Source organism: Homarus americanus, unplaced genomic scaffold (genome assembly GCF_018991925.1).
Source record: "Homarus americanus isolate GMGI-L3 unplaced genomic scaffold, GMGI_Hamer_2.0 scaffold23110, whole genome shotgun sequence".
In the NCBI taxonomy this organism is placed as follows: domain Eukaryota; kingdom Metazoa; phylum Arthropoda; class Malacostraca; order Decapoda; family Nephropidae; genus Homarus; species Homarus americanus.
The window spans coordinates 563,046-635,134 of NW_024752122.1; the positions used below are offsets into that span (position 1 = coordinate 563,046).

A 72,089-nucleotide genomic window follows, 5' to 3' on the forward strand; every position below is an offset into this window, starting at 1 on the left:
TTTTCTCAGAGGCTGGTAGATCTATGGAACAGCCTACCAGCTCAAGTTGTGGAATCGAGAACAGGACTGGGCTAGAAGTTAACCATTAACAAGACGAAAGAACAATGGACTGGCCTCCTTCTCGATATAGCTATTTCTATGTTTGGGTGGCCATTGGGTAAATAAGTTAGATAAATCAAAAGAGATAATTCAACAAAAATAGTTTCCCAGAGACTTTAATTTTCTTTGGTTGCAAGAGTTCCAACAGAAAATGTAATGTATAATGGACACACGAACTAAAAACTTTACCTATAATACAAGATCCCCTTGGACCCATTTGCTACCTTGAACTGATATAAAATATTTAACAAGTAAATATAATTGTTAGACAATAAAGGCAGCATAGCTATTCAAGTTATTGCAATTAATTACTACATGTAGCACATTTAATTAAAAAAAAACGTGTTTTGTAGTCTGTAAAACCATTTTACAACATTGAGCAAAATAATTATAAAGAATATAATAAAAGTTTCTCTTAAATTATTTCTTACATAAATAGAATGCCGAAGATATATAATGTTTGTACAAATCAAATCCACTGGCATGGATAATTGGATATGTTTTGACTGAATAGGGGAATGACTTAAGACTTGTAGAAATGTGCATTTGAACATAATCATAACAAAAAACTTATTGTACTTTTTTTCTTGTGACGGTTTCTAATCACCATTAGGTTGACCTTAGTAGAAGTACGTGAATTGTACATTAGGGGTGATGATTATACAGTACAGTATAGGAAATCCTCCAACTTGATCATAGGGGGAGGCATCCCCCACTATCTATGCCCTTGTGTACAATAATAATTAATGTACAAGAAATAAATCAAAAGGCAAATGCGCTAAATATTACTTTTCTATCATCGTTTACCCTTATAAGATAAAGAAAATCGTCCTCCCTTTTCAGTAACGCTGGTCGCTGGCCAATAATATGGGAGACGCAGACTCACCACCTCTTATATAATTTCCTTGACCATTACCGCGATAATGTGATTTCTAGTAATAAGAAATTCATAGAATAATATGGATCATTAATATTAAAAATATTTCAAAAATAATACGTCTACAAAAAATTCAATCAGAGTAAGTTAATAAACAATAGTGTAACACAAAACTAGTTAACGATTTCTTATAAATAATCCCTACTTTCTGGAGATAATTATGTAAATACTATTTTATTTTTATATATTTCAATTTTTGTTTCTATTTGCTTCTATACATATTATAGTGTATATTTATTCGTATAAACAGGTATACATATACTTATTTTCTTGCTTCAAAAATAGTAATGGGAGGTAAATTTAGCGTTACTTTAAATGAGTTTACCCTCAACCCAGGTGGACGGCTAAAGCACCACCTCAACCACCCAGTAATACATACACTAATACTACTACATTGCTGCCAGCCTGTCACTCGGAATCTAGTGTGACGATCATCCAGACACACACACACAGCAACATCATGTTAACTTTGAACATCGAAATTAACTCCTTAACTCTTTCATTTCAGGGACGCCACTTTTAATATTGTATTTTACTAAACCCGGACGACTTTATTCAGCTCAGAGGCGATACTAAACACTAGGGTTTAGTAGACTATCTCCACTGTGGGTACAAAGTCAAGTGCTACGTGGTATTAGACCTTGAAGTGGAGGTCAAATATGTTTTCAGTTATATTATTTTGCTGTTTGTGAGAAATTACTGTCATTCTTAACACAAAAATAAAGAAGTCACGTTCGACTTGCACCAAACAATTTGACTATCAAAAAACTTGTCAATATTTATAGTTGTTAAAACTTGTCAATATTTATAGTTGTTGTAATGTTATTATTGCGCTTCTTACAACTAATATTTTAAAGAGCGAACTATTTCATTTATTAAGGGTATTCGTTCAAAAGTGGGAAATGAGATGTTTAGCGTAGCAACGGAGAATATAAGAGACTGTATATACATACATACATAATTCCAAAGTGACAAGGGTGAAAAAGGTACAGTGGAAGGACAAGAAGTGGATGGAAGGGAGTAGTGTGAGTAGAAATACGTGCCGTGGCATAACACAGCTTACCTCATTATTATAGGGTTGTAGTAACAGACCACGAGCAGCACGAACGACGCCTCCCCCCCAGTAGAGAAGAAGTAGGTTAGTAGCAGTAGTGTTGTTTGGTGACGGGTGAAGGTACAGTTATTACTCTTACTATAACTACTATCGTTTATTATTGTTACTATTATTAATAAACACTGTATTGGTATTGTTTATATTTATCATTAGTAATGATTTTAATATAGCTGTTGTATTGTTACTGTTAATATCGTTATGAATATTTATCATCATCATCATCATTATTAAACAGAACACAAGCATCAATTCCCTCACCCATGATTTTTTGGAACTTAAAATCATTAATGTTTAACACATGCGTGCCGTAGGTGTCAACAAAGGCTGTAAGAGACTGCTCCTTAAAAATCGTATTTCTGACGAATTCAACGAGTCTACTAATCCCAGTCTGTGCAGACAACTATAGTAAGACCCAGTTATCAGCACAGTGGCATCATTTTTTTTTCACTTCTGGACTTTGTCATTTGTTTGGATAAAAACATCTGGTCCTACCACCAGGTCTCTCTGGACAAAGTTTTCAAGTTTGCGCATGCGCAATGTGACGTGTGACGTAGTAGTGACATCTTCACCACGCTACCTGACTGCAGTGCTGCCAATGTTCCCTATGCCCGCCGTTAAACTTAAGAACATAAGAATGGAGGAAACTGCAGCGAGCCTATTGGCCTGTACTGGGCAGTCCCGTTTACACCCAACCCCTATTGCTCATATGAGCATCCAACCTATGTTTGAAGCAATTCAGCGTATTCGAGTTAATGATGATATTTGGTAACTTGTTCCATTCATCTACTACTCTGTTTCCAAACCAGTGTTTACCTATATCACGCCTAAATCTAAATTTGTCTAATTTAAAACCATTGTTACGAGTTCGCTCCTGGTTGAATAGTTTGAGTACCTTTGTAATGTCCCCTTTGTTTAGCCCTGCCTTCCACTTATACACCTCTATCAGGTCGCCCCTCGCTCTACGTCTCTCAAGGGAGTGCAAATTAAGATGCTTTAACCTGTCTCTATACTCAAGGTTCCTAATGCCCGGGATTAGTCTTGTCATTCTCCTCTGAATTCTTTCCAAGGATTCTATATCCATTCTGTAATACGGTGACCAGAACTGAACTGCGTAATCCAGGTGTGGTCTCACAAGCGCAAGATACAGTTTTAGGATGACCTCGCTAGTCTTGTAACTAACACTCCTTTGTATGAACCCAAGTACTTTATTAGCCTTGTTACGAGCAAAAACACATTGTTTACTTGGCTTGAGGTTCCTACTTATCATTACTCCTAAATCTCTCTCGCAGTCGGATTTCTCTATGGCATCGTTGTTCATCTGGTATCTGGTTTCCCTGTTTACATCTCCTATACTGAGTACTTTACATTTGTCGACGTTGAATTTCATCTGCCATTTTTCAGACCATCGAAAAATTTGTTTAGATCTTCCTGTAGTTTTGCGGAGTCCTCGTCAGATTTGATAACACGTCCTATTTTAGTGTCATCAGCAAATTTACTTATGTTGCTGTCTATGCCGATATCTATGTCGTTTATGTATATAATAAATAATAATGGTCCAAGTACTGAGCCTTGGGGAACTCCACTTGTGACGTTGCTCCAATGGGACTTAGTGCCGTTAATGCTCACTCTCTGTTTCCTGTCCTGTAACCACGCCCTAATCCATTTAAGGATGTCACCTTTGATGCCATGAGCTTCTACCTTTCTAATTAGTCTTTCGTGGGGGACTCTGTCGAAGGCCTTGCTGCAGCTGATCAATGACCCTAGACATATCTTCCTCATTCTTACATTGGATCAGAATGTCATCAGCATAAATGATTACTTGGGACTCACCCTGGAATTTGTAACTAGCTATTCTGTCCATAAGAATATTAAAAAGCATAGGGCTAAGAACGCCACCTTGAGGGGTACCCAACCCTAGACTTTTTTCTTCCGATTCATGACCTTGAAACCAGACACTCACTTTTCTGTTAGTTAAGTAATCTGTAATCCACATCAATAATTTCCCTTTTATACAAGACTTTCTAAGATCACTTCCTTATTTCCCTCATCAAAGGCACTTTTAAGGTCTACAAACAGTCTACAGTTGACATTAGCATTACTAAGACATTTAATCACACAATCTGTAGTGCTTTTACCCTTTAAAAATCCAAACAAATTACTAGACAAGAGACCATCAATTTTATACAATAATCTATTTAATACCATTCACTCCATCACTTAGATAGACAAGATGTTAAGGATATGAGTCTATAACCATTATCACCCTTAGGCACAGGAACAATGAGTGCCATTTTCCATTTCACTGGCAGTCTTCCATTTTCATATGACAAATTAAAGAGATCTAGAATTGGGTTGTCCTCCATACTTATAAGATAATTTATAACATCATAAGGTAGACCATCCCTGCCAGGAGCACTAGACTTCCTTTTCTTTACAGCATTCAGAATTTCATCTTTAATAAAAGGAACACAGGTTTCCTCACTTACTGTACTTTGGATATTCACCAACCTTCGCCTCATAGATCTTGAATTCCTCAAGCAAATCTGAACATTACTTGGAAGACACTCAGCTAGAGTGTGTGCCGCCCGGGGCGCCCCTTGAGTTTGCCGCCCCCTCTCCCCCCGTGCCCCCACAAAAATACATATTGCACAGTGACTCACTCATATATATATATATATATATATATATATATATATATATTAAATAGTTTGTGTACCATTATAATATTACTGTACTTTCACATACTCAAATATAGTATGCTTTAAATTCACACCAAACATACTTAAACTTTATAAGTAACAGTTAAACAAAAAGCAAAAACGACATATAGGATAGGGAAAAAGTAAAAAATTGTAAAAAATTAGGACCATCTTTATTTCTGAAATGAAAACTACAACTTTCTACAGAGTAACTTTTTTTTTGTTGGCAAATTCTTCAATGACATTGTCAAAACTATTTCATCTGTCAATTGTCGCTCTATAGACAGTATGGCAAGATTTCTCAACCGCAAGGTGCTCATAGTAGATCTTAAGTAATTCTTGATCAGTTTTAGTTTCGAAAAACTCCTCTCACAGGTAGCAACACTAACAGCAATTGTGAGGAAAATCCTCAGCATTATTACTATATTTGGAACCGAGTTCCCAAGGTTATACTTTTGAATAAACTGCAAAAGTTCAAGGGGGCCTTCTTTCCACGTCTGTATTCTGTCTTTAATAGTTATAGCAGCAACAGCAACAAAATGCTGAAGTCTTTTTCTCTCAACGAGGAACTCCTCTTTATCAATGTCGCAGCAAAAGTCACATCAATATTTTTTAACCAATACTTTAATATTTCTTACCTTATAGTATTATGTCTTCCAACGAAGTAAATAACTGGATCGAAAACACAAGAGAACTTAAAAGTCGTCTAGCCTCCCCTCGTCTTGTCACGATGGAGACTTGTGCAGAACTGAAGTGAATTGCTTGTAACTGGTGGATTGGTCGGCTGTACATGAACTGATATGACCCGAGACTGCATGGTTTTGCAGCTACTGGAGACGTTAATCCTTCCCTTTGTATCGGCGGCAAGTTAATCCTCGTCGTGTCTGACCTAACACCTGACCCACACCACATGAGCTCACTGGCGTACTTGTTTGAAGTTGTTTCCTTAATCCTCAACAGGTTACAGGTTGTGTGTGTGGCGGGGGGCGCATAGCAAGGGTGTAGCTCATGACGTGGCCGTGATGATGTGGGTCAGGTGTTAGGTCAGACACGACAAGGATTAACTTGCCGCCGATACAAAGGGATGGATTAACGTCTCCAGTAGCTGCAGATATGGGTGATGAGCAGACCCAAAAGTGCCGCCCCCCAAAAGTGCCGCCCGGGGCGGACTGCCCCCCTAGCTACGCTAGTGGTGTAAGACCTTCGCAAAGCACAACTTTTAAAGAACCAGACGTTTTAACTGTATTATGCAGGAAAGACATTTTCCTTCGTATTGTGAAGCACTGACGGCGGAGTTGGAGATGCAAGAGATGTGTCAGAGTTCTTGATGATGTGCGTCTCGGTAAGGTCCCGACCTTTGGTCTCCGAGAGAAGGAGGGAGATGATGGCAGCCACCGTAGACGCCCCAGCAAACAACGCTGACGGAGCCCATGGCGAAACGTCCCCCTGGAGAGAGACAGAGAGAGGGTGTTTAATCATCATGTGAAACAAGTTGAGGGCTGGTCTTCACTTTATCCCAGAACTCAAATATTTGAAAATACCGAAAATAATGCACTACAGGATAAATCAGTCGTCAAAGTGCTTTCTTCATACTTGTGGGTTAGCGACCACAGTCCTCTTATACCAATCCTCCCAGATTTTGCATCTCCCGGGACCTAACTTATAATTTCATTCATATATCCTGTTCACTGCCTTCCCTTAGTACTTCTGATCTCAGTTTTGCCCATTAAGATTTCTACCATTAACGCCTTACCCCTAGCTATATAGTCAAAATATCGTATAGATAATATACAATGTTGGAGAAAGAACACCACCTTGTCTGACTCCCACTGTAAATCTGAACCAACAAGTAAGCTCATTATTTACTAACACTTCAGCCTCCTGTCATCAGTAAAAAAAAAATTAAATGTCAATATATCCTCCTTATTATCTGTTTTTCCAAGATATCACTAAGTTTTTATTTTTGTCAAAAGCTTTAACACAGCCAATATAACAATTATACAAATTTCTTTGGACATCTAAAGCTTTTTCACTCAAAATTCTTAAAGCAAACATAGCCTTTGTGCTCCCTTTCCTTTTCTAAACTCTGTTATGAGTGTATAGAAGGAAGTAGTAAGAGTGAAGGCAAGGGAGATGTTGTGGCACGTAAGACTTGGGAGAGGGATGTGCAGGAGTCATGAATGTGGGTGGGGAATGACTGGGCTGGATGCAAGTAACGAGATGGCTGAGGAGTGGCAAGAAGACCGTGTAAAGGCTGTGTAGTGTGTAAGCTCTTCTAGTCTAGAGATGCCGGAGGAGAAACAAAGGGTTTAATGATGATTATTTTTCATCGTTTGGCTACTAATCAGCTCGCAAGACATTCGGGGTAGTTGTTATGAATTTATTGTCCAGTGTTAGTACAGGAGTAAACTGGAGTAAACTTGCTATAATTGGTAGTGTTACTCTGGATATCGCCCTTCTCACATTGAACCCAGAATACAGCAGGTGAGATTCGTGTGTTATCGCTTTAACACTGATAAATGTTTACACACACACACACAGAGATTAAACACAAGCTTACCATAATGTCATTGATGTAAGGCGACGCGATACTACCGATTCGCCCTATGAAGCTACACTCACCGAGGGCGACGGAGCGACACTCAGTAGGGAAGAGCTCAGCCGTGTAAATATACAAGAGATGGAAGGCTGCAGCGATACCTATCTTCCCTAGGAGAGACAGGAAGATCTTGGCACCTACTGGCGTTTCTGAGGGAATATAACAGTGAAGTGGATTAGTTACCTATAGTTGTGTTAAATGGTAGTTAGTGCGTTAATGACTGTTGCGTAACAATATCATGAACCTATCAGTAAAGACATGAAGAATAAGGTGCACCAAATCTCACACTGATTTACTTTAAATCGATCTACGCATAACCTCTGCATGTGTAAGTCAATTTACCTTTCTCTCAGTTCATACACTAAGCTGAGACATATTATCTCTCATAAACTAACACTTGAAATGTATTGCATTAATATTAATAATATCAAGGTAAGTTAGTAATCAACTGGTGTCTACTTCATATTCCTGTGTTTCATATTACTGATAGTAGGATGGTGTCCCCGAGTGAGGCAACGACTACACAAGGACGACCGTAATCAGACATATTCCTGGCTTGTAAACACAGAGTAGAATACACATCGAGGGCAGGGGTCTGGATACACTTGAACACCATCACAGTGAATGGTGAGGACTGTGTGGGGGTCTGGATACACTTGAACACCATCACAGTGAATGGTGGGGGCTGTGTGGGGTGTAATGATTGTTTATCAGACCATAGCTTACAGCCCAGAGAAGAACAGCACATATAACAGTAAGTAGAAGAGCAGGCGTACACCCACGCAAGTTGACACCCCCTACAGTGAGAGTAGGACCTGACCCAGGAGAGCTGACGGCCACAAAGTACCCGAGTGAATCTGGCTTTATGACCGTGTTACTCAAGAAACTACACCTGGCCAGACACACACTGGTGGTAATAGTTTGGAAGCATTACCGACCGGTGACATGACCACGCACCTGGGCAAACACATTTGTCCAGACCTGACCCAAATAGAGGTCACGGTTCTCACTGCCACGCGATTAGCTTAACCCGGCGATATGACCGTGTTACTCAAGAAGCTAACCTCCAGCCAGAACACCTGTCACCTGACCAGACACACACAGATTAGTGACAGCATCCTCCGGCTTGCCATCTTTCCACCAGATATTAGCTCGGAATATTATTATAACAGGCCGACAGATCTTTCCCAGAGACAGAACTCAGGAGAAGACAGAAGTAACGCTCGTCATTAGTCGAGGTCAGGAGGGAAATTTCCCTTCCCAGCACCGAGCCCCAGGTATCAGAGTCAACCCACAGGAGACACAGTCCAGCACTCTTTTCAGCAGCACCTGCAGACATCCTCCAGCCGCTGGGCCTCTTACGGTGGGAAATGTATCCATTTCATGTTTGTGTCCGACATTCATTGTCTAGTAACGTCAATATATTGATCTATTAATGTGCCCATGCCATTGAGTTATTTAATAAATAGCTGTACTTAGAAGTGATGTTTCGAAGATTTCCCCTACGTTACAATACACAGTTAAATAACTAACTGGCCACACTACCAAACCTTCCTCACTTTACATTCCTACAACTACTGGTTTAGTTTGATCTGACAAAACTTACTATAGGGGTCTGACTACACTTGAATACCATCACAGTAAATGGTGGGGGCTGTGTGGGGGTCTGGATACACTTGAACATCATCACAGACAAACAACCAGATAAACAGGACAGAAAACAGACTTACCATTAACGAATGAGAACATGACGACTGCGTTGATACAGATACACACCGCACACAAGAGATAGAGGGAAGCCAGAGTGCTCCGACGACTAAGGTACACGAGGCTCCCCCACACTATCAGGTAGGACGGGACTTCCATAAGCCCGCCCAGGAGCAGGTACAGGTAAGGGTCCGCGCTGAGGATACCCGGACAACTGTACGTTTATCTTCTATAGCTTTCTAAGGTTAGATAATTTAGTGTTGTGGAGTTAATTTGCCTATACTACGGGCATTAAACATAAATAGATACTGATCAATGTGGTTTTTGTTGACAAGATGGTGGAAAGATGACATTGTGGCATTACTGGACATTAAGAAGAGTTTGGCAAGATAACACATTTATAGTATTTGTTAATGGTTTGCTTTATGAAATTAAGTAAAGCAACTTATAATTATTTTTTTTGTATAAACGTTTTAGTATCACTCGAGAAAACACCATCAATATAAACGAAGACTTCTAGACATAAGCCAGGTCCTCCTCACCTCAAGTTGGTAGCGCTGAGAGCCAACCCATAGTACACCATGGACGCGACGAACCAACATACAACCAGGATGAGCATCCTCCTCCTCAGCTCCTTCTCCGTCAGGGTGAAGAACAACTTCTTCACCGTCGTCAGCACCTTCATGGTGACGGTCATTGTCGCCTCACCTTCATCCTTGTGACACATCTGGAAGTTGGTGATAAAATGAGACAGTTTTGTTTGTTCGTTTTGTTTACGAGGTAGTGGAACGACTCTGTTTATGTGTGTTTCTGTACCGTCGCCAATAATGTAACGAAGATTATCTCCGCCACATGTGCACTAAATCTAATATTTTTATCTATGGAGTCACGTTTCCCCAGAAAATGACTCCAAAGATGACACTGACACCACATCTGTCGCTTATGGGGCATCACTTTTTTTAATGTAGTCACCACATGTAAATGAATATATCTATTCGTTACAATCTGAAACTGCAGTGACATGAGGAGGTTATTGTAAGGAGTTATAGATGCACGGACGCGTTAGCTATTCTGTCTGCGCAGACGCTACCACCTCGATCAGGCGTTCGCGGCGTTTGCAGAGGGCAGAGGCGCCTGAATAGCTAACAATCAATCAGCGAGTTTCTCCCACTGAAAATATGCGAATCATGGCCGCTTATGGAGAATATTTTGATTAATATTGAAGAGTTGGGGGTACGTAAGGCAATAAAAAACTGTGATATAATAATAAAAATAATTCTATATACGGTAGTATATTGGATAGGACCTAAAACAAAGCATATGGCGTGAAAGATTTGAAAAGGATTGCGCCTAGATAAAGCCAGTCTTGGTTTGGCCCATTTTTAAGTGGGCGCTGTCAGATTTCATTAGCCGTTGGTGACTATGGTGTAACATTGATAATTACTCAAATATGAATATCATTAATATCATTACCCATAAGATACTTTTAATAAGGATGAGAAAGTTAACTACAGTTTGGTAAGTGCAAAAAAAAAAGACTTAAACGAACCTGAAATTCGCCATAATGCGTGTGTAAATATGCGAACACCTAGCCGCCAGAGAAGTGCACAGCTGTTCACTGGATGCTACGTGTGGTTTCATAATCCTGGAGAAATGACCTTTTTTGTCTTAATCTTATTTATTATTGACTGATTGACTTTTTTCCTTTTTTGTCTTTCTTTCCATAATTTTCTATATATTTTCTTCACTATTTCTTTCCGTATTGTGTCCAAATAACAGTTCTCCTAATTTTATTGTTTTCTGAAGACTGTGTTGTACAACAGTTATTCCCAAGACGCGGTACAATGTCGTATTTTTTAATGACAGTCCGGGAATGCTAACGCGTTAGCTATTCCGTGCATCTTAAATCGCTTTACAATAAAAGCCTATACTGAATGGTTACCTCTTCTAAGTCTATATCCTAGTCACCTGGTCCCTGATGCGGCTGATGGCATCCATGAGAGCGTGTCTAGGAGGTAAAGTTTTCTTGTTGACCTTAGCAGCCTGGGTGAGGACCTCTACAGCTTCGAGATCGCGGTTTTGAAGAATTAGCCAACGGGGTGACTCTGGCAGCAGCCTGAGGGAAAACAACACAGTGAGATTATGTAACGAGAGAGAGAGAGAGAGAGACAATTAAACGGTACGTCTGTTATCCCCCTCACCAATAAAGCGTGGTCATGAAAAGCGACAAATTGCTGAAGATATCAACAGATTAGAACGGTCTTTGCTACCAATCTTTACTGAAGGCCAGTTACCAGTGAGGTAAGACAACAGGCAGTTGACAGAGTTTACGTGCCAGCTGTCTGTACCACAACAACAACACCGGTGCGTGAACATCAACAAAGTCTTACATAAAGTTATCATGGATGACGGTATAGTTCCGCCACTGTACCCACCTGATATTACCTCAGACTACATACCCGAGTTACATTTGACACAAACCTGACATACTTAACCAGAAGATGAGAACTTTTGTATCATAACATTCATAAGACGTAAAATCTCTCACCAGAATTCAAGGAGCATGACTACATTGGGTAGGTTGAGGGCCGCCTGGAGCCACTGCCAATCCCTCACCAGGTAGGCGACACCAGGGAGTACAAAGTATCCTGCAGCCCACATCATCAGAAACAACCCACCGAACGTTGACCGTGTTGAAGATGAGCTGACCTCCATCACTGTAAATGATCATAATGGTAAACAAATTCAATACTAATAAATTTTTCCACCTGAGAAGAAGTTGTAAAGAAGATAACAAGTGAAAAAAGGAAATGTTAAGCAGCTGTGGTGTTAACTCTTAATCAATTATTCGGTCGTGTACGGTAACTGTACGAATTAGATCAATAACATCTGAACTTAGCCACACATTTCTGCTGCCGTCTTTAGGATCTGAAAAATAATTATTGTTGAACGCTCGCTGACTAGAACGGCTGGAGTAGGGAGGAGGTTCTTTTTATTGTCAGCAAAACTCAGTTCCTATTAGAAATATCGCTATTTTGAACTCGCACAGTCGAACTGAAACACCAATATATGTCACTGGTTTTAGAATGTATAAAATCACACTATCACACTGTACACTGAACGAAAGACTGCAATTTCTAAAATACTATATTCTAAGTTATGATATACTCTGGCACTTTTGGACAGACAATAATCTATGGTGAAATCAGAAGACAAGGTATTATTTCTGGATGCCTCTTTATAGTGAGTATTATGAGAGGAATTGTAAGGTTGACAATAGCTCCTGGGGTGAAAATCGGCGTAAATTAAAACAGTATCAATTGTACTACTCATGAGAAGTATATATATATATATATATATATATATATATATATATATATATATATATATATATATATATATATATATATATATATATATATATATATATAACAATATCAGACAAATACATTGGTAGTAGTCCGTATGTCCACTACACATTACAGTGGGTGAGGGACTCTGGCTCTAGTGTGTTAGACGATCACTATACTGTAAGTTAAACTCAGCAGTCTGGCTAAAGCTTTTCTTTATAAAAAATATATATAAAATCATCTGTTTATTGTTTCAAATAAGGGGTGATGTCGAATTGTGCTTTTTTATTTTATATCAGCGTCAACTTTCACTGACTTTGATTTTGAGGTCCCATTACTTGATCGTAAGATAAACACAAAATCAGTAAGTTTTTTCTTTAGCTTCACCTTTGGAGTGCCTGATGGAAAATAGTACAACAGATATAAATATGCTCATGGGATGGTGATGAGCATGAATAACTGAACCTATCAGTATCAAGAGTTTATACACGTATGTGAATATTATACTAGTTGATGGAAAACTTCGTGCAATAAAGAATAGGAAGAAAGACAATGAAGACCAAAATAATAATCACCAGAGCAAAACATAAGGTGTTTATCATCTGTCTACTGTGCTCACAAATGAGGAAGTTGCCGAGGTAGACGGCAAACCCAGTGATGGAAAGGGCGAGCCTGAAGGCGATGAAGACGTAGGGGGTGGGTGAGAGAAGACCCAGGAACCCCAGGGCGACGTTGACCACCAGACATCCCAGCACCACCGGACGACGACCACACCTGCGGGTTAAATTTGGTGGTATACTAGAGAGTGTGACATAGGGTGAGGTGGAGGGTTGTTGAGGTGTAAAAAAAGTGGGGTTATGGTAGGGGTTAGGTGTGAGGGTAGAGAGGTGTTGGCCTGTAAGGAAAGTGAGGTTTTGATAGAGTTCTGGGTGAAAGGGTGTAAAGAAAATGGGCTTATGGTAGGGTGTAGGCGGGTGTGGGTAAAGGGGTAGTGAGTGGGTTATAGCCCTTTTTGTCACTTATCCACAGAAAGTTGGCCTTGACCGGACCTCAGTATGAGATTGCAAGTCTACTCTCGTGGCGGGTGGGGGGATGAGTGCGTCAACCCAGAAGAACAGTCAAGAAATTAACCTCACATAATTTACCACCAAGCTTGACCCTCATCACTGTAAGGTTACCCCCTAGGAGACCAACACTGATCACCTACAGGTTAGAGCAGCTTAAAGTTACCAAGGAGCCAAAGAACACTCGTAGAACACTCACTTTATGGCCTGGTCTAACACACAAATCTCTGGTAACTCGACGTTTGAAAAAAAAATTGTTTGGTCAATGGTAAAACAATTCATTTTGAAGATCCATCAATTTTCCGTGGAGTGAGGTGTGGAGTCAGGTTCCCTGGAATATTCGGCTACTATGATCGATAACCCACCCCCCCCCCCAAAAAAAAGAAAAAAATCAGGACGGTATTCATTGGCAACTCATATGGCTGAAAAAAAACATTGTGCAAGAGAAGTGATCTCAGACATGGCCAGACAAAAGAGGTTAAGGTTTATAGGCCGGCCAACAGTAAGCCAGACCTAGACCAAGTTCCGTTACTTAACATTTGAAAACGAACCAAATCAAATCATATCCTTGACGTTACACAGTAAGGGTCAGTAGATACTCACAGGTACAGGAATCACCAATAATACACACACACACACACACACACACTAGGGGTCAGAAGAGACACTCACTGGTCCATGAGACAGCCAGACACGAAGGAGCTGAGGAGTAAGCCCAGTTGGGTGGCTGCCTGGATGGTGGAGTAGAGGGCGCGTCGTTCACACACCAAGTCCCACTGAACACAACAACCCGTTGTTGTTACTGCACCTCATAAACATTATCAAAACAATTGGAAAACAAAGAAAAATATATAAATTTAAACTGAAGTTACCTAAATATAGGAGAAAAAACTACTAAACAATTGTGATAGAATTTAAAAAATATATTAAAATTATTTCCATTTTTTTCACGTGATGGAGAGACTTATAGTGAGGGTATAAAAGGTAATAGTCTGGTTTTATTTTCAAAAGAGAATTGCAATTACCATAAACGAATGGATTAATGAATGTGCTGCCTAATAGTTTAGGCAGTATGTTTGAGGAAAATATGTAGTGAATGCAATGTTGGCTTTGATAAGTCTTATCATCATACTTAAATAGTTATAGCAGTTATATGCTGGAATCACTGGTCGTCTTAGTCAGCCGTGAGTAATATCGACACTAAGTAGAGTATGAGCTGACCTTAGTAACAACAGTTGACCTGTACTGGGTATGGTTAAAGTCTCTCTCGTGGCAGGCGACGATATCAGACGACCCTCGGGAGACGACCTCGAAGCTGGTGTTGATGGAAGCCTCGTAGCCGAGCGTGGCCGCTACTGTGTAGTTGTAGTCGTACATCTGGCAGCCTGAGTACCTCCCTGTCTCGTTACTGTGCGTAAATTGTTTATTATAACCTGATTATAGGTGTTTACTGGACTTGTTAATTTGCATTCATTAAAGAGCAGCAGAGTAGGTAAAGGTACAGGTGCTTATCTCAGTACAGCTACAAGTACTGTACTGCAGTATGTGTTACCTGTACAAGGGCAACAGGTGTGAGATACAGCAGAATGTGTCATTAGTACAGAAACAACATGTGTGAAATACATTATATGTTACTGGTACAAGACAACAGATACAAGATATAGTAATATGTGTCACTAGTCCAAAGGCAATAGGTGTGAGATACACCATTAAGATATACCTGTAGGGAATGGCGAAACTAAGCACCTGTTGTTGGGTCCAGTTAGCCTCCACCAGGGGCTGTATGTGACACCAGTGGTCAGGAGTCGCTCCCAGGAATTGATACGACAGAACTGTGAACGCCAGGCAGAAGCCACCTGTGTCAAGGCGGTTTTGTATATGAGTTGTGTTAGACTGCAAATATAATTGTCAAAAACTTTAACATAGCTTCAAACTACGAACTGATTACTGTAAACTGTTCATGCACAATGTTACGAGATCCCGAGTTTCTCCTCTATTTATGACTGAGTATATTGGACGCCATTTGTATCTCCACATACATCAGTAATAACAATAAACATTCCTTTGAGGTCAATAAATAAATGACTTAAGGCCGATTCTTTTATTTCTCATACCTAAAATGGCTCTTTTCCCTGTCACTATTATCAGCAACACCAATATATTGAATTCTCACACTGAGTATAGAATATGTATCGTAATATATTGTCTTAGCTTTGAAGTGTGAGTCATATTGTAGGTAAATCTTGAGAATCGATCGTTAGCGTTAGAGAGCACCAATACAATGGAGAAAAGAGTAAAAAAAATGCAAGATTAAAAAGTGAAAAAACCCAAAAACATTACAGTTAAGAAAGAAATAACAGATGGGGAAGAAGCAGGTGAACACTAGTCAATCTCACGGAGGAGGTAGTGATGGCAATTCCGTTTACAGGAGTTATAGCGGACGTATTGTACTCTCGGTAAAAACAGCATCTTTATCTTTACAATTCTTGTTTTTTATAAAGGTCTATGAGGCATACTGTTATTCATCAACCATATTGCAACGAAACTGACTTTATATTCTGAATGAAATAACTAAATTAGGCCTACCCTAATAGGTAGCATATGTGTCACAATCACGCCTACCAACCCTAGCGAGACAAGAGGATTGTTCACTTCCAAGTTTATCGGACGGCCCCTGAAAGATACCCCCTTTACCGAGTGTACAGTCTGTCAAGTGGGAACTGCGACAAAATTTTTTGGTGTATGAAGACACGTGGAAGCCCATCCCTGCACCGAAACATTTTATCGCAGCTTCCACTTGGCTGACTGTACGTTTGCCCGATCTTGTTGGTCTTTAGTTGCTGTAAGGCTAGATGGAGACTTAACAGTACTAACTTAAACTACTCAGGAAGAAGATAAGAAAGTTCCATGGTCCCCAAGTTCCAGCCATTTCCACGAGGTCATCAAAGCTGGTCACCGGCGGCATCTGCTCTCCCTCCTGGTCACCTACATGTTCTTGTTTGTCTATATCCTTCTGCTGTTCTTGTTGCCCCACCTTGACCTTATTGCTTCTTGGCCCACCAGGTGACTCCTCCATGATACACCTTTACACTGTAACATGAAACGAAGAGAAGTTAAGGAATTTTCTACAGTGAGGATCGTGTGATACTGATTTATTATTATTATTATTATTATTATTATTATTATTATAAACTTTTGTATATTTTTTCTAACAATGATCAATTAAGTGAAGTTATATTTTGAACAATCAGAATTGGTAGGAAGTGTACAATGCGGTCTGATATAAACACATTAATTTTTCATTATGATAATTAGTTATTATTGCCGTTGGTATTTTGTGGACACTGAAGTATGGAGGAGAACTCAAGGTAGAGTTTGTATGTCAGTGAAAAATATATTTACAGAGTGAACAATAACTGAATAATTAATGTACTCACCACATATGACACACAGTATACCACACACTGTAAATCACGCCGTGCACTACACACTATGCAGTGTAACCACGGTACGTGAATTATACACTGCACCGCAAATCAAATATGGCAGTCCAAACATACAGTGCACCACATGCTGCGCACCATACACCATATATGACACACCATACTCCACACTGTGCAACACATACTATGCATCACACAGTACATCACATATCAAACATTAGTGTGTACCACATATCGAGCACTACATAGTCAGTGCGCCACATATCGAGCACTATACATAATACTACATATAGTGTGCTACTTATGGAATACCAAGCACCACAGTAAACAACCACACACTATACACTTCATGCACCGAGACCAATATGTTAAAATAAACACTTTTCACCACACGTGCTCCAGTTACTATTGATAGCCTCACCGCTGTTTATCTGCACACACAGTACTGTACAACAAACTCTCAACACCTCACACGTTCCACCACGCAAGTACACCATTCATAACACACACCATGAGCCAGACTGTGATTCCCTCACCTTCTGCCTCACAAAAGTATCCCAGTGCAAATCTAACTCGTTCTACCACTGAAATGTACTAAACCGTGACCTCCTTATGTTCAACCGCAGTGCTCGCACTTCATGCACCACACATCATGCACTGCACACATTGTGAACAACTTGCGTTTCACATACGCGGTGTACCTATCACTGTTCACCACACACTGAGGGAGTACTCTGGCACCCACGCACTACGCGACACAAATTTCGTCCACTGCCAGAATCTACACCCCCAAATATTTCGGCGAGACTCTGATCAGCTGATGTGCGTGTGGTCGAGGGTGAGGGAAGTGTATGCGTGTGGTGGGGGGTGAGGGAAGTGTATGAGTGTGATGGGAGGGTGAGGGAAGTGTATGCGTGTGGTGGGGAGGGTGAGGGAAGTGTATGGGTGTGGTGGGGAGGGTGAGGGAAGTGTATGGGTGTGGTGGGGAGGGTGAGGGAAGTGTATGGCTGTATGGGTGTGGTGGGGAGGGTGAGGGAAGTATATGCGTGTGGTGGGGAGGGTGAGGGAAGTATATGCGTGTGGTGGGGGGGGTGAAGGTGATGTCGTCTTTTGTACGGTAGTGGAGAGAATGAGCGCAAACTTAGTCACACATCCCATAATATCTGAGAGTCGGTCCTGCTCGCCAAGGAATACCTGTTTACGTTATCTTGACCTGAGTTCCCGGGAATATGATTGATCTCTGTCATCTGTTGCAAGGGAAGACCTTCATAGATACAACATGACAATCTGAATAAATAATTCTTAAGTCTTCAGCAGTAAGTATGGTGAAACACATGCACATAAATGAACACGGACGTGAAATAACATCTATATAGAGATTCTAAGTGGCAAGATCAATGTTGCATCCTCGTGTAGTAAACAAACAATTGGTCATTTATACATGGCATAGTTTGACCTGCACCTAAACCGACTAAAAACAAAAATTCAAGGATTTCAAGATCCTGATTGACGTGTGAAATTTCATAGCTACAGGTAAAATGGTTTTGAGTTACTGATTAAGAAACATGTACAGGAACAAGAATGGGGACTAGGGTCAATAAACTAAAAAAAATTTTAAATTAAAATTACTTTAAAATAGTTAAGAAAACTAATATTGTATTGTGATGTCGTACAGTGAAGTAAGAGGTTCACTGGCCAACTTAAACAAGTTGTTGGAATAACTAAGGTAGGCAGTGGGCGGGGGGGTGCACACGGACTTAGTGTGTAGCGACACGGTCGGTCAGGATTCTCTGAAACAAAATGTTTTTTTTCTCTATTCTTGTATCATCTGCCTTTAATTATGTTTCAATTATGAAAGAAGAGGTCTGGGATATTTACGGAAAATTGGGACAATGGTCAAAGTTGGGATTATTATTGTTGTAGCGTACTAGAGAATGAGAGCTGCCAGGGACAATCTACTGTATCCTGCTTCTAGCCAGACCAAGCTGGCCCTGACTGCCTTCCCTCCATCTTGTACAATGTTTCACCTCGGCTCTTTAATAAACTATGATAACATTTCTGTTATACTGTATAATTGTGACTATTTGTCCAAGTTTATATATAAACAACTGATACAATACAATAATTTCCATATATTCGGTTAAAAGAATCACAATAATTGTGTTTAATTCGAATTAAAGAATAAATATAATTCAGAAAATTAATTCGAGTACACTAAAATACTTGGCACTTGAGAACTTAACTTATACGGACAGTGAAGAAAATTAATTTTTTTTTATTTTTGTTACGGGATTAGCCCACCCGGGCACAGGTCAATGACCCACATGAGGGCCTGTGAGGGAGCTGGTGGTAGAGTGGTACCGCTCTTGCCTTCCAAAGAGAGATGTCACGGGTTCGATTCCCGGGCCGGTGGAAGTTATTTGGACTTACTTCCTAGCCCCCATTAGTCCCTGTTCACCTAGCAGTACAGTAGGTACCTGGTGTAAGTCGGAAGTTGCGAATTCGTATTCAGGGACAAGTTGTTGGAGCTTCCAATAACTTGATGACATAAACCATTGACTCTTCAGGCTTCTACGCCCTTAACTCATGAGACATAAAGGCAAGCATGAAATTAGTATGCTTCCCTGTTGGGCGCTGTAAACGCTTCTGCTCTTCACCTTACACAAGGATGTAGGGGAGTGCCCAATAAAAAAAAAAATCAGGGCCTGCGGGGCGAAAATATAATAATAATAATAATAATAATAATAATAATAATAATAACAATAATAATAACAATAACAATAATAATAACAATAATGGACCACAAAAAAAGAAGTGAGAAATGATATACAGTATGTATGTTGTGTTGTCAAAGTAAGAGAAACAATTGAAACTCTGCAATTATTTATAAATGAGGCAGCAAATCAGATCAGCAACCTGGGACTTGGTCACAATTTTCGTGATGCCATTAGGCAGTAGGGTCTACCATTATGCGTTTAATATCTTCCCAGGCGGTAGTACCTCCCTGTTTGTTAGCTTACTACTACCACCTACTACTTACTCCACCAGTATAAGACCAGCGATGGTGCCTTGTTTCGAACTTCTTTTGTAATATAGGGAATCTCGCCCACCCAGTCTGGCGTTGGAAGGTGTTAACAGAGAACTTAACTTTTCTTGTAAGGTTTTCAGTGCGAGAAGAAAACAAGCAAGAAAGGAAAAATCCTACCAACCAATATAACTCTGACGACGTAGTTGTTTCTGGCAGAGTATACGCCATGGTTTATTTAGAACATAGCACACCCGCTATTTCCTTAACGAATATAGCCCATGGGGGTTTAAGGGGTGGAGGCGCCTTCTGGCTGCCCGCAGAAGGTTTCTTTCTTACCTGACGTGAGGAAAATTTGTGTGTGTGTGTGTGTGTGTGTGCTGTTACGAGTTGGGGATTTGGAATATTGTTAAAAGTCTACCCAGATCCCAACAGGCAACAACAACAAAAAAACAAAGACAATCGGACTATAAAAGGGTAGACAAAGGATGCGAGTTTTTGTTGTGTATAATAAAGTACCATAAATTCCTTAACAAAATATTCAGCTTCCTATAATTTACCCTTAACCATACTTAACCTAAACATTAACAGTATATACATATTTATACAACACACAATAATTTGAAGCAAGTGGACGTGGGGTAGGAAATATAAGATTACAAATACTTAAGTACGGAGCTGTGATGGCTGACGAGCAAGGCTGAGTATTGTAGAAGACGGTAGGTAGCCACTGCGCCGTAGGTTTCCAGGATAGGTGATCCTGTGGTCACTTCCCAGAGTGAACTCAACTCTCCTCGAATTGGAGCTGACAAAGAAGACTTTGAGGAGGTGACGCAACAACCAGGATATGGAGAAGGGAAACCCCGGAGTGGTAACTAAGACGAGTCATACTCGGGTTTCGTCCCTAGATGGCGTTGCTCGTGGTGCTGGGTAGGTAGATCAGGACAATAGATGGCGTGGTTCGTAGTGCTGGGTAGGTAGATCATGACAATTGGTGGCGGGGTTCGTAACAGTGCAAATAATAATAATAATAATAATTAACGGTTTATTGAAAAAGTTCTGCAGCCCGAAGGCTGAAACTATACATTGGACATAAATGACTTATAACATACATCGGCATTGGTGTTTTAACAAAAGCCTTCATTAGAGAAAGGTAAAGGAACATACAGTGAACATACAGATTAATGTTTACAGTGGAGGTCACGTAGATCATGTGCGCTGCGGTGTTGAACAGCAGACACGTGGTGTAGTAACTCCCTCACAGATGGTGTTATGAGGGGCATCACGTGGTGTAGTAATTCCCTCACAGATGGTGTTCTGAGGGGCATCACGTGGTGTAGTAATTCCCTCACAGATGGTGTTATGGGGGGCATCACGTGGTGTAGTAATTCCCTCACAGATGGTGTTATGAGGTGTGTGTGTGTGTGTGTGTGTGTGTGTGTGTGTGTGTGTGTGTGTGTGTGCGTGTGTGTGTGTGTATGTGTGTAATAATAAGTAATAATAATAAACGGTTTATTAATAGAGTTGCAGCCGGTGGCTGAAAATATACAGACTTACATTTGATTTAGACATAATGTTATAATATGCATTGAATACATTTACAGGGCTGTACAGTACATAAATCAGGAGTTGTTTATTATTTTAACAATAGATGGGATGGTGCTGTTCTTATATCTATCGTTGAGGGCTCTTATGGGCTGAATTTTGTTGTAGTGGCGGACTGCGTGAGTTGGGTGGGGGGCTGCAGGTGGCAGGAGGTGGTGATGACGAGGGTGGTGCAGTAGTTCACTGCAAACCTTTCCAGTGCTTGGTGGTGGAGGTCACTGAGGGATGGCATTTCCAGGATGGAGAGAGCGTTGGTGTAGCCTGAGTATTCTGCGCTGAGCATGATTCTGCAGGCCCTTTTCTGTACCTTCTCTAGCTGACGTTGTTGGGTGGAGTTGAGAGAAGACGACCAGGCTGGTGACGTATACGTTAGTTTGGGGAGAATAAAGGCGTTGTAGATGGCGTGGGTGTCCCAAGTGGCTTAAGTCGTCGTAGCATGTAGAGACGGTACGAGGCTGCCTTGACTGTGTTATTTACATGGGCCTTCCAGTCAAGTTTGTTGTCTATAGTTACACCCAAGAGTTTGGCAGACTGCACCAGCTGGAGAGGATGTGCACCCACTGTGACTGCTGGGGATTGCACTGGAGTGGTGGCGGTATTGATGTGCATGACTGCGGTTTTGGTGTGGTTGATGGTGACCTTGTTCTCCGTAGTCCATGCCTGTAGCCTGTCCAGGGTGCCTTGTAGCGATGAGTAGTCTGGTGCGGTGTTGTCCACTGAAACCCCCACAGTGCAGTCATCCACGTACTTCCACCTGTGAGGAGTGTCCGATAGAGCGTCTTTGATCAGGATGAGGAAGCACAGTGGTCCCATCTTGGTCCCCTGGGGAACACCGCAGGTGAGGTGTTGGAATGTGGAGACCAAGCCCTGATACCTCACTGCCTGGCGACGTCCACTCAAGAAATCAGTGAGCCATGAGACCAGGTTGGTGGGCAGCCCTAGTGTAATAGCCTTGTGTGTGTGTGTGTGTGTGTCTGTCTGTGTGTGTGTGTGTGTGTGTGTGTGTGTGTGTGTGTGTGTGTGTTCGAGCTTTTTCTTTCTTCCCTGATAGGGTGGATATGAAGCGTGTCTTCAAGATTTTCATTACTCTACCAGCCCAAGCTGTGGAATCAAGAACAGTACTGGACTTCAAAACAGCCCTAGACAAAATTGTCAAGAATAATGAAGGGATATTGCAAGCCTCTAGTGCCCAGTTTCGAAGTAGTGAGTGGCAAGCACTTGACAAAATATCATGTTTATTTCATCGTGACACTTTCGGAACAGTCCATCTCCATCATAAAAATATCTACAAAACCAAACCATATATTATGACGTAAGAACTCAGTTGTACAATATACAGTAAATCAGTTCAAGACACCAGTAAACACAAAATTAAATAAAGCTAACGTAAGACTAAAATGTATGATATCAATAAATCAGAAATATGATAAAGCACTAAACCCATACACGAGAAAAACTTTGTGAATATGAACTATCAGTACCAAAGGCGGGTTTTTCCTTACAAGTCAACAGAGACTCAGAGATTCGATTAGCAGCAGATGTGTAGGTTGGAGCGGCTGGTGACAAGAATAAATGAGTAGAGGACTGGAGGTGATCGTCGTTCTGGGCGTGTGAAGGATGGCGTTGTGTGATGAGTTAATTAGATGCCGGTTTGTTCTAATTAATATGCCTTTAAGTTCAAAGATTTGTATCTTTAATTGGCTCTTCAATTTGCCAATATACATTACACAGCGTTACAGCACTGGCACTAGTATTTGTAAAGTACAAATGGCTGCAAGCCCTTAAAAATAAAATCTTTGAACTTAAAGAATACGGCAATAGAGCGATTGAGTCTGAGTATGAATGGTATTAAGATGACTATTACAGTTGTTGAATGTGATCATTTATTATACTGCAGTTTTTCATTGAATATCATACTTAACTATTATGATGAGTGGTGAGTAAAATGTATATTTATATTTTTCACATCTAGTTTGATAAATAAATCTCTTATTTTTGTCACTCTAATTCGATAACGCAGCAACGCACGAGGGTTGCCGTCTTTATCACACCTTCTGCAGCTACAGACCCACTTTCTCCACGGTGACCAACCATTGAGTAGGATGTTTTGTCGAGCACAAGTGAGAATCGTGTCTAACATAGCTCCAATAGGTTTCGAGTCGTTTGAACTTACTTTGTGTGTAGACTGCCAAATTATCTATTCTACAGCCATTTAAGGAATGATAAACGTAATGCTGGCTGGCAACAGAAACGATACAAGAATATTCTGACGACAAACCTTGGAGACGATCACCCCACAGAGCGACGTTTGGAGAAGTACCACACGAGAGAGCATTAGAAATTGTAAGTTATCTTAACTTTATGTTGAGACAGACAAGCGCCAGCACTAAATGTAGCCCTGTTTTAGCTGTGATAGGATATCAAACTATCTCACCTGTTAACATGTGCCTGAATGAGTGTAGGTTCGTCGCTGGTACCTTTGATGCAGCTGAGTGAGATATCAGGTAATCTCACGGCATGTCACCTTTGATACAGTCTTAGATTGGTTGATAGTTGAAATCGTCACAGCTGTCCTGGGTTGTACGTGTAATTTTTTAGCTTGTAAATTAAACAAGACACACAGGTAATGTTCTCTTCACTCGTTGTTCCTTGGTGTAATGTAAACACACGTGGTGATTTTCTAGTTATATTGGGTAGTAATCTCTGTACAATTATTTGGTATTGACAGACTAATGAGCATTAGCTATTAGCTTGTAATTAGCTGATATATTTAGAGAGAGGTACAGCCGAGAGAGCTGGTCTCACGACACGACGTTAGGGCATCGTGTCAAGCTGTGAACTGGTGAGAACTGGGCTGAACTCTCTTGAGTCTGGTGATTGGTGGTTGGAGAGTAACCACACTTAAACACGGCCATTAACTAAACAGCCTACCCACATACTGAGGGTTGAGTCTGTATTTTTATGAGCTGTACACCAGAGAAGGTGTGAAAGAACAAATGCTTATGAAGCTGTATCCTCAATAGTCTGGGTGATAGAATGTATTTAATGAATATATGTCATTAGCTCGTATTTATATAATATAAATGTGACAGAGGCTAATACAGGCTTCCACACATGCAACATCTGTGGATAAACCTATCGATCCTATATTGACCTATCGAGCCACCATAGGGTTCATCAATAAAGGTGACATCATTAGAAATTCCTATCATTCCGCAATCAATGCATATAAATAACTGTACTAGTTCTTTTTAAAACATGAGCCTTAAACTCAATTAAACTTCATCATAACATGTTACAATAATATGTTAGACTTCACGTCACAGGGGCCGTCGACCGTTGTTATCCTAGACCAGTGTGTTGGTCCTTATCAAAGTTTGATTCAGGGAGAACTCGACTTATAAAGAATGTTACGTTATAATTTTGTCGCTATATTTGCACTATGTGGCGGCGAAGGAGTATTGGGAGGTTCTGGCAATGTGTCGGATTTCCAGGCGGCTTTTACTCTTGCAGGACTCGACCTCTTGTCTCCGGAAGGAAGAGACAGAGGACGGCACCCACAAGGGAAGTCCCAGCGAACAACGCTGCCGGAGACCAAGACGAAAACTCCCCCTGAAGAGAGAGAGAGAAACAAGAATTATATTTGGAGAAAAACCCTCTGCCTTAACGTGTGGGTAATAATGAAAACATGACTGAGATGTACAAACTCGGGAAGGTGCGAATGTATAAACTGGAATAACATGTCAAGGTTCGTTGACGGACAGGGGTGTAGCAGGGGATTTTTTCTGTTGGGCGAAATGAAAGCCGATGAACACCAGACAACTTTATTCTTGTGACAATGGTGCTTGTACCCTTGACAAATACACACAAAACGCACAATAGTCCCCAAATGTCCCAATACTATTTGTTATTTATAGGGAAATAACAGGCGTGGCCTACCAGAGATAGAATTAGTCACAGATATATTCCATGAAGAAGGAACATACAGTCGACAAGATGACTTAACAACAAGGTGGCACACACCTAGAGAAGAGAAACGTGATTCTGATACGCGTATTAAGACAGCAACTCAGTGGCAAAATAAATACAATAATATTTCATACACTTAAACAACAAGCTAGAGTGTTTAGAGTCAGTGAAACTATGTCTGTACTCACGTATGATCACTTATGCTCCAACATACATCCACCACTAATACTGATGCTCAGACTATAATTCTCGCCTTGACTCCACCGCGGCGACGCCCAGACCCGTGCCAAGGGCAGTGGCAGTCGATTCGGAACTTTCTCATTATTTAATACGGGCTACCCGCAGACTCTAATATGCTCTAAAGGTGGACAACGGGCATTAGACTATGTGAAGAGCCTACTGAGGTGATGTTAACGTTAAAGGATAGATAAGAGTGAAAAATATTCACACACACACATAAAGCTCAAATGCAAGCTCACCATAATATCATTGATGTAAGGCGAAGTGATACTACCGATTCGCCCGATGAAGTTACACTCGCCGAGGGCGACGGAGCGACACTCAGTAGGGAAGAGCTCAGCCGTATAAATATACAACAGATGGAAGGCTGCAGCGATACCTATCTTCCCTAGGAGAGACAGGAAGATCTTGGCACCTACTGGCGTTTCTGAGGGAATATAACAGTGAAGCGGATTAGTTACCTACTGGTCATACGGGCTTTAAGTAGTTATCAGTTGATTATAGATTCCATGATTTGAGATGATTGAGATGAGAGCCTGGGTTGAGAGCATGATGGAGAGGATAAATCACTTTTTCTTTTCAAGACGAGAGAGCACATTGGAATGACTGAGACATGATATAAATGTTCATATGAAGTTGAGCAAATTCTATAATATTTGTTCTAATTTCTTTCAACTTATAAAAATATAAACAAGAAGTTGCCCTTGTCTGGCAGGCAAAAACATGATCGGGTGATTATTTCGAATAAGCGTGAAACAAAGCACACACACACACACACACACACACTACTACTACTGTTACTCACTACTTAGCTGTCACTCGGAATCAAGTATGACGATCATCCAGTGACGATACAATGGTATGAGTTGTGAGGTGACTCAAGAGGCCGATATGGGATCAGCAGCACCGTCCAGAGATGTTGCACGTGTGGAGGGCTACAGCTAGTGCGAGAGGGGTGGCGACATCGTCTTTCCGGCTCTGATACTTGTCTGCCTCGGTATGCAGTCGGGCTAACTCGAAAGTATTGACACCTTTTTGTGTGGAATTCCTCCAAGAGGTACGGTGTGGAGGGATCGTCTCCCAGGTGAGGAGGTCTATTTGGCACTTATTCAGGTTTATCTTAAGAATATCCTTATTCCGTTTCCGTTGTCCGCCAGCGTTACGTTTACCATTCGTTAGGTGACTGTAAAATAGCTGCTTTGGCAGTCTACTGTCGTCCATGCGGGTAACATGGCCAGTCCAACGTAGTTGTTCATGGATAATGGTAGCCTCGCTGCTCCTACAGTTGGTGTCGGCAAGAATACTGGCATTTGTGCTCTTCTCTTCCCAACGAACTCGGAGAATGGAACGTAGGACTACGTTGGTGAAAGTTTTCAAGTGTCTTGAGGTGCCTCCTGTAAGTGACCCATGTCTCGCTGCCATACAGCAGGGTGGGAAGGACCACTACTCTATATACTTGCAACTTTGTATATAATTCCAGCTCTTTACGGCTCAAGATACGGGTACGGAGTCTGCCAAGGGCTTGAGATGCACATCTGATCCGATGTTGACTGTCTTCAATGATGTCTGCGGTGGTGGACAGGTGTGAGCCAAGGTACTGGAAGTGGGTAACATTAGAGAGAGTAGTACTGTTAAGGTGGTTGGATGGTGGAGGTGTGGTTGAACCAGGGGCAGGCTGAAAGAAAATCTGAATTTTACATGCATTTACCTCAAGGCCGAAGTGTGCATACGCATCTGCATCGGTCTTCTGGATCTTTTGGTGGTTGGCATTAAGTGTGAGCAAAGAGGGTTAGGTCGTCTGCATACTAAAGTTCAGTGATGAAAGCTGCCGACACCTTCGTTCCTGTCTGGAGTCGTGTTATATTAAGAAATCCCTTTATCTGGTACTGGATGTCCACCCCGTCAGCTAAATTGGCACTGGCACGAATAAGGAAGGCAGCCAAGACAATGGAAAAGTGAGTTGGTGCCAGTAAGCAGCTTTGTTTTGAACCCGTTTAGGTGGAGAAGAACTCAGACTAGGTACCACTGTGTAGGCGATTGCCGTTCATGCTATCCTGGAGTTGCCTCACAATGGCAATGAATTTTGGTGGACAGCCAAAACGACTGAGGGTCCGCCAAAGGGCTTCCCTGTTGACCGAGTCGAAGGCCTTAGTAAAGTCAATGAAGGCCATGCACAAGTCACGACGCTGTTCTCTGCATCTTTCCTGTATCTAGTGGACAACATAGATCAAGTCAGTGGTGCCACGTGATGGTCTAAAGCCACATTGGGATTCTGAAAGGAATTTTTCGCCTCAGGAATTAGTCTGTGTAAGAGGGCTTGGGCGAAAATCTTGCCAGCTACGAACAGCAATGAGATCCCGCTATAGTTGCCACAGTCTGACCGGCCTCTCTTGTTCAAATAAATATTAACGTCTTTAAGATATTTTGGGATTTCCTCTTTCTCTCATATGTTCTCCAGGAGAGAGAGGAGACAGCTGGTAAGCAGAGGTCCTCCTGCTATATATACACCTCGACTGGAATTCCATAAGGCCCTGTGACTTAGTTATTTTTCATCTGCTTAATAGCAGTAGCTACTTCATCCAGGGGTGGAGGATAACTGAATTGGGTAACTTCTGGGTGGTGAGGGTCCTGCTGGGTAGTCAGGACATAAACATCGGTATTTGGGTTGAGCGGCGAATGGTAATGCTCTTTCCAGCTCTGACGTATGCCTCTTTCGTCTTTAATTAGTGAGGTTTTTTTTATTGGGATTAGCCCACCCGGGCACAGGTCAGTGACCCACATCAGGGCCTGGGGGGCGAAAATGTAATAATAATAATTCATATTAAAAAAAGTATAATAAAAAAACAAATTAAAAATAAAATTATAATAATTCATAGCAATTTTTTGCATTTCACACGCTATATTTTTCCACCAATCTTTCACCAGTTTGCAAGGTTTGCGCTGGACCGCCGCTTTCTTTTCGTGTAAAGTATCAGCTTTTTTCCAAACTTATGGAAGTTCTGCCATTCAGTGTGAGCAGCACGTTTACTACTGATGAGTACTTCAATTTCCGGGTCGTTTTCATCAAACCAATCCTGGTGTTTTCTTTTGATCTGGCTGAGTGTCTCGTTGCAGGTTTTTGTGATGACAGCTTTGATGGGACCCCATTCGACACTAGGATTTGGGTTGTTTGTTGTCGGGTTGGTTATTAGTCCCTCGTTCAGCTGCTCTCTGAAAGCTTGTGCTACCACTTGATGCTCCAGTCGTTCGGTGTTAAAGACTCTTCTGGAGGTTCGTGGCCTTCGCCGTTTTGGGGAGACGTGAAGGGAGAGTTTGGCTCTGAAGAGCTGATGATCTGTGTCACAATGGTCTCAGTCACGCATGACTCGGGTGATGCGGACATCTCGGAGATCTCTTTTTCTGACAATAATGTAGTCAATGAGATGCCAATGTTTGGATGGTGGGTGTTGCCAAGAATCCTTGAACTTGTCGACCTACCTAAAGAAGGTGTTGGTGGTAGTGAGGTTGTGTTCAGCGCACTTGCTGAGGAGGAGTAGCCGTTGGGATTACACTTGCCTACTCTGTTTCTCCCTATGGCTCCTTACCATATGTCAGGAATTAGCATTCTGTCAAGGTAGGCATAATTGCCTCCTTGATATCATCATCTGCATCCAGTGTTGGGGCGTTTGTACTGCTGAAGAAGGCATGACGTGAGTAATTCAGTGGGAATCGGAGCGTCATGGGGCGCTCGTTGGTCCCAACAGGCATTTCAGTTAGCCTATGCAGGATGGATTAGCGAATGGTACCAGGCTTACCCTTCCAGAAGAAGGTATAGCCAGACCCCTGTTCTGTGAGTCGACCCTCGTCTGGGAGCTGAGACTCACTAATGGCTGCTTGTCAATGTTATATCTAGCCAACTCTTTTACCACAAGGGCGGCTCTTCTTTCAGGACACTCATTTGTGCCAGTATCCAGAAGGGTCCTGACATTCCATGCAGCGACCAAAAGAAGTGGTATTGTTTGTGTTTGCTCTGATCTGTGGTTATGATTAAGTTTTCAACTGCAAAAGGATGACCTTACTGGGTGGGATTGCCCAGTCAGGTTGGTTTTTTAGGCAGCCTATGTTTATGGCACCCTTTCTAGCCCTCTCCCCAAGTGGGGTGAGCAGAGTGGCTCTTCGCACAGACAGTACCTGATTGCACTGCTGCCTATTTCCCCAGTGCATAAACGATTATCTTATATATGCCGCCCATGTAGGACTTTTTGGGGTATAGGGATTTTGATGATGATGTGAAGTACGATGAGCTAGATGGTGGCTGTGCGTGTGTTAAGGGTGTGGTGAGGTAGAAGCACAGGCTGTAAGCCCCACATCTTGGTTCTCCCTTTTCCCTATCCAGTGATGCAAGTAGTTGCAACGACTGGGGAGAGCGAGAGAGTTGCAATGGACTGCCAATAGCCCAGTTTGTTGGGTTTAGCCTGAGTAGCCTGTCCATCTTGCATTGCGTTCATCCGCAGGTGTAGTCGTTGGGTTCCCATGGTGGTCACATATTCCGCCTATACAACCATTGAGGACTTGTTGGAGCTCTGTAAGCATATCTGCCAGATTTTCGTTTGGGGTTTCCTCCCGTAGCCTTATACTTACTAAGGTTATTCCGCAAGGCAGCGGGTAAATGGTTGGTAGGCGCTAGGACGTGTCCAACTGCCAGTGGGCCTCTGCACCATACCTCTAGGGCCCACTGCTACTCTGAGATCCCCTGCTGGTCTAGCTTTGGCCCACGAGGCACCCAGTTACTTACGCAAGGTTGCTTCCTTGTTCACCACGAGGGCTAGCCAGCAGCGGTAGCTGAAAGCGAGAGGAAGCAAGCAGTGCTTGCACTTTAATACTAACATAATGCTGCCACACTGGACGCATTACACCACCCTGTGCACACACACACACACAGACAAGAACACACACACACACACACACACACACACACACACACACACAGACAAGAACACACACACACACACAGACAAGAACACACACACACACACACACACACACACACACACACAGTCAGCTGAAAATATGTCTTCAAACTTTTTTCCATGGTTCACTAAGTAAGCAGACAAACTACTACGCTCCCTTCCTTTAAATCATCTCATAAAAAAAATTTAGTGTCTAAGTATTAATATTTCATGTAATACCTACTATATTTACAGTACCTGCTTTAATTGTACCATCAAAACCGTTTTATCGGAAATTATCCTGTAAATAGATAAGAAATTACCATTGCATAAACATATTTACCAACTAGACATAATCCTGACAGCTCTGTCCACTTGTTCAACCTTAATACTGTACAACCCAGGTTGTACTGCTTCCCCATTATACTTAAGTTTTTCAATTCCATTGTAATTTATGTGTATACTTATAATATAAATATATAAAATATAATTAAACAAAATAATAAATAAATAAGATAAATAAATATTGAGTGATAACCGTGGTAACATTATGAGATGTTCTTATTACCACCATGCTATTGAACTATTCCAGATGATACTAAATGTTACATATTACTCAGGTTCTCAACTGGCTCAGCCATGTTAATATTGTTATTATTATCCACTCTGTATCAGTGTTTTTCTGGCTAAATAAACTGTTTCAATTCAATTCAATTCAACGACTGAGAGTCCTTTGTCTGACATTGTTCTTCAGAGGACTTATTGTTATGTGCATGAGTCTATCTTAAAAGTAGGAACGAGAGAAAAAGTGACTTACGATAAGTGGAAACCACGAGAAGTACGTTGATACTGAGACACACAGCACACAGGAGGTAGAGGGCGGCCAGGGTGCTTCTACGACCCAGGTATAGGAAGCACAGCCACATTATCAGGTAGGACGGGATCTCCGTAACCCCGCCCAGGAAAATATACAGGTACGGGTCCGCGCTGAGAATACCCAGAAAACGGCAAGCTAACTTTTGTAATTTTATAAGATTAATTGATGCAGTTTTGCAGAGATACAGAATCCCCCCTGAACTTTAGTACAAAGAGGGCATGTCTTAATAATTACAAAGAGGGCATGTCTTAACTTATGTAGCTTCGTTATGTGCATAAACTGGGGATATATAGGTATTAGTTTGTGCTGTGCAGGCATAAAAGGAAGCTATTAATTTGAGCAGCTTTAGAAAGAGATAATTGGTGTGGGGTTTGGAAAGTTCCAGTTGATGTAGTTTTGTAGAGTTAACTGACGGACCTTTAAAAGTAGCTTCATAAAGTTAGTTAAGCAGATTGATACATTCAAGAAGTGTATTCTTATAAAATTAAATAATAATGGTGAAGGTAACTTAAGCCTCTTTATACTACAATAATATATTTGACTTCTACGGCTTTATGAACCGAAATAATATAGCTTCATAAAGTAAATAATAACATTTTTATGATAGTAAATCAGGCATCATCACTAATGTTAATTACTATCTCTGACTCAATGTCATAATCTAATTTGATTCATAAAATGGCTGCAGGTCAAATTGATCCCAATCCAGACAGGCCCCACCTTAACCACTAAGACAGGGGTTCAATATGTATAGGACTCATAAGGTTTGGGACCATTACACCTGGAGATCTAGGTTGTGGTCTTTGAAGGCTATAGGGTATATTATAAATGGAGGCCATTTAAGTCGCCACCCACAAAAATACCATCAATATAAATAGTCTAATTTACAATGTACTGACTGGAAGCTTCGTTCTTATTTTTTGGTGATTCGGTAACCTATATATTTTTCAAAAGGTTAGGGTGTACTGAACTTAAAAAAAGCTTTATTTTTTTTTCAAAGTCTTAGTGGTCGCCCATGCATATATCTCAGATGAGTATGTGCCACAGATCCTTAACGTGGATGACACAGGGCAGAAATTGTATGAAGAATATGTTACTGAGAGAATCAATGGGAATGCCAGCCTCTGGGCACCAGTGAAGAGACAAAACAATAGTATGTTCACATCTGGCAACAAGAGACATGCAGTCAAGATTCGTGACCAGACCATTGACATGAAGGAAACAAAAGATTTGTACGTTAGACTTATGGTCCTGGCCATGTCAAACCGAGTCTTGGAGCAGGAGGAAGCTATTGGAAACTACGAGTTTTCCTTGACGCCAAGGTTACTCTATGCTCCCAAAGGATCAGTGCTGACATGTAGCGAGAAGGCCAAGCTCGTTCATGTCATTGAGAAGTTAGTATCTGAGGGAGGGTAGTCAATGACTGATGAGGAATCCATTTAAGTGGACGATAACCATCACAGCAAGAAAATTGCGGTCGTAGATGGAATGGTACTTCTCCTGAAGCTATCTAAGAAACCAATGACATTGGTTGCAGTGAGAGATCTCAGCCAGGTTTTCTATGAAAGACTGATGAATCTCAAGCAGAGCTTTAATGAGGTTATTCTCGCGTTTGACACATACAAGTCTGATTCCTAGAAGACTACAACCAGACAGAAGAGACGCCAGCGAAAGGATCCAGTCTAATACCAAGTCAGGGATGAGACAAGCAACAAGCACATAGCGATGAGCAGATTCTTATCGCATGACAAGACCAAAGATGATTGATAGAATATTTGGCAGAAAAGACTCTGGACTGCAGTGGAAGTTCCTCCTAGCTGGTCATCACTTCAGCATCCGCTTGAACCAAGAGCAACAACGATGTCGGGAGCCTTGAAAACAACCATGAAGGCGCTGACACCGTGATGATACGTCTTGCAGTACCTACAACAAGGTGAAACTCAGGAGATGTACAGTCAGCAAAAAAAAACGTTCTGCACCCCTAGGTCTGATGGGCAACGATCACTGACTGAGGCCGTGTTAATTTGGTAAGGTTGGTATTGCTGGTTGTGTGATGCATTGTATAACCAGTATGATGTATTTTTTTATATCACATATAGATAATACAGAGAAATTAACAGGAATCACCCGCGTAAATGAGTGTTGTTCAGAATTATTGGTCCGGTGTGTCATATTGTATAACACCATAAAGGTACAGAATTTTTTGTTGTTGACTGTACATCTAACATTTTCCTCGCTTGACACAGATGTCCTGGTCTTTACCATAGCCAGCTACGATTTGTTGCCAAAGAGCACGCATCAACATCTCAATGGCAAAGAATGTTCTGCACATCCAACCTCTTTGGGGTGTTCTAGGTACAGAACAGGCGAAAGCCTTATTTGCATTCCATGCCTTCCCTGGTGCTGAAAAGACTGGAAGGTTTGCAAGAGTGGGCAAGGCTACATGGTTCAAGATCTTCAGTGAAGCTGAGAATGACATCACTGAAGCCTTGCGGATGATTTCTGATGACTCTAAAGTAACGAAGAGCAGCAGACAAACTTGGCTAGGGTTGTGTGTGCAGCCTATTGCCCAAAAGGAATTCAAATAAGAAACATTCCAGAGTTGCGATGGCACATTTTCTGCAAGTACATGGCGGAGAGTGATAAGCTACACCTACAGAGGGCACCCTTAAGCAGCACATTCTGAGGGTACATGAATTGGCTCGAGTTTGGAGCCAGGCAGACACTCTGCAGCAAATTCCAGTGGATCCATTGCAGAATGGCTACTATAAGGACAACGGTGGCCAGCTGAGGCTGACTACCACCAATGTTCTCCCTGCACCCATGGCCATTATCAAGATAGTGAGATGCCAGTGCAAGGGAAAATTGTTCCTCGCAAAGATATTCCTGCAGTGCAAAGAACCTACAGTGCACGACCTCTCCATGTGCGCTACACAGTGTGAGAATGATGAAGGCTCACGTTATGAAAACCCGTTTTCGGACGGCAGTGACCGTGAAAATGATGACTGAGATAAAAATTACGATGCCAGTCATAAAGTGGACCATTGTTCACGATAAAGTTACATGTAGAATGTTTGAAAGAGGTTCCAAGTTGCTGATCACAAGTAGAGACACAATTTAATTATATTTATTTGCGTTATTGGCAGTTGTGTGATAAAATGATAGAACCGTGACGCCCCAGCAAATAGCCGTTCCCATGTTGTTTAAAAAAATCCCAAATTGGTTAAAAAGTAGAAGAAACATGCGAAGTTATTATTCAACAAAAGGTATTGGAGTAATAACATTTCCAAGATCCAAAGTTTTAGAAGTGGATCAAACTGTTCAACTCACTTTTATGGCTCGCAGAGTTAAAAATCTAGCTATCTTAGTTTGCAATACCCCCAATTGATTTTCTTAATTTCAGTGGATTCCTGATTGCTTAAAATGTATGTTTTACCACCAAAAGTAGCCATCTACATGGTTTAGAAACAAAGGTAGGGGGAAAACTGTTTTAATAGTCGCAATTTTGAAATTCCAAGATAGGCGCAATAGAGCTTGAAAAATATAAATGTTAAGATTTGTTTTCCTAACTTCTACATCACAACGATTGCTAAAATGTATAGTTTAGCAAATCCCCCACCCCCCCCTCCCCGCCCCAAATTAACAAAAATACATAAAAAAACGGACTAAAACGAAGACTTCTAGACGTAAACCAGGTCCTCCTCACCTCAAATTGGTAGCGCTGAGAGCCAACCCATAGTACACCATGGACACGACGAGCCAACATACAACCAGGATGAGCATCCTCCTCCTCAGCTCCTCCGTCAGGGTGAAGAACAACTTCTTCACCGTCGTCAGCACCTTCATGGTAATGGTCATCATCGCCTCACTTTCCTCTTTGTGACACATCTGGAAGTGGGTGGTAAAATGAGACAAAATTGTATATCAGCTGAAGAAGCACATGTGATTGTGTATCCCACTTTCTCTCCGCTTAAACAGGGGTCACCAAACTTTTTTCACAGTGGGCCGGATAACTGAAAGAATGACGAGCGCGGGCCGCATAATATTTAAATTTAAATTGTATCACAACGTCTGGTGTTCCATACGTTTTATCAAGCAAATTCAAGTACCGTCGGCGGGCCTGATGAACTGACGTCGCGGGCCGTAGTTTGGTGACCCCTGGCTTAAAGCAAGGAAGTATAACTTCCTCAGAATAGTGCAATGCCAATTTAGCTTAATAGCGATACCTGGTAAGAGTTTTAGTTGCTCCCTCTAGTGTGTGGTGGGGCCACTGTGACCAGCTGTCGTCTGCTTTGTTTACATCTTTGAATCTTCAGAATAATATAGCCGCTTCTAGTGTTTCGAGGTGGAATGCATTTTGTGAAGTAGTAATATAAATTAATTAATAAATCCCAAAACAATTTTTCATAAGAACATTGTAAGAACAATAAACACCTCCGAGGACATTATAGTACCCAGTCAAGTGCATATACCTGGGACTGAAGAATTCTATTTCTCTAAGATTTTAATTGTGGTGGAATAGTGTATTAGTAACCTTGTTATCTGCTTAAATACCTTAGTTATTGAAGAGCAGTAATAACATTATAATAACAACCATGAACTGACGGATGCCTGCCCCACTAGGGCCCACAGCCTAATGTTGAAGAAGCCACAAGTTCAGAAAATTGTCGAGGACAACTTTTTGGGAGTGAAAGTTGTGAACTCTTGGAACAATCTGACAGAAAGCGTTGTGGCGGCACCGAGTGTGAATGCAATTATTACCAGACTTGATCAGCACTGGCATAAGTACAGACATATTCTGGAGTCAGTACATGCCCAGTACTTGCCAACAGTACATACAGAGATATGACAAACCGTCCAAGCGGCTAAAAAGCCGACAAGTGGTGAGAAGGATAAAGTAAAGTAGATTTTCAAACGAAATAATATGGCAACAGGTTATTGGTCAGGGTATGAGTTATTAAGGATGTCACCTACATTGGTAAGTTCTGAGAGGACCGGCAGGGTCGTTCTCAGGTGTTGCATTTGTGGGGGGCTACAACTAGTGCGGGGGCGGCGGCAGTGTCTTTCTGGCGTTGACGCTTGTCTGCCTCGGTATTTTTTTTTATTTATTTATTTATTTATTTATTTATTTATTTTACGGGGATTAGCCCACCCAGGCACAGGTCACTCACCCACATCGGGGCCTGGGGGGCGAAAATGTAATAATAATAATACAAATAATAATAATAATAATAATAGTAATGATAATAATAATAATAATAATATTAATAATAATGATAATAATAATATTAATAATAATAATAATAATAATAATAATAATAATAATAATAATAATAATAATAATAATAATAATAATAATAATAATAATAATAATAATAAAGAACCATAAAAAAATAAAAAATGAAAAAAAAATAAAAAATGAGAAACAATATATGTATGTTGTGTTGTCAATAGTAAGAGAAACAATTGAGACCCTGCAGTTGTGTGTAAATGAGGCAAAAAGTCAGATCAGCAACCGGGGGGTCACAATTTTCGTGATGCCATGTGGCAGCAGGGTTTACTATAGACAACACATTATGCTCCCAATATCTTCTCAGGCGGTGGTATCTCCCTGTTTGGTAGTTGCCTAATACCTACTACCTATCAGTGGGGCTAACTCGAAAGTATTGAGACCTTCTCGTGTGGTGCTCCTTCAAGCGTTACGGTGTGGAGTAATCGTCTCCCAGGTGAGGGGGTAGATTTGGAACTTTTTCAGGTTTGTCTTAAAACTATCCTTATACCTGTTCAGTTGCCCTCCCGCGTTATGCTTACTATTCGTTAGGTGACTGTAGAGTAGCTGCTTTGGCAGTCTACTGTCGCCCATGCGGGTAACCTGCCAGTCCAGCGTTGTTGTTCATGGATAATTGTAACCTCGATGCTCCTACAATTGTTGTCAGCAAGAATACTGGCTTTCCAGCGAACTCAGAGGATGGAACGTAGACTACGTTGGTGAAAGTTTTCAAGTGCCTTGAGGTGCCTCCTGTATGTGACCCATGTCTCAAGCCGTAGAGCAGGGTGGGGAGGACCACTTCACAATATACGTGTAACTTTGGAGATAATTTCAGCTCCCTACAGCTGAAGACACGGCTTCGGAGTCTGCCAAAGGCTTGAGATACACATCGGATCCGATGTTGAATCTCTTCATCGATGTCATCGATGGTGGACAGGTGGGAGTCGAGATACCAAAAGTGGCCAACATTAGAGAGGGTAGTAAACGTTAAGCTGGATGGATGGTGGAGGTGTGTCTGAACATGAGGTAGGCTGAAAGAGAGTCTGAGTCTTACGTACATTCAGCTAAAGGTCGAAGTGTGCATACGCATCTGCGTAAGTGTTCAGGGTCTCCTCTAGGTCACATTCAATGTGAGCGACAAGGGTAAGTTCATCTTCAAACTGAAGTTCAGTAGTGGAACCTGCCGACATCTTTATTCCTGCCTGGAGTCGTTTTATGTTGAAAAGACCGGATTGCAGTGCTGCCTAGATCCCAGTGCATAAACGATCATGTTATCTGTGCCGCCCATATGCAGAGTTGTGACTCGAGACTCCCGGCAGTCACCTCTGTCTGTCCCCGTCGCCACTAGCCCATCCCCATACAACTTTTGGGGTATAGGGGTTTTGATGATGTTGAGATTTATGATGAGATGCATGATGGTTGCACTTGAGTTGATTTATGTGGTGAGGCAGGGGCGCAGGCTGCAACCACGCATCTTGGCTCTCCCTTTTCCTGATCCAGTGGTGCAATTAGTTGCAACGACTGGGGAGAAGGAGAATTACAATGGACTGCCGATAGTCCAGTTTGTTGGGTTTTCCCTTAGTAGGCTGTCCATCATGCATTGCCTTCGTCCGCCGGTGTAGCGTTGGGTTCCCATGGTACTCTTCCGCCTATACCGCCGTTGGGGTCTTTTTGGAGCTCTGTAAGCATGTCTGCCTGATGCGGGGCTCCACCGCAGATTTTTTGTTCGGGGTTTACTCCCGTAGCCTTATACCTACCAAGGTCACACACACACACACACACATACACACACACACACACACGCTCATTTATTATTATAGTTCCATAGTTTAATGTACCTGTACTTTAAAATTATATCAATATGCCCGGTAGATTTGAGATATATAAGTTAAAGCACCACTTTTATAATACCCTGTACTTTCATACCGTGGAAATTATTATACTGGTACTTCTAATTAAGTTTGTAAACTGATTGCTATTTCTGAATGTGTTTACTTCATCTAGGTCTATATCCTGGTCACCTGGTCCCTGATGCTGCTGATGGCATCCATGAGAGCGTGTCTAGGAGGTAAAGTTTTCTTGTTGACCTTAGCAGCCTGAGTGAGGACCTCTACAGCTTCGAGATCGCGGTTGTGAATTATTAGCCAACGGGGTGACTCTGGCAGCAGCCTGAGGGAGAAACATTACAGTGAGATTATGTATTTTCCATAAAGAATGATCCCGTCGGCATGTCTGTTAACATCTCTACAGTAAAACTTACAGATGACACGAGAAATTATGGATAAAAGGTAGCGAATGAATTGACTGTGCTTGCATATTTCGACTTGGTGAACAGAAATGAGACACAGCTCTGTACTGAAGGCCAGTAAGGTAAATCCAACAAAATACAGTAGTCTATGAGTTTATGTGTCTGGTGTTCGTACCATAAAAGCAGCGCTATTACGAGTACATTGGTAACGTGTGGTGTAATGTTACTCTACAACCCTTGATGACACGTTTATGGAATTTACTCGAGACGAATGTTTTTCCCGTAGTCTGCCCGTAGTAGCGATTTTGCTCCGCCACGCAATGATACACTCAAGTCTATAGAAGCCTTGGGTGGACTAATGTAAGCTGCCCAGACGAAGATTTTCCCTGGACACTGAACCATAAATTGCTTACCTAATAATGAGACTTTTGTGCATAAAAATCACTCACCAGAAATCAAGGAGCTTGACTATATAAGGAAGGAAGAGGGCCGTATTGAGCCACTGCCAGTCCCTCACCAGGTAGGCGACGCCAGGGAGCATCATGTACCCCACAGCCCACGGAACCGCGAACAGCACACTGAAGGTTGATCGAGTTGACGATGAACACAACTCCACCACTGAAAATTATCAAAGTGGCAAATAAACTCAATACTGAATATAACCTGGGCTGCATTTGAATTTTTTTTCTTCACTCAGCATATGAAATTTGTAGAATCACGTCCTATCTCAGTTCGGCATTTTTAGAGACACCTGGTGTTCCGGAATAAACGGCTTTTGCAAAGATTTTCGTCTGTGTTCTGCATCTGTAACGTCTCTCTTGAGGCACCAGCAGTAGTCCACGAGCACGTTCACATCCCAGCGGCCCTGGTACCTCTCTTCCATCACTTGACTATCCTGGTGAAAGCGCTCTCCTTCCTCCTTACTGACATCACCTCAGTTTTCCGGAAAAAAGTCTAAATGCGAGCTGAGAAAATGCATATTTATGGACATGCGCTTTCCTGAATCTGAAATTTCCACGCGTGAGGCCAAACTGAAAGCAGGTATTTTTTATGGCCCTCAGATCAGGGAGCTTATGAAAGATCCTAAACTCAATGAAAGTATGGAGGACAATGAGAGGAATGCCTGGCTCACATTCAAGTCCATTGTAACGAACTTTCTGGGCAACCACCGCAGTCCAGAGTACGAACGTGTTGTCGAGGAGCTCCTGCAGAGCTTCCATGCACTTAGTGCACGCATGTCCATAAAGATGCATTTTCTCAGCTCGCGTTTAGACTACTTTCCGGAAAACTGAGGTGATGTCAGTAAGGAGGAAGGAGAGCGCTTTCACCAGGATAGTCAAGTGATGGAAGAGAGGTACCAGGGCCGCTGGGATGTGAACGTGCTCGTGGACTACTGCTGGTGCCTCAAGAGAGACGTTACAGATGCAGAACACAGACGAAAATCTTTGCGAAAGCCGTTTTTGCAGATTTGTGTATTTTATGTGTATGTTCTTGTAAATCTGATTAAGAGATAGCATAAAAACCTGACGTGATTGAGCACAATGAGTTACATTTCTGAATTCAGCATGCAAAAAGCATATAAGAACCGCTGAGAAAACCTTGACCTCAAAAATTACGCAGACCAGTGATTATTTTTGCAGAGATATATGTTCTTGAAATCTGAAAGGGCCACTAATCCCTAAGGAGATCAGAGGAGAACGGTGATAGGAATGATCTGGTTAAGGTTAATGAGTGAGCGCCATCTTTCGTCAGCAGCACCAGTCTCTAGAAAGATATTTTGAAACAAAATCGTAAAGAGTTTAAACTTTTCTAATCGCAAATTTGAATCAAAATATATATTTTTCCAACTGACTTTTCTACTGTATATAGACGTTAGTGTAACGTTACTTTTTACAAGAAGAAGAAGAAGAAGAACTTTACTTACTGATAATGAAGTTGGTGCAGTAGAGACCTAGATCACCCATGGAGACGACCAGCCTTAGGGCAATGAAGGCATAGATGTTGGGCGAGAAACACCCTAATAAACCCAGAACCATTGTCGTTACCAAACTCCCTAGCGACACGGGCCGACGACCGTACCTGTCGGTCAAGTGTGAGGTAGAGTTGGAGATACAACTAGCGGAGTGAGTTGGAAGATAAGGTTAAGTTAATGTTTTGAGCGACTCCAGGGGTTACCTATTCATCAGACATCAATTTTGTTGAATTTTTTGACCACTCATGTAAACATTAATTTGCATGCTCACTTCATGTTCCTTTTCCTTTCTCTAATGAAAATTTTGTCCCCCCACCCCTCCTCCTCATGTTAATGTATGTAACAAATCATTTTTGTCCTTTGTATAATTTCAACCTCCGGGCCGTTGAACTTTTACAATAAACCGTTAATTATTAGCCTATTACACAAACACACACACACACACACACACACACACACACACATATATATATATATATATATATATATATATATATATATATATATATATATATATATATATATATATATATATATATATATACATATATAAAATAAGAGGGTAAAAAAAGACACTCACTGGTCCATGAGATAGCCAGTCACGAGGGCACCAAGGAGGAAGCCCAGTTGGGAGGTCGCCGTCACGGTAGAGTAGAGGAAGCGTCGTTCACACACCAAGTCCCACTGTACACAACAATAAGCTACTGTTTACTGAGCTTTATGAAAATAATGACAAAAGAAAGAACACTGATGAATTGCAAACTAAAACAATTAGTTATAAAAATATAGATGCAAATGTAATTAAATAAATACCTTGTGATAAACCGTAATGGAGGAAGGTCCTAAAATATAAGTTTGTTTCGTACCTTTTCTCTTTATGTGACAAAAACAGAAATCCATGAATAAAAATAGTATTAATACAATTTTAGGTCGTAATACAAACTAATAATTCATGTTTGTGAGTCATACCACCTGAGCGATGTAACAACTCACACTAGGAGGAAGTTTTTTAAGAGTTTTGATGTTGAATTTGACTCTTTGAACTCAGAAAACGCCTCTTCCTCTAGACTCTCTAGAGAAGTGGTTTTTAACCTTTTTACTACCACGCCCCCTCTAGGAATTGGTCCTTCCCTCCACGCCCCCCTTGCATCTATGAAAAAAATTCCCTCCCAGATTTTAAAGAAATATGAAAAATATTGTGTTTTTAGTCTTTTTATTGAGTATAAATTAGTGAGATACTTGACACTGCTTCTTAGCTACTAGATCTTGAATGCGAGGTTGAATGCCAGAGTGCACAACGTAAATCCCCTTCAACGCTCAGCCTGTTTCTGTACTTGGTCTTGACAGCAACGAGCGTGGAAAATGCAGCTTCACAAAGATACGTGGATTCGAACATAGTTAGAATCCGAAGAGCCTGATGTGAGATCAGAGGGTAAACAGGAAGGTACTTGACCCAGAACGTCTCAAGATCCAGTTCTTTGAAGTCTTCCTTAGCTGTGGAGTTGAACTTCAACTCAAGAAACTCCTCTTGCACTTCATCCGAAACATCAGCTACTTCACATTGAAATGGGTTCCTGATGAATTTCCAGGCTTCACGCTTCTCAACTATCTCTGGGAAGTATCTGATGAATTCTGTTTTCAAGTCAGTTAGATGAGTGATTATTTGTTTCTTTAACTCAGAATCAAGGTAACCGTGAATGAGAGCAGAATCCAAGTTACTAAAACTGGCTGTATTTCCCTGCTGAATTCGACACTTCCAAAGGTCGAGTTTGGCCATGAAGGTTCGAATGGTGTCGTGGTGCATGATGATGTTGATGTTTTTCCCTTGTAGTTTAAGGTTGAGAGCATTCAACGTTTCGAAGATGTCCACCAGGTAAGCTAGAGAAAGCTGAAAGCCTTCAGACTGGAACTTGTCATGGAGATCTGCCTTCTGCTTCGAATCAAGAAATATTGCTACTTCTTCTCGTAGTTCATAAAGCCGTCCAAGCATGTTCCCCTTTGATAGCCATCGTACGTTCGTGTGAAAAAGCAAGGTTTCATGTTCAGATTCCATATCCTTACACAGCAGTTTGAAGAGACGACTGTTTAAGGCTCCAGCTTTGATAAAGTTGACTATCTTGATAGCCACGTTCAGGACATCCCTCATTTCAGCAGGTAAAGTTCTGGATACTAAGGATTCACGATGAAGTATGCAGTGTATACCTACAACAGACGGATTATTTTCTTTCACCATTGTAATGAATCCAGACTGCAGACCGAGCATGGCTGGAACTCCATCAGTGCACACCCCTACCAGTGAATCCCACGAAAGTTGGTTTTCCTGAAAGAGGTTTGATACATCATGAAAAATAGCTGCTGCTGTTGTACAACTTTCCATGGGGTGACAGAACAGCATTTCCTCTTTTACACTGTTGCCTGACACATACCTCAACAGCTTTAACTGAATAAATGTGAGAGAAGAGGAATTATTGCCACGGACGTGTGCAGAAGACTGGGAGAGAACAGGGCTCACCAGTCACCAACGAGCAGTATACAGGTCCAGGACGAGTTAACTCCCCCCCCCCATGGGTTTCGAGGGATAGGGAGGGGGTCAATAAGTACAGAAAATGGTAAGCCCTAAGTCAAAAAGTAGCCTATAGAAAACTAAAGTTATAAGGCGATACTTTTGCATTTTTTCGTAAACTTCTCAATATTAGCCCACGCTCTTGTTAAGAGAATAAAAACTATAATTATAATAAGAGAAATTCCTACTTTTTCCCTAGGGCTTGCGCCCCCCCTGGAAATTACTGACGCCCCCCTAGGGGGGCGCGTCCCCAGGTTAAGAGCCACTGCTCTAGAGCTTGTAATGATGAAGGTATGAACACTGTAGTTCTTACCCTCCTCTAGTTATGTGACGGACGAACTTAATTGTTTGCATATTGTTATCACAGACAGCACAGACTGTCATTCTCGCAGTAGGAGCTGACCTGAGTAACAACAGTTGACCTGTACTGGGTGAGGTTAAAGTCTCTCTCGTAGCAGGCGACGACTTCAGACGACCCTCGGGAGACGACCTTGAAGCTGGTGTTGATGGAAGCCTCGTAGCCGAGCGTGGCCGCTAATGTGTAGTTGTAGTCGTACATCTGGCAGCCTGAGTACCTCCCTGTCTCGTTACTGTGCGTAAATTGTGTATATAAAATAAACAATATAAAAAATTTAAGAAGTGAATACACTCAGGGCCAGTTTGTATAGGTACAAGTACAGGAAGACAAAATGGTATCAGCAACCAAATAGGCACTAAATATTACGGCTTTATCTTGTAAACTCAGAATGTTGCAAAAGAGATTTTTTGTTAAAACTTCGCCTACCAAAACTTATTTATAATCCGGATTGCAGGTGGTTGGCCTTGTAGCTTTAATTGCTTAAAGTAACTTAAATATTTGGCATAAGGAAGACTGGGTAAATTTGTCGACACGAGGCTGATCTCACCCTGCTTAATTTACTTATTGACATACAGGGTGTTCCAGTATGATGATTCACCAGTTCATTATGAACACATTGTTCCTCTAAAGTATTAAATGTAACAATATCTCTCTCTCTCTCTCTCTCTCTCTCTCTCTCTCTCTCTCTCTCTCTCTCTCTCAACTGTACAAGGTCTGATTTAAGGCCAAAATCAGCCTTTCTCCACCTTGGAAAGTGTACCTCTAAACTCCACTGACTCTTGGCCCCAGTGTGCGACCCTGTATCACTCAGCTGGCTTCACTTTACCCCCAGTACATCCATGAAGCGGAAGGGAGTGAGCCAATCACACCTTGTACAGTTGAGAGAAGCTTTAGCTTCCCATTAGCAAAAGGGTTTCAATAAGCTGCTTGAGATATGTGGTATTGTGAGCCGAGGTAGAGGAGAGCTGATGACCCCAACGATCGTCCCATCGTCAGCTGGGCACCCAGACGGCTAGATTCACTCAAGAGATCCTTTGCTACCCTGCTAAACAGTGACAGGCCTACACTGATTGGTCCAACGGCGACAATCGCCAATCCTCAATCATCAACGGCAGTCTCAAACGGCAGTCAATCTCTCTCAGTCATCACTCTCGCAGTCAAGTAGGTTCTGACGGAAACCCTGAACTTAACTCACTGTTAGCTCTTGATAACTCTATCACTGCCCTATCTAACCCCTATCTGAGATCGAATGAGACTTACTTGTTATACTGCAATAGCGCAACACAGGTGACTAGGCCACGTGACTATTTCTGTGGACGGACACACAGGGACGTCTTGTTGGTCCGAATGCTTTCGCGTGACTGAGGACTAGCCAGCCTCGTGTCCTCTCAAGGCGTTAGCTTAGGCCTACGTGACATATTTCCCGCCTAACTAATAACTTTCTTGGGACACCCGTAACATTATTCAGACTGATAAACGATCTATCATTACTTTTAATTTAATAACTGATATTTAGTTTCATAATTCACCTCCATATTAATTCGGTAAATTACATTTAGTATCACATAGGCCTAGTTCCACAAACTCTCGCTACGTGCGAGAGCGCGGTCTTCCCTCGGACGACCTTGAACTCAGTCTCTCCAATGGTGCGGCGTTTGAAATTACACTGAAATTTCTGAATATTGCGGGTTGTCGAGGGTGAGTTGGAGGAGTCGTGAGTAGGGATTTCTCACTCAGGGGCGCTTCCACTGCAATTACCATCTAATAATCTTTAATAAACCCCAAGTCAAGTGAGAAATTAAAGTCCAGTAATTCCGACCGGTTATATATATATATATATATATATATATATATATATATATATATATATATATATATATATATATATATATATATATATATATATATATATATATATATACCGGGTATTATAAAACGTATATGAAATATATGAAATACATTCACCACTGTAGAGTTAGATTTTGGTTTTACCTTTTTCTTGACCTAAACTTACAAAATTACGCCAAGACAAACTGAATCTAATTGTGGCACCACCACCAGTTCTATAGCACTGTTACAGGCAGAGAATGTCTCTCACTGGCCGAAGGGAAACATTCAACCACAGAGAGATTGTTTACTTTATTTGTTGTCTTGTGAGATATACAAGATCCTTATTATGGTGTGTATGATATACCTGTAGGGGATGGCGAGGCTGAGCACCTGTTGCTGGGTCCAGTTAGCCTCCACCAGGGGCTGTATGTGACACCAGTGGTCAGGAGTCGCTCCCAGGAATTGATAAGACAGAATAGTGAACGAAGAAGCGAACCCAGCTGTGTCGAGATGGATTAGTAGATGAATAAATTGAAGAAAAAAAACATCAAAGAATGTTTTTGTTATAACAAGCTGTTAACACTGTTATAACACAGTTTACTTACACACTTACTGAGGTGAACACTAACAGCTTAACACACTTCAGACTGTTAACTTTGACAATAAAAAGCAATATGTTTCCTAAAATGTCAGTTGAGGCAAATTTCAGCAAGTTCCAAATATTATGTGAACGGCACTTATTTCTTTTGTATGATGAATGTGTTCAAACATCACTTTGAAATGAGTAATATGGATATATAGAAATTTAATCTACACGAAATTGATAAAACAAAATCTTCCTCCATCGCCATTAATTCCAGCATCACCATTAATGAGCACTCGGGACGATGCTTGTGGGGGCTCAGAAGTGAAAGTCTTAGTTTAGTGAAGTTACCGCCAAGAGGACGGTAACTTCCTGTACAGTACATCGAGTGACTCAACAGGAAAGGGGCAATGATGGTATAATACATTACTTTTACTGTTTACTCTCAAGATGTAACTAAAACATACAATAAAAAATAGAAAATTAGGGTTAGCACAAGCAATAAACATCACCAGGCGTTGCCCTCCACAAAATAATGTCTTTGGAGAACTACGACCAGATGAATCTCTGCCCGTCTTAAGCCCGTTCACACTAGGCCTCATGACATGCCCTGTTTCAGAGCCTGTGTGGTGATGCAGAGAGGTGAGCGTCCACACTATAACCGTGGCAGTGCGCCTGTCATTGGTCAGCGCCAGAGAGAAAGAGAGAGAGAGAGAGTATGGATGTTGACACCTGTGTACAAGAGAATGTTCTCTGGAGGGTGGTGGCTTTGTGTTGTGAAGAAAGAAGATATTATGAGAAAAAAGGAAACAAATTCTGTATGGTGTAAGCAGTGGCTTTCCTGGCGACATGGAAGAGGAAGCTTCCAATAATTTTTTTTTTCAGAGTTAGTTGTGGAGAGTGAAAGTGATTTTCTAAATTACACACGAATGCCCATGACTGCATTCTACGCTATACTGCAGAAGGTAGTCACTTAATACGAGGGTACTCACCTTCGTGAAATCATCTCTCCAGGAGCTCGGCTGGAGGATACACTTGCCTCCGGAGGTTCCTACATAAGCCTGCAGTAGTCTACTAGAATATAAAAACAGAACTTAAGCCTCATCATGCCTGAAGCCTGTGATGCCATATACCGTGTGCTGAAGGATGATGACTTGAAGGTGAGTATCCTCGTTGCAAGTTAGTGGCTCTACCTTCTGCAGTATAGCGTAAAATGTAGTCATGGGCATTCGTGTGTATTTCTACAATTATTGTAGTCATAAATAAGTGTGTATAACAAAACAATAATTTCAGGTCTTCTATGGTGTTACGGTTATTAATATTAAGAACACAGAAAAGTAGAACAAAATTGTCTTAGTTTGAAGCAATGAGCTTATGAAGTAAGTTATGTAATATGCATGAAGCAAATGAAAGTTATTTGTTGCCAAAGTTTTCAAAATACAATAACTATTGACAAAGTAAGAATGATGTAGAAATGCCTCCATGTCTTCTGCCCTCACTTATTGGGTGATGGAGCATATGTAGCAAAAGCGTCACGGCGCGTGTCATGGGGCCTAGTGTGAACGGGACCTTGCGCAGTAGTATGGACATAAAAAGACTTTAATCAACTAACCAAAGCTACACAGGAAGAAGATGAAGAAGTTCCATCGACCCCTCGTCCCCACCACTTCCATAAGGTCCTCGAAGTTGGTCAACTCTAGCAGCTGTTTGCTCACCTGATCCTCCTCTTGGTCTTTCTGGCCCACCTGCTGCTGCTGCTGCTGGTGGTGGTCTTCTTGCTGCAACTTCTGTAGTTTGTGTTCCTCCACATCATCCCCACTGATTCCCGACTCAACAGGTGATCTCTGCATGATGCCTTAAGTCTTCACACTCTTGATGTGGATTAAAAATTCTCCTGTTGACCAGTTCAGAATGATTCCAAAATTTGATCTAATGAAGCACCACCTGTTCTGGACAGAAACTGTAATATAATACGTGTAACACAAAAGTCGGTCGATTATTTTTTTTTAACAAGAAGACACTGCGCTGGTGCATCAGACTCACCAAGACGAACCCGTCCCATGTAGATAACTTTACTTTGTATTACTGAGGCCTGAGAGACACTGTCACTCAAGCTGGAGCTATACCACTACTCCCAGAGGTGGCACATGAGTTGTCGACCTTACTGACTGTGATTCAACAAGGAAGTCAGCTGAGTCACTGTGCACGACCTGGTGAACAGCGGAAGTATATGGGTGACTCTGGTTGAGACTCATCTATTTCGGTACTTCCTCTCTTATGTCCACGTTGATAATGATGGATTTTGCGGTCTATGGCACGCTTTATCTGGTCCTTTTTAGTTGCACTGGAGCAACAAGTACGGTGCCATATAACTTTCTCTATGGGAAGTTTTATTTCATGCTGTCTTGTAGTCGATTTTGCAATGGATCATAGTTGCCACCAAGCAAACTGGCTCTCTCTTGAACTGTTCCTAACAGATAGTGGATTCCTGGGTTTGATGAGCCCCTTGACCATGTTTGGGCATGTCACTCATGATGTACACGTACTGGAACTTTCAGAACCTGCTAAAAAAACAAAGGGAATCACTATAAACACCACCACCACCACAGAATTGGCACCGTTACCGCAAGCAGTAATGAGTAGGATGACCCATAAGCAAATATTATGTTAGGCTGTAAGTCATGTCATGTTTATTGGGCGTGCCTGCCAGTATATAGAGTATTGAGTTGGTGGAGATGGAGAGACACAGAGGAGGTTGGGGTTTTGGGTGGTAGAAAGGGGAGCGTGTTTGTGTATAAACACCTGACGCATCAAAGTCGGCCAGCCAGGGCTGGGCATGTGACCTGTACTAAGTTTACACAGGTAGACTGTGTCCATTGCATCGGTTATTACTGTGACAACATGGAAATATGGCAAATTAAGTACTCATTATAAGTGTTAAGATTAGACTAATTACATAGTTATGATTGTAATGTGAATATATATTGGATTAAACAATTATGTATGATTGCGTATGTATGATTTATTATTTGAAATACTAAGAATGAATTGTATTCAACAGGTTTGACCGAATTATAGCGTTCGAGTTCAACGTGAAGAGTCTGATTATCCCTTAAACGCTCAGAAGGCGTTTACAGGCACAGTTCATGTTTGTATGTGCTGAGCAGTCACCCCCAAAAATTGTTTTTATGGATGGGTCCAATGAATTTCAAAATGAACACTATGACTCCTGTTGTCTCGGTAAGGTTGTCAAAATCCTTCGTCGGTTGTGTCATATTGTCTCATACGAAAATGTAAAGTTACCTTTTAGAGTGACTGTTCACATTAATACCATAAAAACTGTTTGACAAAAGGCATAATAGCCCCAGAAGTGGTTGTGCCCATTATACCTGGTACCATTGGATTCTTTGCCCCTGAATATGCATGGTGACCGTAAGCAAGAAGACCCTGGGTGGTCTAGAAGCTGAAATTTAATACTGAGAAAAATGCCTTCGCAGGTGGTCACTTTTGAAAATTCAAGATGGCCGCTATACATACTTTCAGGAAAAATGGAAACATTGTTTTTTTTGGTTGATTATACTATGTAGTTTCCAGAAATGTATAGGTTTGAAAATCTCAAAAAAATCTAACGAAATTATACAACAAACTGGACAATACACTGTAAACCACACTATTTAAACCACACGCACAGTGTACCACACACTCTGTACCATTCACTGTGAACAACACACTATATAAGTTACCACGTACTCTTCACCATACACTGGACACCATACACACCTATCCTCCCATCCTATATCACCGTTAAAGAATCACATCCTAAGAGCCACATAATATGTAGCACACACATAAGGTACCACATAATACGTAACACATAATGTGTACCACACACCATATACAACATATTGTTAACCACACACCGTGTACCAGACAATGACAACGACAGACAGTAATCTACACATTATATATTCCTTTGAAGTTCAGACGTTAACTTTCTGCAGGTCAGATCATGGTTTTAGTTTACTGAGATATCAAAGAAATTCTCCTGGTCGACTACCTCCCTCATAAAACAATTATCACCGGTGACGACGTGAGGTCATCTGGGAGGAACGCTGGAGATTGTTCAGTACACTGTAGATATACTCTGTGCACGACAATGTGCTGGTCCTCAAAACTCGTGTGGCACAGATGTATTTTCATGACTGATTTCAAGCAACTCCACCCAAGGTAGGTTAGGTTAGGTTAGGTTAGGTTTAGTCCCAAGCGACGATAATCTATTTCAAGAACTTTAGTTCCACCTCCGAGGGTGCTGCTGTCACAATAGTTGAGGAGCTGAAGGAGGTTATTGTAGCCAGAAGACTTATAATAAAGACCTGGCAGAGTGTGAGAGTGAGTATGATGGACTGTGGAGTAAGTGTGTGGGAGGAGACCTAATTGATCAAATCATGTGGTGTACGTCTGCCTTTTTCTTATATCCCTTTGGACACCTTTTTTTTGGCTGACTATTCTTGTACTACACCTTGTGCACTACATTGTATGATACACGTCGTGTACCACATACTGTGCACCACACATAGTACACCATACATTGTGTCATACCGTGTTGCACACACTGTGTGCCACGTATCGTGCACTAAACATCTTGCGCTACATCATGCATTACACATCGTGTTCCACACCGTACATCACAGAACATGAACCACAATGTGGACCAATCAGTAAACTAACCTAACCAATTGCTTTTCATCCCGTGAGCCGCACACCGGGCAAAAGATAAAGTGCACCACCAACAAGGAACAACTTGTGTTTCACATACGCTGTGTACCAATCACTGTTCACCACACAATGAGGGAGTACTCTGGCACCCTGCACTACACGACACAAACACCGTCCACTGCCAGAACCAACATGTAAACCCGCAAATAATTCAGCGAGACTATCAACTGGTGTGTGTAGTGTTGGCGAGGGAGGCTGTGTGGTGGTCAGGTGATGTGTGTGGTGGATGTGAAGTGAAACACCACACCCACCCAGCCAACAGAGGACAGCAGCATTCCATAAATACAGTATATATATATATATATATATATATATATATATATATATATATATATATATATATATATATATATATATATATATATATATATATATATATATATATATATATATATATATATATATATATATATATATATATATATATATATATATATATATATATATATATATTGCTCAGAAGACCTCTGATGTGAGTTAGAATCAACCTACAGTGATTTACTTGCATATATATATATATATATATATATATATATATATATATATATATATATATATATATATATATATATATATATATTCTGACCCCCATCGGGGCCTGGGGGGCGAAAATGAAATAAGAATAACAATAATAAAAATAATTAGTTCAAAGTAAATAAAACAAATAAAAATATACAATATAATAATAATAATAATAATAATAATAATAATAATAATAATAATAATAATAATAATAATAAAAATTACTCATATTTATATCATGAAATTAAAAATTACAACATAATATAATTAGGTGGTTGGTACACACATTCCTGTACTAGCTGATGAATATTTCCATATTTTAAGATACTGTGGGGTACGAAATGTTTGGTTCACACTCAGGATGGGATGGAGAAAGGAAACTCACAATGTGCTCTCTGTATACATGTTGTATTGGATGTACAATGCAGCTTGGTGCTGGGAAGTGGCAGCGTGGTTACAAGCGTGATGTAGAGAGAGCTGGTTGGTGAGGGTGCTCAGATGAGGACCAGCTTGTGGGTCGCCATGCTCGCCGGCGGGAGCGATGCCGGGATTTCTAATCCTCAGGTGATCTAAGATATATTTAATTAAAACATTATTCCAAAAGCTCGGCTACTGCACAGGATATAGTGAATGCTAAAATTGAAGTTGGTCTCGTTCTCGGTCTCGACTTCTCAAGGTCTCGATCTCGTAGGAGAGATATCGGCTTCGGCCTCTGACTTGATGGTCTCTACTACATTACTGATATTGCATTGTATTGCACGAGATATTACCATCAAAGAGTAATAGCAAGAATTTCGACCAGCTTAGAAACCACTGTCTCGACCGGCTGTCTCGGTCTTTCAGAACAGTTTGAGCAATTTGGTTCGTGCAGACCCTGTGTCTGCTTTAAATGAATGTAGAGTATTTCAAAAAGTATGTATCAACACACTGTGTGAAACATTATGAGACCACGAATGATAGAGATTGGAACATGCATTTACTTCGGTACATAATTCAACATAAGTAATGCAGTGTGTGTTTATTTCGGTGTAATTAATATGATTGTTGGTTACAAATGTAGTCGGATCAGCAGGGCACAGAGCCACGCATACCAACCCTCCTAGGACACTGTACATAAAAGTTAATCGAACAAACAATCTGTTGCCAAGTATAGCGCAATACTGAGCAGTGGCCAACAGCAACGCGTGTGGCCTTTTGCCTCTGTCTACCCAGCAATAATTGGGGACCTGGATATTAATCGGTTTGCGAATAGTGTTTCGAGATAATGGTTAGCTAGGGCAGTTGGCGAGTTGTCCGGTCTTCTCGGACTATTCCTTGACACTGGGTCATGCAACTCGTTAAACATTAGGTGTGGTTGTTGTGTTGACGACAGCTTCCACACCTTTAACACATAAATAATAATAATAATAATAATTAACGGTTTATTGAAAAAGTTCTGCAGCCCGAAGGCTGAAAATATACATTGGACATAAATGCCTTATTACATACATTGGTGGTTTAACAAAAGCCTTCATTAGAGAAAGGTAAAGGGACATACAGTGAACATTCAGATTAATGTAGGTGTTGAACAGCAAAAACGTAGTGTAGTAACTCCCTCCCAGATGGTGTTAGGAGGGACCTCACGTGGTGTAGTAGTTCCCTCACAGATGGTGTTATGAGGGGCCTCACGTGGTGTAGTAATTCCCTCACAGATGGCGTTATGAGGGGCCTCACGTGGTGTCCTAATTCCCTCACAGATGGTGTTATGAGGGGCCTCGTGGTGTAGTAATTCCCTCACAGATGGTGTTATGAGGGGCCTCACGTGGTGTAGTAATTCCCTCACAGATGGTGTTATGAGGGGCCTCACGTGGTGTAGTAATTCCCTCACAGGTGGTGTTATGAGGGGCCTCACGTGGTGTAGTAACTCCTTCACATATGGTGTTATGAGGGGCCTCACGTGGTGTAGTAGTTCCCTCACAGACGGTGTTCTATGAGTGAGGTGTGGTCCCAGGCCTTCCTATCGTAGACGGATTAACACATCGCTGGCTGTTGGGTCTCACGTTATCACTGGGTACCTGGGACCTCACTGTGTGAAGGTCAACTTGGGTACCACTGTTACTGTTGAGTTGTTCTCACTGACTTAAGCACTGTTCACCACTGTTCACCTCTGTTTAACACTGGTTCCATTCCTTTTCCAAATGAAATAGTAACTTCTGGCAGAACATGTTGATATTCCGGTGGGGAGGAGGGTTCAGGGGAGGGAGTTGGTATGGGCCAACATAACAGTTGACCTGGCTGCTCTGAGAGGAGCGCCAGGTGGCCCCAGAGCCGGTTAGCCTCGAACACGAGGGGCAACCATTATAATAAGAGCCGGTTAGTTGATATGACCCAAACATCCACTAGTGCGTGAGGGTCAGTTGGAAGTCATTGAGCTACGTGATCAGGAAATCACTTCTATTGTTGTACCTAACACTGCTCATAGCCCGGCTACGTTGGGTAAGGTTTCATATACAATTAATGCATGGTAAGTAGCCCACATTTATATGGGTACTGCACTACTGCTTTTATGTTGAAAGAGGTTATTACATTTGTGTAACACGCCATCACGAGATTGTTATTTAATTTAGCTATTCGTATAGTATACCTAAGTATAAGACAAAATATTATATGGCATTAGTGTATACATAACTAATGGTAGGTTTTGAGACTTTGATACCGCATAGTTTCTCAGGCTCCTTTAATCATTTCCATATGGTTAGATCACGTGACCGTGACTGAGGTGACGCCCAGCTGCTCTTTGTATGAGTTAGTCTATCACTGGCTGAGATATTTCACAGACTCTTACCGCTGCCTTACATTGCGAGGTTTCTGTCTCGGAAGGTTCTGTACATGATATTGTTAATGGAGAGAAAAACACTGCACAAGACTATATTTCATCCCTTCTGCAATTATTTGAAGAGGAAATTGAAAAAAACCGTGTTTCAAGCTGGACTAGGGTGATACCTGTGACCAGGAAGAAAGAATGATTACCAATCATAGCCACTTGGACCCAGAACCTAGTAAACACACCCAAAGGACGAACTAGTTACATTTGTAAATAATAATAATAATAATAATAATAATAATAATAATAATAATAATAATAATAATAATAATAATAATAATAATAATAAAAATAAAAATAATAATAATAATAAAAATAATAATAATAATAACAATGATAATAATAATTATAATAATAATAATAATAATAATAATAATAATAATAATAATGATAATAATACTAATAATAATAATAATAATAATAATAATAATAATAATAATAATAATGAACGGTTTATTAACAGAGTTACAGCCGGTGGCTGAAAATATACAAACTTACATGTGATTTAGACATAATGATATACGTTCAATACATTAACAGGGCTGCACAGTACATAAATCATGAGCTGTTTATTATTTTAACAATAGATGGGATGGTGCTGTTCTTATATCTATCAGTGCGGGCTCTTATGGGTTGAATTTTGTTGTAATGGCGGACTGCGCAAGGTGGGCGTGGGACTGCAGGTGGCAGTTGTTGGCGATGACGAGGATGGTGCAGTAGTCCATTACCAAACCGTGCTAGTGCGTGGTGGTGGAGGTCACTGAGGGATGGCATTTCCAGGGTGGAGAGAGCGTTGTTGTAGCCGGAGTAGTCTGCGCCGAGCATGATTCTGCGTGTGCGTGTGTGTGTGTGTGTGTGTGTGTAATGCGTGGGTGGTGTAATGCTTCTAGTGTGGCAGCATTATGTTAGTGTTAAGGTGTAGGCACTGCTTGTCTCCCCCTCGTTTTCAGCCACTGCCGTTGGATAGCCCTCGTGGTGAACAGGGAATCATCTTGCACAAGCCTTCCCCTGCCAGTACACACCCTCTTCACCATCAACACTCCTCCTGTGCCTCCTCGTAGCAACACACGGTAACTGGGTGCCTCGTGGGCCAAAGCTAGACCAACAGGGGATCTCGGAGTAGCAGTGGGCCCCAAAGGTATGGCACAGAGGCCCACTGGCAGTTGGACACGTCCTATCGCCTACCAACCATTTCCTCGCTGTCTTGCGGATTAACCTTGGTAAGTACAGTATAAGGCTACGGGAGTAAACCCTAAACGAAAATCTGGCAGGCATGTTTACAGAGCTCCAACAAGGCCCCAATGGTGGTATAAGCGGAAGATGTGACCACCATGGGAAACCAATGACTACACCGGCGGATGAAGGCAATGCCTGATGGACAGGCTACTAAGGCAATACCCAAAAAAATGGGCTATCTGCAGTCCATTGAAACTCTCCCTTTCCCCAGTCGTTGCAAAACTTGCAGCCACTGGATCAGGAAAAGGGATAGCCAAGATGTGTGGCTGCAGCTTGCACTCCTGCCTCCACACATAAATCAACTCACTTGCAGCTCATCATACCTCTCATCATCATCAAAAGTCCTATACCTCCAAAAGTCCTATGGCAAAGACGAGTGGCGACGGGGACAGGCAGAGATGACTGCCTGGAGTCTCTAGTCACAACTCTTCACATGGGCAGCAAAGATAAGATGGTCGTTTATGCACTGGGATCTAGGCAGCAGTGCAACGCGGTCCTGTCTATGCGACTGAGCAGCCCTTTCGAAGAGCCTCTCTGCTCACGCCACATGGGGAGGGGGCTAGAAAAGGTGCTCTAATCATAGCCTGCCTAAAAACCAACCTGACTGGGCAACTGCTCGAAATGTCAGGACCCTTCTCGATCCTGGCACAAATGAGCGTCTTGAAAGAAGAACTGCCCTTGGGGCAAAAGAGCTGGCTAGGTATAACATCGCCATAGCAGCCATAGCAGTCCCGTCTCCCAGACGAGGGTCAACCCACAGAACAGGGGTCTGGCTATACCTTCTTCTGGAAGGGTAAGCCTGCTGCGGAGAGAAATCGCATTTATTTTGGAGATGACTTTGCCATCCGCCAACGCATCCTACACAGGCTAACTGAAATGCCTATTGGGATCAACGAGTGCCTCATGACTCTCCGAGTCTCACTGAATCACTCTCGCCAAGCCTTTTCATCAGTCCATACGCCCCATCACTGAATGCAGAGGATGATATCAAGTATCAAGCAGGCCTTTTACGCCAACCTCCTCAGAGTGCTAATCTCTATCCCCAGAGAAGATAAGGTCATGCTTTCAGAGAGCAGCTCAAACATGGGCTGATAAACAACCCGACAACAAACAACCCAAATCCCAGCGCCAAATGGGATATTCTCGACACTTTTATGACAAAAACCTGCACAGAGACCCTCGGCCAGATCGAAAGAATACACCAGGACTGGTTTGGTGAAAATGACCCGGCAATCAATGTACTTGGCGATGATAAACAAGCTGCTTTACCGACTGGCAGAACTTTCAGTCGTGGACTAAAGCAGATACCTTCCGCAAGAAGAAAGCGGCAACCCAGCGGAACACTCACACACACACACACACACACACTCACGTATAGTTAGCCTGTCTGTATATGTTTGTGTTAAACATATTAAAAATGCTAAATAAATATCGTTTAAAGATGACAAACTATTGCACTTAAACTTAATAAACAAAAATATTTTTACATTTAAAATAATACTTAAATTATATCAGGAAAAAAATATGTACGAAAAGGTCGTTGTGTTCCTCCGCGTTCATACAGTTTGTGCTGCAGCGATTGTTGTTATTACACAATGATTGTCTCCGTGTTTCTCTTATCATGTTTTGTATCTCCCGTTACACAACCGAGGGTGGAGGGGTGGGGTGGGGACTTACCTGTAAACAAACACACCCTGTGACATCAATTGCGCTGATGTTGCATTGTTGTTGTTGTTTATTTATTTGTTCCTCTAAACGTATTGTATGGTGGTAGTGATAGACAACAAGAGTGAGTCCTGCATTTGAATCTCTCACCATGACAAGTAGGATTCCCCCGAGTCACTGACTGACCTTTTACTTATCCACTATTACCGGCCAAAGGATAGTTCCTGGGTTGAACTTTGGACTTCGATAAATTGGACATGTTGTTTAGTTCCATCAGAGGAATAGATGTTTATCATTCATGTTATTTCAGTCGGCTCTGTGAAAATGTGTTGATAATAACAACTGCAGTTCATTAAGGTGAACGTCCCTGTGTCCCGCTTTAGCCGAGAGAGAGTTAGGGGGACTTCCCTTCCCGCCGCTCACCTCACACCCGCCCAACACCTTTTGTTCTCAACAAAATAATTTCCTACTTTCCAGCTATGTTATTGTCATTAAAATAGTTACGTTATGGGCGTAGTATTTCATTGAATATTTAATGCAATTATGAATACTTTATATTTATGTTACTTTTTGGTTTTCTTTAAATTCTCTTTTTATCTGTTATTCATATAACCCAAAATTCCCGCCCTGAACCAACACCAGCATACACGAGCTTTTAACTCACAATATAGATAAATATTCACATTAATTACTAAAGGAATTAAGACATAATCTGCCTTTTGAATGTGTGTGTGTGTGTGTGTGTGTGTGTGTGTGATTATAGCTAAATTAGTCTTCCTTGTATATCCACAGCAAATATTTTCATTATTTACAAGAAGTAAAACTTAATATAATAACGTCAATAACAAACAGTAATACACACCCTTACATTGCTGCCCACACATTGTTTAAGCAAAATATCCTCCCGGCAAGCCAACACTGGGACCCCCCCCACTCCTCCTTGCTATTTGGTAATTGGATTGTACAGTTTATTCCCTGAGAGCGTCAAGGATGCTAACTCATTAAGTAGATGAGGTATGGTAAGGTTAGGTAAAGCTAGGTTTGGTAAGGTTAGGTTAGATACTGTAAGGTAAGGTAAGGTAAGGTAAGGTAAGGTAAGGTAAGGTAAGGTAAGGTAAGGTAAGGTTAGGTAAAGCTAGGTTTGGTAAGGTTAGGTTAGATACTGTAAGGTAAGGTAAGGTAAGGTAAGGTAAGGTAAGGTAGGTAAGGTAGGGTAAGGTAAGGGAAGGGGTAAAGGTTAGGTTAGGTTAGGTTAGGTTAGCTAAGGTAAGGTAAGGTAAGGTTAGGTTAAGGTAAGGTAAGGTAAGGTTGGGTAAGGTAAGGTAAGGTAAGGTTGGGTAAGGTAAGGTAAGGTAAGGTAAGGTAGGGTAGAATTAAGGTAAGGTAAAGGTGGGTAAGGTAAGGTTAGGTGGGTGGAATTAAGCTGGGTTTGGTAAGGTTAGGTTAGATACTGTAAAGGTAAGGTGGAGTAAGGTAAGGTAAGGTAAGGTGGAGTAAGGTAAAGGTAAGGTAAGGTAAGGTAATAAGGTTAAGGTAAAGCAGGTTAGGTAAAGCTGGTTTGGTAAGGTTAGGTTAGATACTGAGGTAAGGTAAGGTAAGGTAAGGTAAGGTAAGGTAAGGTAAGGTAGGGTAGGGTAGGGTAAGGTAAGGTAAGGTAAGGTTAGGTAAGGTTAGGTAAAGCTAGGTTTGGTAAGGTTAGGTTAGATACTGTAAGGTAAGGTAAGGTAAGTTTAGGTTAAGTTATGTAAAGCTAAGTTAGGTAAGGTAAGTTAAAGCTAAGTTAGGTAAGGTAAGGTAAGGTAAGGTAAAATATGAATCTATGCATTTACATACAGTATATTAACATTATCTACATGATCGTCTACTCTATGGCCAGCCAAAAGTTTCACCCAAAAATAAATATAATTTATCTCTGTTTAGGATGCCATGATAGTAAAAGTAATCTTAAATGAAACAGAACAAATAATATACCGTATAAAATAATGCCCACAAATAGTGATTTCGATATGGAAAAAACACCAGTTCCCTTTTAAAGCTTAATGAGACGTATATCCCTAACAAGCGTGACAGACAGACAGACAGACAGACAGACAGACAGATAGATAGATAGATAGATAGATAGATAGATAGATAGATATTGGGCATGTGCTCTGCAAGTAAACAAAACAATATTTTATGAGTAATGGCTCCATTATCTCCTAAATTAACGTTGTATCTTACAATATTAAATTAAAACGTAGTTACCTAATTCTACAGTTGTGTTTGTGGGTCACCGGAAGATGATAATGTTAATAAGAATAAACATTATACTGTAACATGAGCTGTGACGTCGAGCCACGTTGATGGGGCGTGTGTCCATAGTGAGAGGAAAGTATTTAAGGGAAAGTGTGCGGGTGAGCGACGGAGTGCGGCTTCAGCTTTCACTGTAAGAGGACGTATACCTGTGCTGGCAATCATGGTAAGTGTAACAAACAGTCATACGTGTTTATTCCTCAAACTATAAATTGGTTGTACTAACTTGTGTTTCGTATGTTAGCACATGACTGTAGAACGACCCGGGGTCTAACGAAGTGATAACGACGGTAGACCCACAGTTACTAGAGCATATATATCGTTATTATTATTATTATTATTATCTTAACAGACTTGTTATACCACAAAACCCTTCTCGCTACTCCTACTGTTGCTGGTGTTGATGGTGATGACGCGGGCTGGTCCGGCCTGTAAGAAGATTTGTAAAAACCGCTATGGACGAGAAGTCTGCTGTGATTCAGCTTTGAGTGGTGGTAAGTATGAGAAGAGAGGCGGGTATAGGAAAGAGTAAAGTGGATCTTAGAAGGTAACTGGTGCATTTTGGGGTTACTGAGGATTATAGAGTGGAGGGAAATACAAAGTTGTCGGAATTGGACGACTAAAGAGAGATTACAAAAAACACATTTTACGGTGCATGAACGACATTCAGTGCACTCTAGTGAGGAGTAAAAAGATGTTGATGGATGGTTGGGAGTAATGTAGGCATCAATAGGAAGCAATTGTTATTGAATGGTAATGTAGTGATAGTACACAATAGGAAGGTAGCAAAAATTCATTGTCAATAGATATTTTTATTTACATTATTTGAGGATAAGATTTTAGTTATCGTCAAGTTCAATGTTTTTTTTTTTTTAATATTTTCCAGTTTTGTCTCTGATCTGTGTATAATGTATAGTGTTGTGTCTTGGTTAGATGTTACACATTTATAGATTTTTCTCTAGCTTCGGGGAAAGGGACGAAGGTAATATAGGTGGGGAGGTTATAAGAAATTAAAACTTACCAAAGATGCAAAGAAAATTTTAACTCTCTGATAAAGTAAAGATAGACTCTTATGTTTTCCCTTAGAGTGGTACTTGAAGATGATTGAGACTTGTTCATAGATGGGGAGGAGACTGTCATGACTCCATACAGGCTAAGGGCTGAGACTAACACTGTTTTCATTGACAGGGTCCTCTGGATGCCCCCCGATGCCTCGGATTTATGTGGACTGTAAAGATCCTTACATCATGGTCAAACATATGGAGGTTAAGGTAAGTCTCAGCAAGTTCCACATTATATAACAAATATTGACGACGAGTCTCCTCAGATGACTGTCTACGGTAACTTTTTTTCATTGCAAATAGGTTTGATTATCTATTTTGCCCTGTTTATGGGTCTTTGGGACTCTATGATATTAAAGTTTTTTGTTTTTTTATCTAGTTCTTGGGATGGATGTACGTGCCACACCTCTGTATATATTCACGAGTGTAGAATTTACTTGGTGTGGAACCCAGTAAATTCTTCACTAAGGCTAGGTTAGTTAGTGTAGATAAAGCATTTATAAACATTCATAACATTCATTTCCTGAATAAATCTCCACACGCAGTTATGACATGCAACAATTTACATCTAGTGTCAACATATAAATTGTAGACCATAGGCCCCACGGTCAGCAAACAGGCCATAAGTCACAGAAATCCGTGTTGGTATACAAACTATAAACAGATGAACCCATTTTAATGCTAAGATGCTGGTGTCCAAATATAAATCACAAATGATATTAGATAATACTGAGAGAGAGAGAGAGAGAGAGAGAGAACGGCTCTTCATATTTTCTTCGTCTTTCTGCAGAGTTGCTCGGATGACAGTGATTGCAGGAAGAACGAGAAGTGCTGCCTAGACATCTGTGAATTTGGTAGTCGTATATGTATGCCCGGCAAGCGCAACACCTACTACCTGGTTCCCTGAGACATCTCCCTTACACCACCAAGTTCATGTGTGATTCTTGGGAATTATCTACCTAGTTCTGTGACCTTGCCCCCTCATAATATACCTTTATGCAATATTTTATGGACGACGTGAATGCTGCAAATAATTCAATGTCACACAAGCACACACACACATAAACACATGGATAAAAGGATATTTACACAAACAAACCCCCTACACACACACACACACACACAAACATATATATATATATATATATATATATATATATATATATATATATATATATATATAGTTATTTATTTATGGGGACAGCCCCCTCACCCCCAAACACAGTAATCTGTAATTTTACCTTCTAGTCAATGGTGATGACAAATGGTAACCTGTTACCAAGAAATATGTCTCATTATTATAAGTTCAACTTACAGTCACTTCTGCACCGTGTTCCTCTTGCACAAAGTAATACGTGTGTTATGTATCTCTGCAGTTATCTAATAAAGGAGTAATATTATATTACTTTATTATTCCTAGATTAACCATAGAAAGTTGACGTATGGAAGTGTTGGGGTTAAGAGATGAGATATACGAGAAAGTGAAAGGAAGACGAGGAGAATATTTTGAGTAATAACAAATGAGAGAGAAACGCGGAGATAATTGTTTGGAGACGAAGTGGAACGAAGAGACAAGTTGCTTTAAGAACACTAAATGTTTTGCTATGGGGTTCACACGATATATAAGTAGAGTATTCGGCTTCTACTCTCAACATAGGAACAATGCCCTCATGGATGACCTGAAATGGCAGGAAGTCAACGGCCCGCTGTTGTGTAGAAGAAGGGGGCAAAAACTTCACCGTCATTTAAACAATAATAATATACAAACAATATCTGGGTCAGTTTAAGTTCTTGATACCGAACTCGTCATTTTACACCAGTTGTAACAGCGGATCTCTCCCGTTGGGCGAAGGAAACTCAGATGAATTGTACAACAGCCAACTTTATTCTTGGGGGAATGGTGTATACACCTGTAACAAGTGCTGACAAACACATAAATATTCCCCAAATGTGTCCATACTACTTATTATGTACAGGTAAATAACAGGCGTGGCTTAGCAGAGATAGAATTAGTCAAAGATAATTATTAACCCCTGAAGAAGGAACATGCGGCCGACAAATGATGATGTAACAAGAGGAGAGAGACGCGATATTATAACAATAGAATTTTACACACTAAAAAAAACGAGTTCCTAGTCAGTGAATCATAATCTGTACTCACGTATGATCGCTTATGTCCCAACGTAGATACCACCGTGTACTGTACACTGATCACCCAGCCTGTGCCCCAGTGCGGCAAGCCAGAGTTGGCAACTCAAGCTAGGTAGTGTGGTATTGAAGGAAACACAATTAAGAGATGGAGCTTTATTCTTGACGTTTCGCCACTAGACTTTTTCATCCTTTGAAAGAGTCGAGTGACGAAACGTCAGCGTCAAATTACCGGCCGATCAGTCTGACGTCAGTAGTGGGGAAATTTCTTGAATCAATTATAGCAGATAGCATCCGATCGCATCTAGAGAAAAGCAAATTAATCTACGACTCTCAACATGGGTTTACAAAAGGAAAATCTTGTCCTAACAAATCTGCTGACGTTTTTTAGGAAAGCCTTCGAGGTAGTAGATAATGACGAAAATTACGATGTTATTTACTTAGACTTTAGCAAAGCATTTGACAGAGTACCGTATCAGAGGCTTCTGAGAAAAATTAAGGCTCATGGTATCGAGGGGAAAGTTTATATTGGATAAAATCATGGCTCACCGATAGAACGCAGAGAGTCAGCGTAGATGGTGTTAAATCTGAGTGGGGCCGTGTAACCAGTGGGGTTCCCCAGGGGTCAGTACTAGGCCCACTCTTGTTCATAATCTACATAAACGATGTAGATACTGGGATCAGCAGTGACATAAGCAAATTTGCGTATGACACCAAAATAGGGCGGCAGATTAATTCAGGGCAGGATGCAAATGCATTACAGGAGGAGCTAAATAAACTGCAGGGGTGGTCTGAAAAATGGCAAATGAAATTCAACACCAGCAAGTGCAGCGTACTAAATATTGGAAGAACAAATACTGATAATGTATACAGCCTTAACAACATCAAACTAGAGAAGTCGACTTGTGAAAGAGACCTAGGGGTACTTGTAAGCCCGGACCTACGGCCTAGAAAGCAGTGCGTTAATGTTCGAAATAAGGCAAACAGAGTATTGGGTTTTATATCTAGAAGTGTAAGTAACAAGAGTGCAGAGGTCTTATTGACTAGCACGTTCGTGGTGGGTTTTTCAAAGTTTGTTTGATATTTACTTACTCTAACCTCAATGTCAACTACTAAATAAAAATGAAAATCCACCTAATATACGGTATATTACAATGAACGATTAATTATCGTAGAAAAGTAATCATGCGAATCAATGATGTAACTGGCTACCCTTCTCTAAGGTTCCACAGACCTGCCAACTGTTCACGAAGTAACAGATCCATGCGTCAGATGACAAAACTTTCCCGCTATATATTCGATAAACTTGAGAAAGATATTTATTTCTTAGACTGTACCCTGCGTAGAGGCGCACCTACTCCACCTATTTCTCCCTATATCATCTCTTAAGTCACATCCTCCGTTAAATTCTCCACCACCTCCAACTCTACCTCCCCCATTATCTCAGGCCCCCACCTTCATCACCTCGACTCGTGATGCTGCGGCAGGCGTCAACGAGCGGATAATGACAAAGTAAACATCAAAGTGTTCCTTTTTCGTGATGTCGTGAACAGCTGCCTCTACTCCACACCGGCCACCATTAACCCCAGGAGCCTCTAATGTTACTGATTATCACGCGTTATTGCCTCTTTAGGTCGTAATTCGATAATTGAGATAATCACAATAATTCACGAAGGAGTAAATGAAAACTGACGTATATACAGGAGCGAGTTGCAACATGTCATTAAGATGATTACCTGTGTTACGTCTTGAAAGGTGCTCTCTTACCTGGGCATGAGATAATGAGACCTGTCACCTGGGTCGTTTATTTTGTTATTCATAGTTGTAATTTATTTCTTGTTATTTATGGTCACTTATTTGAGGTTTGTTATTTGTGTATTCCTGTTGCTTGTGATCATTGGTTTGTTACTTACGGCTTTTGTTATTGTGGTTGATTCTTCATTACTTTTTATTGGGTTTTATATTTACTGATTATTATTTGCTATTTAAGCTTACTTTCGTTTTTGTTTTTCTGATAAACACACGATATCACCAGCCGTTATACCAAATATCCGACCAAGAACACCAGCTCACAACACTCCACTTGGGTTGCGAGATGACAGTGTTTCGGGTTGTGTAGAATAGGCTGACAGATGGCCCAGCACGCATGACGACCTTCTGTGTGTGTGTGTGTGTGTGTGTGTGGCAAACTTTCAGTGACTTTTAAAAGGTTCAAGTAATAGTATCGTCCAGAAGTAAGTAATGTTATACCGTCAACACACACGCCGATATTTAATACAGCTGTCTCTCCCTCACTTAATTTACAACCTTGAGGAAATTTTAACGAAGACGAAAATAAACAAATATAATATTTAAAGAAGGGAATATCTCTCTCAAACACCAACACTGGGATACTACAGAGATGCTCCTCTACCACTGTATCTCTGAACGGCTGAAGTCCGGAGCTTCCTGTCTTTGGGAACAGGACCTGCACACATTGTACAGGTAAACACACTTTAACAACTAATAATTTATGTTGTGAATTCTCTCACAGAGACGCAACTCCTCAGCCACGGCAACACACTGTCAAAAGGAAACAATGTAACTGGGGGAAGCCACCAGTGGTGTTGCTGTAGAATAAATGTATATTATTTACGATATATGTAAGGCAATAACGAAGAGAAAGATGAAACAAGAAGCAGAAATCACTTTACAGGTTTGCTTAGCTTGGCCAATTAATGAGAGACGACTGGACATGTACTGACCAGACTAAACCTTCGAGAGTAATTTTAATCCTTATGAAATGAAATTAATTAAAATCGGGAAATGAATCAGTGATCTTTGGTTCATGAGGTAAAAAGACTCTACTTGATAAAATCTTTTGTAACATATGAATCTTTAATGTGGTATATATTTAAAACAGGAAGGTAGTGGCAAATTGGGCACAGGGCTCGCCTCCCGTCCCAAGAGTCACTGGCTTGCACCCGTCCCTAGTTCACCCACCTGTGAATGGGTACTTATTTTCACAGAGGGGTAAGTAAAGGTGGGCAAGTGTAGTGTCAGCTACGTTGCCTCCTTGTGTACCAAAGAAAGGTGCAGTCAACAGAGTTCTGCGTCGCACTGCTCGTAAAGGCCCGTCACGCCTAATGGGACACATTTTCACATGTTTAAATTACAAAATGTTTGAGATGATCGACCTCTCTGAGTAAGGTATACCCCGGCATCTTTAGTCATTCACATATATTGTACAACACAACCGAGGCATGAATAATGGTGTGAGGTAAGGGTGTTCTTCATGTCGTGTGCACTGGTATGGCGTCACTTGCGCTATGATTAAGAATGAACGCTTCGCTACCATTAATATTATGGATTGTTAATCTGTTATAGAACACCACTGGACGTATTTACAGTGTGCTAAGAACTGAGTACGGTACTTGATGATTTTGTAGTGTCACACCTCTGAACGGCTTTACTGAGTCTGTTGTGTGGTAAACTCACACCACCCGGCGAGTTTCCTGATGAAGAGAGAGCTGAGAAGTGATAGATGAAGAGAGAGAAAAATAGAGATAAAGAATGAAAAGTAACCTTGACAACTAAACAGGTGGTGCCGCGGGGCGTGACCATGACACCCTCTGCTGGTGTTGGTGGACTGCGACACAAAACTGCGCCACGACCCACCCAGCCAGCCTGAAGGAGACTCTGAGGTTGGTAACGTGGGAGAGGTAGAGTGACTTAGTTGGGACGTAATATACACGGTCAACAGAGACTTACTGACTGGAGACCTCAAACATGTTTACGTCACACACAGCAGAGGAAACCCACGTCATCACTATTATTTCCACGGTCAAGACCTTCCCCCCCAAGGTGGTCTTGAAACTCTGGAATTCCTTTAACCCAAGAAGACCGGACAGCTCGCCAACTGTACTGGCTAACCATTACCCCGGAACACAAACCCTAAATCGATAATATTCACGTTCCCAATTTTTTCTGGGTACACAGAGGCAAATGGCTGTAAGGTATTACTGACTATTACACCACGGGTCGCACTACTACTACTACTACTACTACTACTACTACTACTACTACTATCTCGTCTACCAACAACAGTGATGCTACCACTACTATTATCACCACCAACCAAACCCTCATTTGTGGTTCCAATGCGGCTTCCACACTACTACCACCCCCGGACGGCAGGTACTGTATTGTGTAAGTGGTTGCGGCAAAGTTACACTCGCCTTTCACTAGTGCGTTTACAGGGGCTTGTCAGGTTTTGTACATAGTGGCAGCCCTGTGTTTGCTTACATTAGACATACTATGGAATGAAAGTAAAACAATAATAAAACAAATATCTCAATTTCATGATTTGTGGAATGTTTATACGACGAGCCCCTGTAAACGCACTAGTGAAGCGGACTGCAGAGCACTTACAGAGCGTGATGGTATTTATATTAGTTAGGTTAATAATGTTACAAAGTATACAATAGAGGAAATTATTAAAGCAATACAGTATTAAAATATGTGCAATACAGTGGATTACTAATATAAAACAGTACTTTCTCTAGCAACTATACAAAGCAACGATAAACGGAGTAAATCAAAACAATAGATTATGTTTGGTTGAATAATAGATTCGTAAGATTAGAAAGGAGACTTGCTAGCACGTAAATCATGTGTGTACTGTATACAAATATTTTGACTGGTAATATTAGAAGATAAACAAAGGGGAATATTTCTTCATAAATGTACAGCCTTAAACAGGACGTGTGTAGTGTAAATATTTGTCCTTGTGGTATTAGAAAGTGGGATCCTTCACCATGTAACGCGTGTAAACAGAGTCCCAAGAGAGTGGTGAGTGGGGAAAGGGGGAGAAGGGCTGAGGAGGGGTTGTACGCTCACTGTCACCTTACCATACAGACTCCACCAGGCCAAATAGGCTTCAACTCCATCAATAAAGTTGAGGTTTTCAATCCTAGTGGTTCACAGTTCCAATGTATACCAGTCAGAATGGGATCCAATGTTAGGGATTTTGAATAGGTTAGGTTAGGTTAGGTTATTTTATATGCATCGTGATTATCTAAATGATCGTCTATAGCCAGTTAGAAGCTAAAAAAAAATAAAAGAAGTACATTGAAGTTATGTTAAAATATATACTGTCAGGATTTTTCTCAAGTCACGTCAGAATTGTTCAGATAACTGCCGTCACCTTCCTGTTGGGTCGTAAATAAATGAACACATAGAAACAATTTATTTTATTTTATGTACAACATGTGTGATGCTGAAATGCAATGAAGATGCCTTATAAATGACAAAAATGAAGTGCTATAATTATCCTATTTTATAAAATACAGAATTACGATAAAATATATCCATTGTTGAATCGTTCAGGATATCACAGAGATGACTAGAGAACTGCTTCTTCACGTACCGTTTGTTATTTTGTATCTCTTAAGAACAAAACATAACATTACATCACATTGTCACAGGAACACTTGGGGGAGGAAGGAAGGATGCGGGACAAGCATAATTATACCTACAATAAATGTACCAACCTGAAATATGTTTAATTCATCTCATCAATACTAAACGATGATACATCCTTAACTGAGAGTAATATATATATTAGTTGACTATACAGGAACAATATTTCTGTAATGAATTTATAATAACCTAACATAAAGTGTGGTAAGTATTAGGATGAATTAAAATTCGTATTTCAATGTTCAGTTTCTAAGTTTTGATGAGATGACAATTATTAGAAGACCAACACAGATTATATGTACCAGCTGAGAGTTGTTGTTGTCCAAAACAAATATTTGATTGTTCATGAGGTTTCCAGGACGTTTCATCATAGCAAACTGATTCTGGACTTAGTGGTCAATAGTGTAGGCGCCCAGCAGACAGGCACAGCTGGCGGGCAGCTTGAAGGTCTCGATGGCGAAGGGGAAGTACTGATCATAGGGGTCGTAGACGAGGAAGCGGTGGTAGATGGACTTCTGCAGACACTTGGACTCGTAACACATTGGAACTTTAGGGCAGTCTTCCCCAGCCGTCAGACAGTCCTCGACTCGGGTAGTTTGAGTGAAAGTCTTGTAGTGAAGCTCAATCTCGTTGATGACGACGCGCCACTTGCCTTCGGTGTTTTGGGCACGGAGAGGACGGATGTAAGCGGTCTCTGAGGGACAGAGGTAAGTCTCCTCTTCCAGGGCCTCGGGACGCTCGACGGAGAGCTCTGTGTCAAGGTCGGCCACGTCAGCGTACAGGTCGTTAAACTTATCCAGGTGGTACTGGATAGCGTGTTTGATCTCATACTCTGGGTACTCCTCGTCTTCCAGGCAGTAGGTGGCGTTGGTCAGTTCGGCGCAAGCTGGTACGGCTGGTTCATGGTGGTCGTAGGTTGGCTTGGGATGATAGGCAGGTTTGGGTTGGTAGGCTGGCTCTGGGTGGTATGCTGGTTCAGGGTGGTATGCTGGTTCAGGGTGGTAGGAGGGTGTTGGATGGGCAGGATACTTGGGTTGAGAGTGGTAAGCCGGTTCGGGATGATACGATGGTTCTGGGTGGTAGGTGGGGGTAGGGTGATAGTAGGGTGCCGGAGATGAAGGGTGGTGAGGGACGTGGTCATTGTCGTACTCCACGTTGGCGTCCCCGAAGCTGATAGAGACGTGAGAGGTGGAGGTGGAGGCAGCCACACCCACCAGCATCACTAACACCTGCCGGACACAACAACAACAACAAGGTAGAGTTTATAATGACACAGACTGACTCCCTAAATGAGACAAATCCTTCGATAACTAACGAGAAAAAATCAGAGAAAGTGAGGCTGTGGAGCAGGGGAAAGGTTGAGAGAGGAGAGGAGTGACTAAGAAAGGAAAGAAAGGATTGAGCGAGGAGAAGAATGATTGAGAGAAGAGAGGAAGAATTAAGAGAGGAGAGAAAGAATGGAGATAGGAAAGAAGGGATTACCAGAGAGAAAGAAAAGAAGTGGAGGTGGGTGTTAAAAGGTGTAGGAAATTGGTGAAGAGAGTCAGGCAGGTAAGATGGGAATAGGGAGTCACGGAAAATATGGGGGAGGTGAGGGATTAAGGTAGAGATGAAGGATGGAGAGAAAGGGGATGTAATGACAATCCTCCTCTTCACGGGGGAGTGATGACGACCACAACAACACTCCTGTAACTATCTGCGACCTTCACTGCGCCTCACAACACATCACCTACAGGTTAATGAGAGTAATTTATCAAAGGTGCGTTACCCGAGAGAGAGAGAGAGAGAGAGAGAGGGGGTGGTGGGGAAATTGAAGTGAAAGTAAAGATGGAAAAAGGGGAATGGATAGGGAATGTAATGAGACTGGAGAGACAACAAGGAACAGGAGGTGAAAGGGACAAGAGAAAACATAGAGAGGAATGGTAAAGTAAGAGAGAATGCAAAAAAAGAAATAGGCAATATTTTTAAACGAAATTAACACCAATGACATTATTTCTCGCCAATTAACCTGAAGAGTAACAGGTTTACATTAGACCACAGGTGAAACTACCCTGTAAATCTTTCCACAAGAATGAAGTCAAAGAGTTTTGTATTTTGGATAGAAGTTTTAATACCCAAGGTTATGTCACCACTTTAAAGGCACTATACTGAAAGGTTTGATCTTATTGAAGGTGTCACATAATTAATTTGTTTCGAAACGCTTCTAGTATCCCAGGAACCACTGGCTCGAAATGATGAGCCATAATAATAATAATAATAATAATAATAATAATAATAATAATAATAATAATAATAATAATAATAATAATAAAATAATAATATGAATAATATGAATATAGATATGATGAACGCTTCCTTAGAGCAAGATGACATTGTACTCAGTCACTGTACTCAGGGGCTAGGTCACTGTAATCAGGAGGTTAAGTCACTGTACTCAGGTGGTTAGATATGATGAACGCTTCCTTAGAGCAAGATGACATTGTACTCAGTCACTGTACTCAGGGGCTAGGTCACTGTAATCAGGAGGTTAAGTCACTGTACTCAGGTGGTTAAGTCATTGTACTAAGGAGGTTAAGTCACTGTACTCAGGAGGTTAGATCTTTGCACACAGGGAGTTAAGTCACTGTACTCTGGGGCTAAGTCACTGTACTCTGGGGCTAAGTCACTGTTCTCGGGGGCTTAAGTCACTGTACTCAGGGGGGTAATTCGTAACACGTACTGGCTGGGATAATATTTTTCAACCGACCAATTTGTGCTGTGCAAAAAAGTATATATTGCAAATAATTTCATTGTATATAGAGGTAAACAAACAAACAAAATATATCAAACATTCTTAATAACTCAACTTTATAATCAAATACATTCTTTCACTGACTGTTAATAATTAGAATGTTAAAACACTCTCTCTGTGATACTGTCACCTTATGGAAATTACTGTACTAGTGTTATTATCATAAATATATACAGATAATTATGCTTCTTTAAGGCAAACATCTTTAATACTGTCACTAAATACGAATTACTTTACCTATATTTTATACCTATACATTTACCTGTACTGATTCATGTTACTTTTTGACTTCTGAGAATAACTTTTTATACACACTACACACTTGCATTCTTATTCTAATATTTTTTTACAACTCACCAGCACTTTCAACGCCATGACCGACCGTACGTAGATAGGAAGAGGTAATTGGTTTGTATGGTGAAGACGAGAAGCTTTCCCTGCTTATATATCCGACAGGTGAGTCTCCGCCCTTGAGTTACCAGTCCGCTAATATCTGACTTCAGAAATTCACCAGATCTTTGTGTGATGGCCACCGATCTCTCTCTATACCCTCAGAAATAATAAACAAGTATTTTCTCATCAATCCATGAAGGTAATAAAACTTTGTCATATGCCTGTGTGAAATTAGACGCTAGAAAAGTGTCGCTTTGGTCACTGCACAAAGTTAGGTGCCATAGTGTCACTTTTCCCTCCCCAGCCTTCAGATCCTCTCGTGTATACATCTTCTCTATCGTTTACGTAATATAAGGGTAATATTTTTCTTCCTCCTGATGTATTCTGCTGGTGCTCATGTGAG

At 41.1% G+C, this 72,089-nt stretch overlaps 4 protein-coding genes across 8 annotated transcripts; 1 reads left to right on the forward strand and 3 right to left on the reverse strand.

Moving 5' to 3' along the window:
- Nucleotides 1-6,000: 6,000 nt before the first annotated feature.
- On the reverse strand, nt 6,001-17,927 carry LOC121854951 (organic cation transporter protein-like). 5 transcript variants are annotated; one of them, XM_042349764.1, is made up of 12 exons: nt 17,714-17,927; nt 16,444-16,659; nt 15,290-15,425; nt 14,791-14,977; nt 14,242-14,345; nt 13,125-13,279; nt 11,704-11,872; nt 11,124-11,271; nt 9,698-9,882; nt 9,179-9,351; nt 7,410-7,597; nt 6,001-6,295 (listed from the first exon to the last, which is right to left on the reverse strand). In XM_042349764.1, exons 2-12 carry the CDS (start codon nt 16,643-16,645, stop codon nt 6,095-6,097), a joined length of 1,848 nt encoding a protein of 615 aa, XP_042205698.1. In that variant the 5' UTR covers nt 16,646-16,659; nt 17,714-17,927; the 3' UTR covers nt 6,001-6,094. The 5 variants fall into 5 exon arrangements, with proteins under 5 accessions (XP_042205698.1, XP_042205694.1, XP_042205696.1 ...); XM_042349760.1 differs by having other exon boundaries at nt 17,705-17,927; XM_042349762.1 differs by having other exon boundaries at nt 17,694-17,927.
- Nucleotides 17,928-24,353: 6,426 nt separating this feature from the next.
- On the reverse strand, nt 24,354-51,432 carry LOC121854952 (solute carrier family 22 member 5-like). The gene is made up of 12 exons (XM_042349766.1): nt 51,208-51,432; nt 48,092-49,043; nt 46,261-46,396; nt 44,112-44,298; nt 41,726-41,829; nt 41,098-41,252; nt 39,623-39,791; nt 38,947-39,094; nt 35,363-35,544; nt 31,597-31,766; nt 26,091-26,278; nt 24,354-25,254 (listed from the first exon to the last, which is right to left on the reverse strand). Exons 2-12 carry the CDS (start codon nt 48,327-48,329, stop codon nt 25,144-25,146), a joined length of 1,788 nt encoding a protein of 595 aa, XP_042205700.1. The 5' UTR covers nt 48,330-49,043; nt 51,208-51,432; the 3' UTR covers nt 24,354-25,143.
- An 8,452-nt stretch (nt 51,433-59,884) lies between these two features.
- LOC121854954 lies at nt 59,885-62,012 on the forward strand. The gene is made up of 4 exons (XM_042349768.1): nt 59,885-59,999; nt 60,186-60,327; nt 61,022-61,104; nt 61,685-62,012. The coding sequence occupies exons 1-4, from the start codon at nt 59,997-59,999 to the stop codon at nt 61,799-61,801; spliced, it is 345 nt and encodes a 114-aa protein (XP_042205702.1). The 5' UTR covers nt 59,885-59,996; the 3' UTR covers nt 61,802-62,012.
- Nucleotides 62,013-68,258: 6,246 nt separating this feature from the next.
- On the reverse strand, nt 68,259-71,723 carry LOC121854953 (protein spaetzle-like). The gene is made up of 2 exons (XM_042349767.1): nt 71,651-71,723; nt 68,259-69,731 (listed from the first exon to the last, which is right to left on the reverse strand). The coding sequence occupies exons 1-2, from the start codon at nt 71,666-71,668 to the stop codon at nt 68,892-68,894; spliced, it is 858 nt and encodes a 285-aa protein (XP_042205701.1). The 5' UTR covers nt 71,669-71,723; the 3' UTR covers nt 68,259-68,891.
- Between the last annotated feature and the right edge of the window lie 366 nt (nt 71,724-72,089).

What these genes read in the sequence shown, in the direction of transcription:
- LOC121854951 (XM_042349764.1), bottom strand. Translation starts at nt 16,645, where the DNA reads ATGGAGGAGTCACCTGGTGGGCCAAGAAGCAATAAGGTCAAGGTGGGG. An exon ending in TCTGGCTGTCTCATGGACCA is followed by an intron (nt 13,280 to 14,241) that starts GTGAGTGTCTCT and finishes TTTAACCCGCAG; the next exon opens with GTGTGGTCGTCGTCCGGTGG. An exon ending in TCAGCCGCATCAGGGACCAG is followed by an intron (nt 9,883 to 11,123) that starts GTGACTAGGATA and finishes ACCAACTTCCAG; the next exon opens with ATGTGTCACAAGGATGAAGG.
- LOC121854952 (XM_042349766.1), bottom strand. Translation starts at nt 48,329, where the DNA reads ATGCAGAGATCACCTGTTGAGTCGGGAATCAGTGGGGATGATGTGGAG. An exon ending in CTTCTTCCTGTGTAGCTTTG is followed by an intron (nt 46,397 to 48,091) that starts GTTAGTTGATTA and finishes ATCTCGACACAG; the next exon opens with CTGGGTTCGCTTCTTCGTTC. An exon ending in CTTACATCAATGATATTATG is followed by an intron (nt 25,255 to 26,090) that starts GTGAGCTTGCAT and finishes CTCTCTCTTCAG; the next exon opens with GGGGAGTTTTCGTCTTGGTC.
- LOC121854954 (XM_042349768.1), top strand. An exon ending in TGATTCAGCTTTGAGTGGTG is followed by an intron (nt 60,328 to 61,021) that starts GTAAGTATGAGA and finishes TTTCATTGACAG; the next exon opens with GGTCCTCTGGATGCCCCCCG. An exon ending in TCAAACATATGGAGGTTAAG is followed by an intron (nt 61,105 to 61,684) that starts GTAAGTCTCAGC and finishes GTCTTTCTGCAG; the next exon opens with AGTTGCTCGGATGACAGTGA.